General features: G+C 39.0%; 1 protein-coding gene across 1 annotated transcript; it reads right to left on the reverse strand.

Moving 5' to 3' along the window:
* Positions 1–42,976: 42,976 nt before the first annotated feature.
* On the reverse strand, positions 42,977–56,204 carry LOC100765386 (taste receptor type 2 member 9). Its single transcript, XM_027389704.2, has 2 exons — positions 55,297–56,204; positions 42,977–43,337 (listed from the first exon to the last, which is right to left on the reverse strand). Exons 1-2 carry the CDS (start codon positions 56,202–56,204, stop codon positions 42,977–42,979), a joined length of 1,269 nt encoding a protein of 422 aa, XP_027245505.2.
* Between the last annotated feature and the right edge of the window lie 12,994 nt (positions 56,205–69,198).

The following is a 69,198-nucleotide window of genomic DNA, read 5'->3' on the forward strand; positions in this document are numbered from 1 at the left end:
TGAAATTATTGATCAGGCCATGATGCCAACCCAGAAACGGCTATCAGGATATATATACAGGATGCCTGTAGTACTCATTATCCTGTCTTCTGATTGGCTGAGTCTAGGGTGCTCACTCAAATTTCTGCTGCCACAGCACATTCTTGGGGCTGTGTTCAGTCCCCTGTAGCTAGATGCTTTAAGATGGGGATCCTTTTTTAAAATTGGAGTCTATGAGGCAAAGTGGGTTTTTCTTGGTCCTTACAGTACAGAGAGTGAGTGAAACTCTGCTCAGACACCTGAAGGTATGCTGACTCAGAAGGTCTGGCTTTGGTCGTTATGATATGTGGCTTGAAGGGACTCTGATAGGCATCTAATTTGAAAAGCATTAGTAACTAATAGCTTCTTTACTATTGTCTAGCAACTATGTAATTTTCAAAATGTAACAATTATTTCCCATTACACTCTTTATTCAGGTAACCTTCAGAATTATTCAGACACCTCCCAATTTTAATACCCTCTGATGAGCGAGATCATTCTTAACTTCGGCATAAAGTGTTGAATAAGGCTTTTCCCTTTACTCTTTGCTGCACACTCTTATCAGTTCAACACACATGGAGAGGTTATAATGTGGTAGGCACTGGGCAAAGTCTTTGGAGTTCAATAGCAAAAGAATTAAGAAGTAGCCCTTGTTCTCACAGTATTTGCTGCCAGTTACATTAAAACAGTAAATGCAATACGCTATGGTAAGTAATAGGATAGGAAAATACAAGGAGGCAAGTGCTCTAGACAATGAGAACAGATTATAGAGGTCCCAATGTTAAGAAAGCAGTCTTGGATGGTGGTAAGGTGGTAGCTGTATGTGTGTATGTATCAATCACTCATGAACGCAGTGATTGTTGGGGAGAATGTGAAAGATGAGATCCATAAGAGAGGAAAGAAGAGGCTAAATTATGCCTCCCTCCAGGTAATCTCACTTAGTAAACTTGGCCAGAGCTATTATCCAAAGAGATCTGTTTATACCAAGACAAACATAAGGGCCAATACTGCTTTAAGATGTTTTAAAGACAATAAAGCTTTTAACAGCTTAACACTCCCTGACACAACAGCTTTTGTGTCAAAAGCTATGCAACTCTTTTCCCTTTATGAAACAACCATTCTATATGACTCTTTTTCAGGAGAGGCCATTAAAGTCAGTAGTGGCCCATAAAGATAGTTGCTGTGTACTTTGGTGTGACACCAGGGTTGACAGGCTGTCAACTCACAGTATCATAGACTTCAGAAGTCATGAGAAAATCACATCCTCAGACCTACTAGGTAGGTCTTTGTAGTTTTAAAGATTCATTTTGGACCCAGCATCTGATAAAATCCCCTTCTATTATTCTCTGCTTGCCCCAGTTTCAGCAAGTTCACAGAGATCAAGGTAGAGCTTTTCTGGATTACATTAAATAATTGAACTGTAGGTCTAGAAATAAACAAATTGAAATAGGAAAAAGATTAGAATATCATCTAATGTATGCAACAGAAAGAAAATGATGTATAAGGTACCAAGAAGCAGTGATTGGTCGGTTAGAATAGTTGGTGGTATTTTGGGATAGGAGTGATGCCAATGTCTGGTCTAATATAAGTTATATCTCATGTGCACTGAGGCTGGCAATTGAGTGCAGGCTCAGTCTGAGACCTAGTTGTACCTTCAATATGCAGTGTAATGTGTCAGGGCCAACAGAAACTCCTTTTCCCCAAGTTCCAAAAGAAAGAAGGGACAAATGGTTGTCTGTGGTGTCCATTAGCATATCAAAGTGCATGCTAGCTTTTAGGATACCTCAGTATCACACATACCTGTTACAAATTTTGAAGTCTATATTAGCATTCTAGCACTTCTCACCTCCTCTCTTCCCCTAAACTTCTCCAATTTACAGGATGCCCTACAAATGGCTGCTCATTTTCCTTATAACCCCGCTACTTGAGCTATGCTTAATGTTTGTCTTTCTGTCTCCATCCTTCTCCCCATCTCTACTCTCCACATGCCACCCCCTCTCGTCTCTCTGCTTTGTTCCTGATTCACTCCTGGCCAGGTCCAGTCTGAATGTCACGCTCAGTCTACTAGTTCTCCTGGACTCTTCCAGATGCCTCTGGATGCTTTCTCTCTTATATCTACAATAAAAAGTCTTCCCCTGAACTGTACCACGGAATAGTCATATTGTCAGTTATACATGATGGCTTCTTTGTCAATGATAAACACTATACAGGACAGGGGTCGCAAAATATTTTATCCCCTATTGATGCCTTAGCCACATTGATTTGTGTAAATATATGATGCTTGCATTTCAAAGAAATTGCTCAGTGATTAATTTCTCAGGATATTTGAAATGACAGATAACTAGCCTTAATTTCCTCCCTGAGAGCAACTTCATGCTATACCATTTTCTTTCCTGCTCTGTACCCAGACACCATTTGCACAGATTGCATCAAGGGCTGTGTTATCTGATTCCCAGGGAGGCTCAACACTGGAAGAAACAGGTAAAAGGGAGATGATAGCGAGGGTAGAACTTTGATTTATCTCTTTGGCTCTACTTCTGCTAAAGGCCCAACTCCTTGTCTGTCTCTCTATCGCTATCTGTCTATCTCTGTTTTTCTCTGTCTCTCTATCTATCTTTGTCTCTGTCTCTATCTCCTCCTACAGCTACAGACATAGGAGGGTAATGACACTCTACTGTTCCTGGCTATATAGTGTTTCAACTTTGTTCACTGGTTCTCCTTCCCTCCTCTGCGTACATCTTTTTAATCTTCCCTTCATGAACTCTCCTCAATTTCTTGATGTTAGCAACCCACTTCTTTCTTTGTTCCCTAGGTCCTGACTGATACATTTCACAGCAGACTACTTTCTTCTTATATTAGCAATGAAAAGAGCTTGAACTGCAACTGTATGTCAAATAATAGTTACTGCTATTAAGTTATTTGGAAACTACAGTTCCCTAAATATGCTCACAGTATATTATGTCATTTCTTAACAATTATGCACAGCTATAGAAACTCAGTTCTCACCTGACCTACTGAAACCATAGTTACATAAAAGGAATGGAACTGTATTTTTGATTACAGAATCCACATCCAGGTCACATTCTAGAAAATCAAAATGTCAAATTTGGTATGGTTTAAAGTTTAAAGGTGTTATTTCAGTTAGTATTTTTATTGATGTGAAGTGACACCATGACCATGGCAACTCCTATAAAGGAAATTGAGGTGGAGGCTTACAATTTTAGAAGTTTAATTCATTATCATCATGGTGGCATGCAGGCAGGCAGGGTGCTAGCTACATCTTGATATGCAGGCAACTTGAAGTGAACTGTGTATCACACTGAGAGAGGCTTGAGGATAAGAGACCTCAAAACCCATCCCCACAGTGACACGCTTCCTTCAACAAGGTGATATCTACTTCAACAAGGCCACACCTCCTAATAGTACCACTCCCTTTCGGTGTCATTTTTTTCAAACCACCACAGATGTGTAGTGCCTTGTTATGTAAGCCAACTCTATTTCTGTCATCTGGGATTATTTCTCAAGTTATGTTGTATACATTTTTGAAGCTATCATTACTATTGGTAAATTATCATGAAAGACAGAAATAGAAGTCAAGAATTAATTATGAGCAGCTATCTCTCTAAAAGTAATTGAATCAAGTAATAATAGAAACCTGCTGTACTGCTTTTGTACATAGCATCACACAGATAAACCAATCATCAGATAGATTACTTACCCCATTTCCTACCATTTTGTCTTAGTGTAGACACAGTCTGAATTTTTTTATTCTGTTGACAAACAATATATATAGAATAACAAATACAAATTTGTATAATTCTTAACAGAAAAGAGTGAAGGGAATTTATTTCTATAATTAATTTGACAACCAGTTTCAGGTTATACTGAGTTTCCTTATGAATGTTGTTGCAGAGAGGAAAATTGAAAATGTAACCAACTCCTGAGCACACAATCTCTGTATTTACAGGGAAGGATTTTGTCACTCATGGCCAGTAAGAAAGATTTCTGTGGTAAAATCAAGGGATCAGGTATTCATCTCACAGACATAAAGGAAGGTAGCTGTTCAAGAAAGCTAGCATTCAAACTTAGAGGATGAAACTAGTTGCCCAAAGACCTGCCTTGCAGGCATGAGAACCTGGGCTCAATGCCTAGAAGCTATGTAAGAAAAAAGCCAAGCATATAAGTATTCATTTGTAATCTCATTCTGGAGATGTGGAGGCATACGGATTCCTAGGGATTGTCGGCCAGCCAGTTTAGGTGGGCCATACCTTAGAAGAGATAGGTTAGCTTATCCTTTGGTCTCCATACACATGGGTGCATGTACATACATGTACATCTGCACACACTTGAATAAACATGCATACATATACAAAAGAAAAAGAAGCATAGAAGACTGTTTTATATATATATATATATATATATAATACATATATACATATATATGTACATTTATAATATATATATACATATATATATTTAAGAGTGGGGTTAAGGAGACATTTGATTTATTTACAAGGAAGTATGGGTGATTGGTGATATTAAAAGGTTCAGGCTGAGAAGGAGAGGGGCTTTGCACCAAGCTAATAATAAGTGGGGAGAGGAGAAATGAAGGTAGCAAATTCAATCCATAAAGAAAATATAAAAAGGTATTGCAAATAAGGAAGGTAGTTGCTATGTTGATTAATCTATCTATGGAATGTTGTAAACAACTGGTCTGGAAGATTTCTAGTCTTAATTGATTAATTTATCATTATAAAATGTGATCTCAGATACCCACCTGCCCGTGGCTCATCCTAATAATTCAGAAAGCTTTCTAGTGAAAGAGTCCCTTTTGTGATACTGTGCATGCCTAGGAATGATGTGTCAGTTAATGGACTTTCAGACCCTAACTATCCAATCAATCACTAATTCAACCAATGAGAGATCAAGATCGGGGCAGCTATTTTTCATGTCTAAAAAGAGCTGTGCGTGTTTGAAGGCAAAGAGGGTGAAATCAATAGAAATAAGAAATTGGTCATGTTAAAAGACGGATAAGGGGGTGGAGGTCCAAAGAGAGAAAGCCCCATGAAGCATTGATCAAAGATTATACTCCATCCTTCCAAAGCCCTGGCTCTAAAGATGCTTTCCATGACTCCTTCTCCATCTCATGGATACACCTGTCCTTCAACACAGCGCTCCTTCCTTTCATCTACACTTCACATATATCGCCCCTCCTTGGCAATATCATTAATGAAACATAAATATCAGTAAGATTAACTTTTGTCAGGTGTGCTGTTTCAAAACTGGTTATAAGCTAAAAGGAGATGAGTGTTTCATGTGTACCTTATTCTTTTTACAGTTTCATAAGCAAAGTTTTTTGTTTTTTACTCCAGAGAAAAGCAGAATGAACTCACTTATTGGTAAAACCTGAAAATAACTGATCTCAAAGACAGGGAGAGCAGAGTGTTAGTTACCAGAGACAAGGGAGCCTTGTCCAGAGGGTCAGAGAAAGGTGAATCGATTAGCACAGCTAAATGAAAATAGGAAAGTATAAAGTGCTCCCATAGTATGCATAACGAAAACGTTCAGAATCTATAAGAGTTTGAGGTGGTAAATATGTTTACCCTTACTTGAACAACATACAACATATATATATATATATATATATATATATATATATATATATATATTAAAACATTACAAGGTACCCTAATAGTATGCATGTTTCTGTCGCTTAAAGATTAATAAATAAAACCAAAAATCCCAATTTTAAAGACTTCATCAATATACTCTCAGAAAAAATTTTTATATAATTCTAAAGGTGAGTAGTTTATATAAAGATGCATCCTGATATAATCATAGTTAAAACATGGCCCCAGAATCACAAAGACAGGGAAAACCATTGTTTATTGGCTAAGGTCAACTTCCTTGTCTAGCTTTAGCCTAGCAGCCAGCACACAAAAGCAGTCCGTCAATGAAATACTGGTGTAGCTGCATCCCAAACTACTCAAACAGAGAGATTAAGCCAAGAAAACATTATTTAAGATATTTACAGTTCCATGGCCTCAGTCTGTATCAGCAAACTTAACATTGACATTACTATCATTGTCCTCATCTAGAATGTTTAAAGATACTTTTACTATTTTTAATTGTATGCATGGGTCTGTGTTTTGCTATGTGTACATGAGTACAGGTGTCCAAAGAGATAAGAGGTATCATATCCCTTGGGGCTAAAGTTACAGAGGGTTGTTGGCTACCTGATTGGGGTTCTAGAAACAAAAAAATTAAGTCGTGTGCAGGAATAGCTTGTGTTCTTAACCATGGATCCATCCCTATAGTCACTAGAATATTGTAAAAAAGAACAAAGATATGGAGTCAAGCTCAGCCTCCTGCCAATACGTAGTTAACTTTTGTTATCATCCTATTGTCCCTAAGATGGAACAGTGTTGAAAAGGGAAAGGGTGCAAGTATTGACTTGACAGTTCAGGAGATAAACAAGAGTATCCATTTTAATTTAATTTCCCAAGCACCCACACTGTCACTCAAGATCGGTGTTTTGGCAATGATTTGGCATTAAGTATTGTTATAACTCCTGTCATCAAATCCAAAGTGGAGCATTGTTTTAGAGTGACAGCTCTGTGGAAAATTCCCAGTACTTTTCCCTTACAGTCTGGGCTGGTGAGGTTTAATTAAAACAGCTAAATTGCAAGCTGCCTCAGAAGAATTTATAATGAAATTGTTGGCTGGCCTTTAGTGATAATAATGCTACAGACCATTGCCTATTGTCACATGATCTTACTTGATATAAAATGATTGGTCGTTGATTCAATAAAAGAAGCCAAGACTTTTTATTGCTGTCATTTCTGCTGCTTTTACTGGCAATGAAAGTACAAGATTTAAAATTTCAGTTGTCCTCATAAATATACCTAATCATGGAAAAGAAAGGGGAAGGATGACATGTTAAAGGTCATCCATTTGAAAATCTACTGGAAGCTAAATGTAAAATCTCAAGGATTTCAAATTCTATTCAATTATGAGCAGAAAAATATAGTTTGGTCTAGCCCCAGATAAATCATTTTAGAGCCCTTATTCCAAGCTGCTTTCAGAACAGGAGCAAGCCAGCCAGGGATCAGTTCTGTTGTCAAGGATCTACTAAGTCACCAGGCTTCTTGCTTTCCTAGTCATTTCTTCTCCAGGGAGCATTTTAAAATTCTATGGCTGGGAAACCTATCAGAGATAGGCTATTCTTCTCACATTAGAGACATTAGCTCTGAACCTTGGTAAGGTAATATATGCTCTTCAGCAACTCTATCCTTTCCAATATGCCCCATATTTAGATCATTTGAAACTTCAATCTATTGTTTTGCAGTAGCCTCAATCCTGCCCTCTCCCACTTTTCAGACAAGCTATCTAAATGGCAACCAAATAATTCAACTTGGCCTTGCTTTATTTCTCTAGTCATAACTCATTTCTAACTGTGACTTTGAAACTGAGTTCATGTATTATATGGGTGTGCATGCTTAGATTTAGATGGAATGTGAACATAAGTAACTAATCAGCTTTCTTCAATTTACAGTAGGCAGATTTAATAAAATCCTACTGGAAACACATACACATATGTATATATTATTTAGAAACAATCTTATTTTACATATCAATCTCCCGTTCCCTCTCCCTCCCATCCGCCCATGCCCCACACCGATCCCCCCAACCCACCCCCCATCCACTACCCAAGGATAGTGAGGCCTTCCATGGGGAAATCATCAAAGTCTGTCATATCATTTGGGGGCGGGCCTAGGCCCTCCTCCATGAGTCTGGGCTGCAATAGTATCCCTCCATAGGGACTGGGATTAATACTGGTTCCACTGTTAAGAGGTACCATAGACTGCTCAGGCCTCCTAACTGGCACCCACATTCAGAGGGCTTGGTTCTGGTTTGGTCCAATGCTGTTTCCCCAGCTTTATGACAGGGCTCTCTGTGCTCTCACTTGGTCAGGACAGCTGTTTCTGTAGGGTTCTCCAGCACAGTCTTGACTCATTTATTCATTCCTCCTCCCTCTCTGCAACTGGATTCCAGGAGTATGGCTCAGTGTTTAGCTGTGGGCATCTGCTTCTTCTTTCATCAGCTACTGGTTGAAGGCTCTAGGATGGAAATTAAGGTAGTCTTCAATCTCATTACAGGGGAAGCACATCAAAGGTAGCCTCTCCACAACTGCCTATATACTTAGTTGGGGTCATTTTTGTGGATCCTGAACATTTCCCTAGTGCCAGATTTGTATTTAAACCAATACTGGCTCCCTCTATTAGGGTATTTCTTTTCTTGCTCTCCTCTATTCCTCCCCTGACTCAGTTTTCCTGATCCCACTTGTTCTCTTCTCCCCTCCTCTTCTCCCCTTTTCTTTTCCTGCCTCCTTCTCCTCTCCCCCCATGCTTCCAAATTCTGTGACTGGGTTACCTCACTTAGGATGTTTTCTTCCAGTTCCATCCATTTGCTTGTGAATTTCAAGATTTCACTTTTTCCCACTGAGTAATACTCTATTGTGCAAATGTATCACATTTTCTCCATCCATTCTTCAGTTGAGGGGCATCTAGGTTGCTTCCCAGATCGGGGTATTACAAACAATGCTGCTATGAACACAGTTGAACTTATGTCCATGTTGTATGAATGTGCATCATTTGGGTATGTGCCCAAGAGTGGAATTGCTAGATCTTGAGGTAGACTGATTCCCATTTTCCTGAGAAACCACCATACTGATTTCCAAAGTGGCTGCACTAATTGGCACTGCCACCAGCAATGAAGGAGTGTTCCCCTTTGTCCACATCCTCTCCAGCATAGACTGTCATTGGTGTTTTTGATTTTAGCCATTCTGGCCTGTATAAGATAGTATCTCAGAGTTGTTTTGATTTGCATTTCCCTGATGGCTAAGGATGTTGAGCACTTTCTTAAAAGTCTTTCAGCCATTTTAGATTCTCTATTGAGAAATCTCTATTTAGTTCTGTACCCCACTTTTTAATTGGATCGTTTGATGTTTTGGTGACTAGGTTCTTGATTTCTTTGTGTATTTTGGAAATCAGCCCTCTGTCAGATGTGGGGTTGGTGAATATGTTTTGCCATTCTGTGGGCAGCCCTTTTGTCTTGTTGACTATGTACTTTGTCTTATAGAATCTTCTCAGTTTCAGGAGGTCCCATTTATTAATTGTCTCAGTGTCTGTGCTACTGGAGCTATGTTCATGAAGTGATCTCCTACACCAACTCATTCAAGGGTACCTCCCACTTTCTCTTCTAAGAGGTTCAGTGTGGCTGGATTTATGTTGAGGTCTTTGATCCATTTGGACTTAAGTTTGTGCATGGTGATAGATAGGATCTAGCTGCATTCTCTTACATGTATGCCAGCAGACAGTTATGCCAGGACCATATTTGAAGATGTTTCCTTTTTTCCATTGCATAGTTTTAGCTTTTTTGTCAAAAATTATGTGTTCATAGGTGTGTGGGTTAATATCAATGTCTTCAATTCGATTCCATTAGTCTGCCTGTCTGTTTTTGGGCCAATACTAAGCTGTTTTCTTTACTATAGCTGTATAGTAGAGCTTGAAGTCAGGGATGATGATGCCTCCTGAAGTTCTTATAGTGTACAGGGATGTTTTGGCTATTCTGGGTTTTTTGTTTTTCTATATAAAGTATTGTCCTTTCAAGGTCTGTGAAGAATTGTGCTGGGATTTTGATGGGGATTGCATTGAATCTGTAGATTGCTTTTGGCAAGGTTGCCAGTTTTACTATGTTGATCCTATGTGTCCAAGAGCATGGGACATCTTTCCATTTTCTTGCATCTTCTTTTAAATTCTTTCTTTAACAACTCAAAGTTCTTGTCATACAGGCCTTTCACCTGTTTGGTTAGAATTACCCAAGATATTTTATGTTGTTTGTGGCTATTGTAAAGGGTGATCTTTCTCTGATTTCTTTCTCAGGCCCTTTATTGTCTATATATAGTAGAGCTACTGGTTTTTTTGTTGTTGTTGTTGTTAATCTTATATCCTGACATTTTGCTGAAGGTGTTTATCAGCTATAGGAGTTCCCTGGTAGAGTTTTTCGGGTCACTCGTGTAAACTACAATATCATCTGCTAGGATGTAGAAATTGGCTTTTCTTTCTCTTTTTTTCTTTGTATAAAATACACAAAAATAAATAAGAAAAAGAAAAATTCTGCAAGTTGTTTAAAACACAATCACTTACATGAGCATGTTTACTTATATTATTCAAAAACTATAAATATTATTTTCCAAATGCTTAACAATAAGTCATTAGGGTAAAGGACTATATGGAAGTAAGCTACATACATTCCTTAATTATATGATTAATATTCAAGGCAACCATTGTTAAGGGCAAAGATAAATCCATCTGGTAGATCAAAATTATCCCTAATTCCGAAGAAGTGAGTTAATGAGGTGTTTTGTCTGTTCTGCACAGCACTATCCAAATTATTAATGTACACTCCATGTAGTTCATGGGGATGTTTTATGATGCAATCAAGAGTATTCACATGGACTGTATTCCCCTGTCTGTTTGCTGTGGCTCTGTTTATTTATTCATTGATTTATGAAGTACAATGTGTTGAAAGGCTTTTTTGGTAATTATAGACAATAACTAAGGTTCTCTGCATAGTATTTCTAATTACGCTGTAACAAGAGTTTCTAGAGAATTCAATTATATAAACTAAAGATTAAGGATCATGTCCAATTATGAAAAAAAGCCCATTAAGCAATCTAAATTTCAATTAATTCAGAAAAAGAATCCAACATTTGACTGATTATATAAACTAGTGATTAGTAATCTTTTAATGAAAATTATTGATCCTTCCCCCCAGAAAGACTGGGCCATAGAAGAAATTCTCAGTGGAGAAAATAAAAACTAAAATAAGGGATTTTTCATTTTCATTTACCATTTTCATTGTTGCATGTTAGCATGCAACAATGGGCTGTCCCCAACAGTTGCTACCTTCTGTTTCTGAGCTATGAATTCTTCTACCTATGCCCAAGTTCAGATTGAAGTTGGGTAAGGCTTAGGTTCAGAAGCTATGTTGCTGCTCTTTTTATTGGTATGCTCCACAATTCTGACATCTGAAAAATAAGGCTCCTAAAACTAGTCCCAGTGTCTCATAGCCTTCTTAAACCTACCATGTTCCCCTTAGAAGACTCAAGTCCTTCTAGGACCTCAAATTTCCCATGCTCTCTGCTCAATGCAACCTTGAATATGGGGCAGTCTCTGCACCACTTTCCTTCCCAAATGTTGCCCATAGATTCTCCACAATTCTGTGAATCCCAGTGTGTATTTAACATTCCTGAACATTTCCTTTTAGTTTTTGCTATAAATGAAACCAAGCTATTTCTCAAAGACATTGCTTCCCTGAAATCTTTTTTAAAAAAGACTACGTTTTCACACCTCATTTACAGAAAAATCCTTCATGTTTTACGTTATGGCCCCAAATCATCCCCCCTTCCTTTACGCAGCTCTGGACCTCAGGCTCTCATCTAAGCTGTTGGTCCTACCAAAATGCTTTCCTATCCTCTGAATTCAGTTATTTTTCTTTCAGAGCTTAGATTCAGACTCACCATCTTTCTAATCATGCCCACTTCTGTTTTCATTTCTAGTGGGGCTAACACTGACACAGACACTCTGAAGCTCAGCATCTTAATGTCTGCACCACCATGACATCAGAGATTACTCCTATACAATCTTGGCTGTTAGGGTTAGCACTTGTGAGCCCTATAATAATAGCTTTACAATCTTGGAGATCCCATTTTTTGAGTTCAACCTTATATGCCCCTGAGTTCACATATTTGATGAGTAACTTCATCCATTGCTACAAATCTCCATCTTGATTTCCACCCATTGCTCATGCAGCCACCTTCTATCTTCACCCCCCTGTTTTTCAACCTTAGACACTATTGTCAGTTACCACTATCACATTCTTTTGTTTTGTTTTGTTTTTTGTTTTTTGAGACAGGGTTTCTCTGTGGCTTTGGAGGCTGTCCTGGAACTAGCTCTTGTAGACCAGGCTGGTCTCGAATTCACAGAGATCCACCTACCTCTGCCTCCCGAGTGCTGGGATTAAAGGCGTGCGACACCAACGCCTGGCCTACTATCACATTCTTAATGCTTTTCATTCTATATACTATCCCTTAAAATCTCTGGTTAAATTTGAATAGCTCTTATATTTAGATGAAGGTAGGGAAATTATTTTAAACCCATGAATATGTCTCAGTTGGGCATATAATAATTTCTTGAATATCTGCTATCTTTCTCTTATAAGTTTGCTTTCCAAAACTATCAAATAACTATTCCATAGCTCATCCACTCTCCCAAGCCTCCCTTTACTTCCTTAGCATTTTTCTTTTAATTGGTACACTCGAGTCATTCTTTTCTGAAAAGAGAGGCATCAATAGGTACAAACTCCAGCACTTGTCACTTCCATAAATTAGTTTCTCCATGTCATTACTTAGCGCTCCATCTCTCTTCAGGTTACAGTAAATGTGTCTGTTTATCCTCAAAATGTATTCTCCCCTTAGGCTGGGACCCCAACCCATCACTTGTGAGTTATACAGAAACCTCCTAATGTACATGTAAGAACACTAGTGGGTTCATGGTTTTTAAGTGCCCAAGGAGGCATTGTTTTGTTTAAACTTGAATGTATACTTCCCTAAAGTATCAAATATGAATACTATTATTATTTACATATGGGCCTAATGCATGTGCACCAAGCATGTGGTAAGCCTGAAATCCGGGTAGTAATTTACTAATTTTCTTTCCAGAGGCTAGATGTTCATTTTGCATAGTAATCAAGAAGAAAATCCAGTGTCTCTTAGGACCTGAGAGCCAATATATCAAAATTCTCTTCTGCTCCACACAGAGGATCAGAGACAATAACATCCATGCTTTTGGTTTCTAGTAATTGAATTCATTAAGCACATAGCAAGCAAAAGTAAAGGAACAACTAAAAAGTAGAAGATATATAGAAGCAGCAGATTGATAGCAAAACATCATCTAGTAAGGCTCTTCCAAGGTCCATCAGGAGTGACCTGAATAGCCTAACTAGGAGATGAAGCAAAAGTAATAGCACCAATTTAGTCACTGACAACACTCAGCAGGAAGCTCTTCTGCTGGAGTTCCTATTTGAGGTTATTTCCAGGCAGTGCAGCACTCTCTCTGTGGGTAACCTTCTGGCTTCTCACTCTCCCAGCTTGGGCTTTTGTAACTCGATAAATAAAAGAACCACAGACAGATATTGGTGTTCAAGCTTCAAGCTGAAGATCAGAAAAGCAAAGTAGCCAGCCACTAGTACTTACCTCTGCCTCAGCTCAGACCAAATGGGTGACCATCCAACTGCTCCCGACTTCACTGCTCCTCAGATTCACTCAGACTGCTATGCTCTACTCAACACTGCTAGAGACTCCTGAGACTGATCGATGAAGACCCTGATCCTATATTTTATACCTCTCTAGTGCTGGGATTAAAGATGTAAACTCTATCACATGGATGGATTAGATGGATTCAATCTGGCATAGCTCAGTGTGGCCTTGAACTCGGGGAGATCCATCTGCCTTTGTCTCCTGAGTCATGGAATTAAAGGTGTGTACCACCACTGCCTGATCTCAATAGCTCAAGGCTTGCATTCTGAATACCCACACAAGCTTTAATAAATTATAAGTAATATATCTCAATGGCTTTTATTCCAGGTGACATACAGTACTAACCTCTGTTGAATATAGTTTAACTTCTAGCTGCTCTCTGGTCAATAATTCAACAATTTAAACCCCTTCTTGTTTTCTGTTCCCTCTTTTCTCTGTCACGGAGGTAGGGATCGGTGTTCCTCTGGGAAGAAGTCCAGAGGACACTTGAAGTAAACATGCTTGAGTCTGAGGTAAGGGATTTCTTGTTTTCAGAGCTGGCAAATAGCACATGACAATTTACTAATATAATTTCTTTGAAGGAACATAGATTGACCTCAACAATTATCTGTTTCATCGATATGATCTGGATATCTGCATTCCCTCAAAAGTCATATTTTTATACGTCTTCATCAAGGTGATAGTATTAAGAGGAAGTATTTCAATTTTAAGGATGAGATCTTACAAGGAGTCTTTATGAGATCATGAATGAGGACTTACTAGCCTCAAGAGCTATGATAACCAAACCTCTATTGTTTACAAGCCAATTAGTTTATGATATGTTGTTATACTTGTCTGGATAGATTAAGAAATAGATACAATATGTTACTGTACCTTCTAATTTTTTCAATACTTACTAGAATCAGAAATTTAAGGATCAATGAAGATATTAGGGATTATTTGTTCAACACCATTTTACAGGCTCAGAAAGCAGAAAGACTAGGTCAAGGTTACAGGTTAAATACTTGTGATCACCATGGTGGCTTCATGATCTCTAAGACAGATGTTTCTATCTGTGATTATGAGCTTCTTACTAAACAGAACAGAATGACATCTGCCCCTCTTCTGCTATTCCGCAGGGGTGTCTCCATGTTTCCTATCATTCAAGAGTGTCTCTAGTTTGAAAAGGCAATCCTTTGTTATCTGGTAGATGCACTACATAGACGCCATGTTATGCATCACATAATTTTATGTAATCCTTTAAAATTTAGGAATACACATTTAAATTGATGGCATGTCAGACTTCACAACATCATCAAATGATTAACAAATTTTAAATCTCTAATGAATATGATTTTAATTTTCTAAAGCAAGAAAGCTGTTGAAATATGTTTCAAAATGAGAACTCCAAAACAATGCTAAATACAAGATTATGAAAACTCAGCAGTGTTTGCCTCTACCCATGACATCAGGGAGAGAGGTGGCCTCTGTAAGATCTTTGTTTTTTATTTAATGATGCAATTTAAGTCCACTGAATTAGACTACTCACTAATGAACGGATAATCACATCAAAGAATAATAGGGTTTTGTCAAGTTCATGTTTCTGATATTTTCATTGATAACCTCTGGTGATTTGCATATTATAAAATTTAGTAGTTCTAAGTGTATAATTCTATGACATTTTTTGGGGGGGGAGGCTGTTGTTGTTGTTTGTTTTGGAGACAGAATCTCTGTGTTCTGGCTGGCATCAATCTCACAGCAAACCTCCTATCTCAGCTTCCCGTGTGGTAAGATTATAAGCATGTACTCTCATGATAAAGTGAAAGGGGAACCTTGGCAGATTCCATGTCAGGGGAGTTTCACCGAGGCAGAGGGACAAACATGCCGGACAGACAGAGTTCAAATGAGAAGTTTTATTAGAAAGGGAGGGATGGGGAAGGACAGAGAATAGAGGGAAAGAGACACAGAGACAGAAGAAAAGAGAAAGACAGGAAAAGTCCCATCTGCCCCAGGGGAACAGCAAGAAAGAGGGGGGGGGGAGACCCGGGAAGAGAAGACAGCATAAGTGTGGGAGGGGGAGTCCATCTTTTTTTCCCCCTTTTTAAAATTTGAAACAAGATTGTTTTACATGTCAACCCCAGTTCCCTCTCCCTCCCCTCCTCCCCTACCACCCCCACCCTAACTAAAACAGTACCTATCATGTACCATTTCTGCGCCCCCTGGAGAGTGAGGCCTTCCATAGGGGGTCATCAGAGTCTATCGTATCCTTTGGGATAGGGCCTAGCCCCTGCGCACCCCCCTCCCATGGCTCAGGGAGTATCCCTCTATGTGGAATGGGCTCCCAAAGTCCACACCTATGCTAGGGATAAGTACTGATCTACTACAGGAGGTCCCATAGATTTCCGACGTCTCCTCACTGACACCCACCTTCCTGGGGTCTGGATCAGTCCTGTGCTGGTTTCCCAGCTATCAGTCTGGGGACCAAGAATTCCCCGATGTTCAGGTCAGCTGTTTCTGGGGGTTTCACCAGCCTGGTCTGGACCCCTTTGCTCATCACTTGTCCTTCTCTGCAACGGATTCCAGTTCAATTCAGTGATTAGTTGTGGGTGTCTGCTTTACTTCCCTGAGCTGCTGGATGAAGGCTATAGGATGGCATATAAGTCAGTCATCAATCTCATTATCCGGAGAGGACATTTAAGGTAGACACTCCTCTGTTGTTTAGATTGTTAGTTGGAGTCCATCTTTTAAAGGGGTCCTTTGCATCTTGGAACCCTGGGCTGACCAGAGTACTGCCTGAGTGCATTCTGCCAGGTGACAGGGGCAGGCCAGCACAATGCCTGAATCCTTACATGTACCACTACCCTCACTTCTGATGAGTTTTGATGATGCATCCAAACATGCACTTAGAGATACTATAGGGACATTCAACAATGCTGTCCATAGTATTTTTTTATTATTTATTTATTTATTTATTTATTTATTTATTTATTTATTTATTTATTTGGTGATGGTGGGAAGACCTTGTCTAATTTGGTAGCCACTAATCACATTGGCTACTGAGTACTTGAAATGAAACTTCCAGAATAAAAAAAAAGCTAAATAGGTAACTTCATGTAATTTTAAAATTACAACCTTAAGCATTTAAAGCTTAATTTGAACATATTATGAGAAGTGACTTCTGTACATTTTCTTCACCCCAACAAGCGACTTACCAACACCTTGCAGTGCTACTCTGGCACCCTCTGCTGGTGCCAACTTGCTTTCTGTCCTCAGCTATGAGAAATAGTCACTGGATGCAAGCAGACCCATTCCAGCTGAGGGGGTGTGCAAGCGCTCCTGCAACTGTACATTTAACTTTGGCGAATTTTAATTTTTTTCATGCTCTCTATCCTTCTTTGCAAGGTTTTACCTATTGGAAAAGAATAAAAGTTGTAGTTTTAGCTCCTGAGTTTAGCCCTATTAGAATAGAATTTTTGTACATGAACATCAGATACCTTTAGCAGTTATTTTTAAAAGACAATCTTTTCCTTTACTGAAATAAATTTTCATACTTGTCCCAAATCTCTTCACTTGATACACAGCAGTTTGACAATGGCCTCATGCCACCTAACTTGTCTTGCTTTGAAAACAATTGCTATAAGACATCTAAGTTGCTCTTTAATTTTTTTATCAGATACAGATAACTTTCAGTTGTATTTTAGAATTACCTTGTCAATTTTTGTTAAAGAAAAAATCCCACTGAGATATTTAATTGACTTGTAAAAACTCTCTCAATCAATTTGAACCTAGTGGATATTTTATTAATACTGAATCAACCAATCCATGAATATTGCTACTAGTTTGGATTATGTAAAAAAAATTCTCAGTAGTGTTTTGCCATTTTTCTCAGGTTTATGCTATTATGGATAATGGGCAAATTAAAAATATTTACCCCTCTTATAGGTTAGATGCTAAATTCTCTTCGTTTTTTCATTTGTTTTATAGTATTTTACTTATTTTTTTTTCCAGTGTCTGAGGTGGAACCCAGTAGATTTTATATGCTAAGCAATCATTCTACCACTGAACAATGACCATTGCAAATCCATTACCTAAAACTTAATTAAAACAGTATTTAAGTTTAATATTTAAAAATTATTTCATAGCATATTACAAGTATATGCTTGAAAATTGTAAGAATATCATCTCCTCATTATTCCTAAAAGCAAACTCCATGGAAATGAATTTTAATCATGGGTGTAAAACAAAAATTAGAAATCTACTTTTGTCAACATTGAAGCAGCATTTTCAGAGTTTTATTATCTAACCACTTCATAACACTTACTGTGGTGATGTCTTACTTTTCATCTGCTGCATTCTGAAATGTTAGGAACAAAATAAATAACTAACCATAGTTTCTAAAACGGGTCTTGTATTTGTTAATCACACAGGTAAGAATCCAAAGCTACAGTCATTCTGTTAAAATACTGTGATGCTGTGTGCCAAAATTTACTGAGACAAAATGAGACTCATGAAGTCAAGGCATCTGCAGGATACAAGAGCCAACTTACAAAATCTTCCCTGTCTTCACTGAGCAAAAAAATGTTCAACATTGATTATATTTTACATGTAAAACTTTTAAAGTACTAGGGGAAAATGTGAGATGTATTAAATATGTCATTACACTGGAATGAACAACCATATATACAAAATATGTATTTTATACATATTTTGTATTTTGTATAAAAACAACCATATTTTGTATACTCAAAAGCACAGGATACAAAGCAAGGCTAAATGAGATTTCACCAATTTAGGAAGCTTCTCCACAACAAAGAAAGCAATCAAGAGTGTGAGGTGATACCATGCAAAAATGAGAGAGATTGTTTGCCAATGACACCTCTGATAAGGGGCTAATAAGCCCAAGATATAAGGAACTCAACAGCAAGTAAAGTCTAATTCTAACATAAGAAAAAAATATGAAAATATTTTCAAAGGAAGACACCCAAATGACTAATATTTGTGATAAAATATTCAAATCACCAATTATCAGAAAAATGTAATTAAACCCACAATAAGATAGCATATACCTGGAATTAGAAAAAACAAAATGGAACATAAAAGTATTGAAGGAAAGTTGTCCTTACATACTGTTGTGGGCAATGTAAATTAGAACCCACATATGGAAAACAGGATGGGGATTCCACAAATATTGAAAATATGGCCTAATAACCAACTGGTGGGTTCTATATACAAAAACATGTGAAATCATTTCAGTGAAGAGACACTTTTACACTCAAGGCCAGCCTGTACAACTCAAAATGGCCCAAAATGAAGACAACCCAAGTGTGCATCAATGGTTAAGAAGCAAAAAATGATGTGAATATCAAATCCTTGTATTGCATATTCAAGGTTGAATAATGTCATTTAATACAACATTTATGGACCCAATAGCATATAGTGAGTTGACGCCATTATTTTAAGTAAAATGTAAAATAAAGACAATAATTACATGATCTTACATGTATGAGGGATGTAAACATGTCAATTGCATAACAATTGAGAGCAGATATTGTTGGGGCAGTGATTTCCAGGATGAACTGCTTGTTGTGGAAGCATGAGGACTTAAATTTGGATCTGAGGACTGGTTTTTTGTTTGTTTGTTTGTTTGACTGTCTTGTGAGACAGGGTTTCTCTGTGCCTTCGGAACTCACTCTGTAGACCAGGCTGGCCCTGAACTCACAGAGATCCACCGGCCTTTACCTCCCAAGTGCTGGAATTAAGGGCATGCACCACCACCATGTGTAGCCCAGGCTGGCCTCAAACTTGTGATTCTCCTGCCTCTGCCTCCTTCAGAAAATTCCTACCAGAGTGTGCTACCACAACTGGATTTAGGACTTTTGTAAAGCTGGTTATAGTACCACATCTGTAATCACAGCTCTTGTATCTGGAGATGGGACATGAAGTCAGGGGAATCCATAGAAGCCCCCCAAATCAGCTATCCTGGCATACACAGCAAAGAGATGGGAAGATCATGTCTCAAACAGGATGGAAGGTCAGGACCAACAGCCAAAGCTGACCTATAATCACCACATATGTACTGTAGAAATTACGAACCTTCAGTCACTTCCATGAACACATGTGCACATGCATTCACACACACAACACACCCACATAAAGATAAACAACAGAATGTGAGAGTACACTGGAAGTTGCCAGAAGCTAAGGGGTATAAAGGCAGAGTGGCAAAAGTCAGGTAAGTACCTGACTGACGAGTACTAAATCAAAGCAGGAGACAATTAGTTCTAGTGTCCTTTTGCACAGTATTTAATAACAGCAATACCCTGCATACTTCAAAAAAACTACATTTTTAATGATTTCACCACAGAATTATGTGTTTGAGGAGTTATATTTAAGAATCATACAATGTATACATGTATTAAAATGTCACATGATACCCACTGATAGACACAATTTGATATTTCAATTAAAATTTTTAAATGTTTTCCCTTTTTTTTGGTAATGAACAATCCCCAATTAAATGAAACCAGTACATGTAAATGAACATAAAAAATAATGAAATACTGGAGAATAAAATTAATGACAGAACTGTAAAGTTTATCATCCAAAAGCAATTAAACATCATTGAAGGAAATTCAAGAAGACCTAGCAAGTAGGGGAAATGTCCCATTTTCATAAGCTGGAAGTCATAACATCGTTCTAATGGCATTGTTGGAATCGATTTTAAGTCACTGAGAAATCTCAGTACTTAGTCTAAAGATCAACTTTCACAAGGTGATTTTAAAATTTACATGGAATTACAAGGGGGTTAGAAGAGCCAAAATCATGAAAAAGAACATTCTTGCTGACTTTAAAACTACACAATAACAGCAGTTAAGTTAGGATAGTACTAACACCAGTATAGCTAGCTACCTAGATTCATTACAGGAAAAAAAAAACATAAATTTTCTTCAATTGAGAAGATGTGGTACTGAGAGAGCTGGATGGAAAGAAGTTGAACTACCAAGCCACACATAATTGTGAGCTCAAACTGGACCCGAACTCTTAAGTGCAAGAGGTAAAGTCATAAAACTATTAGAAGAAAATGGGATAAATTTTCATGACCATGGAATATGTTGTAGTTCTTAGAGAGAACACACACACACACACACACACACACACACACACACACACACACACACACACACACACAAATGAGAAAAACACAAAAAGTAGACAAACTGGGCTTCACTGTAGTATAACAGATTCTTGAAAGCCCAGCATCAAGAAAGAGAAAGGACTGTCTTCAGAATGCAAGGAAATATTTGTAAACCACATCTCTGAGACATTGTATCCACAATAAAAACAGAAATCTTATCATTTAAAAACAAAAGGCTATCAACACAATATAAAGTGAACAAAAGATCTGTAAAAACATTTCCCTAAGAAAGACATAGACAGTTACACAAGTCAATAGGAAATGGCAAATCAACACCAGGAAATACAGTTAACTGCTCAGACACATAATTACAGCTTCTTGATAACTATGTTGCTGTTGGAAATGAGAATCACTTAATAAACAGCATGGCAGTTACTCAGGTGATGTTATTATGTGCCAAGAGATGAAAATAATCCATGTCTACAAAAAATTAAAACCCTTTTTTGTGAATGTAATACAGCCTAAAGCTGAAAAACAAACAACTCAGTATTTGAGGGACAAAAAGAGAAATACAATTTGGTATATCTGTCCAATGAGATATTGATGGGTTGTACAAAGGATTGGGTTCTACAATGGGTCTGAACCCTAAAATCACTAAGCTAATATGTCTGATTGATAGAAGCCAGTTACACATGATTATATGCTTTATCTGTTCCTGTAAAATGTCTGGAATAATGAAATCTAAAAGACATACAGGGGATTTGTGGTTCAGTGGTTGCTTAGGTATAGGATGGAGTAGAATGGGAAGGAATGTAGACAGATAGTTTTACCTTATACCTCAGTGTAGACAGGAGGTTTCTGTCCACCAGGTCCTGAAGTCCTTTAGTCCCAAATAAATACACATAGGCTTCTATTAACTAACTGTAAACTGTTTGGTCAATGGCTCAGGCTTCTATTGGTTAGCTCTCTCTTAATTATTAACCCATTTCTTTTAATCTATATATCTCCATATAGTCTTGGCTTACTGGAGAATGCCCAGGTACCCTACCTTCCCAGCAGCTACATTGTGTCTCCCTTGTGGCTCCTCATGTATCCTCTCCCCAGAATTCTCCTCATCTGGTAGTCCTGCCTATACTTCTTGCCTGGCTATTGGCCAATCAGTGTTTTATTTATCAACCAACAAGAGAAACATATATTAACAGCATACAAAAGAACATCCCCATAAGCTCAGGTTTTCATTTGTAGATAACAAACACATTCATGTTTGGCCTGGAGAAATAACTCAATGCAAGGGTGCTCTTCTAGCATGTGAAAAACTCAAGGTTCCATGTATCACCAAAGAGCAAACAAATAAAAAACTTTTTGAAGTAGTCATGCTTTTAAAATCGACTCATATAATAGTTTTGCTTATCTGTGAATATTACAAAGCTACCACATTGCTTACTTGCACTGTGTAAATTGTATGGCATGTGAACTGTATGCCATTAAAACTAATAATAAAAAGCTTCCATTTAATTAAATAACTTGTTGGTTATTTAATGCTATAATCCCATTTATTTAAAGTCTGAAATACATAAAATTAAATTATAGTGTTTTGGGAAACAGATATATCTGTAAACATATTATGATCAGGAAAACATAGTTCAAGAAAATGGGTGAGCTTTAAGAAAGACAAAAATACGTGGCTAAGATTGGGAAGGGGTCTTCAAATGCATCTATAATATTATATTATTTTATAAAAGAAAAACCAGAATACCATGATATATTTTTCAAGGAATTTATTAAATTATTCTTGCTGGCTTTAGTAGGACAATTGACATGAGGCAATTATCCTAATTTCTCAACCAGTATTTTCAATCTTTACTTTATGTGCTTTGAAAAGAAATATGGACCCGGGTCTCTGGTTAAATATGAGTTGTTGTGCTTTACTGCTGAGTGTTTCTTGAGCTCTGCTGTTATTCTCTGTTCAGCCCATATCTTACCATACTATTTGATTTTTTAATATCAAAATTAGATGTACATTATTAAATGAGGTTATAATTATAAATACATATATAATCACACACACACACACACACACACACACACACACACACACACACACACACTTAATAGTATTTAATAGACACCACAGCAGATTCTGACATGGTTAACTCTGAAGATAACCTGAGCAGTGGGTTCAGATATTGAGTGATTCACATACATACAATCATGACCTATCAACTTTATGACCAAATATTTGAATATTTGGTTAGCTAGATTTCTTGGTCACTTGATGTTGGAATTATAGTTTTCCTGGTGTCTTTAAATACCTGTTCCCAAACAAGAGTTAAAAGTCTACCTGTATCACTTACCCTCTTAGTCCACAAACTTCACTGCAAGGATCTCCATGGCCTCTTCTGCCTTTCTCCTGGATGTTTGCATTTTCATGTGTGTCTCTCTCCTATCTGTTTGCCATGGTTCTAAGACTCATATTATTGTGCTACAGCACAATTGATCAATATTTATATTTCTTACTATATTTTCTATATTGCTTTAAGTATCTTTACAATGTATTTTCCCAATTTGAGTCAAAAGAAGGAAACAACATTTTGTTAATTTTTGTTGTCTTTACGTCCTAGTCTAAGTGCTAAAGGCAAATTTTTCACTAGACCTGGCTCATTTGATCAGCAGAGGATCACAGTTCATTTTTTCATTTCCTGTTTCAAAAGGAGCAGCTCTAAGGATCCAGTAAGAGATAATATAAATAATCATCCAGTAAGAGGTGATGAATGATGGTGTGAAACAGACCATCAAGTGAAGAGCGTGTGAATACTTACAACTTTGTGAAATGGTTTGCAGACGTTTGAACTATGGAGGAGAGGCCATGCTTGAGAGAGAAGGCTGTAAGACTATACTGTGCAGCATGCTCACTCAACAAGACTGAAGAATAAGGCTGAAGATGTAGAGATCTAAGGATCTGTGAGGCCCCCTGGTAGCAAACAAAGTGAATTTAATGAGCGAAAGTGTGGAGAGTGATTTTAAATAAAGCTATTAAATATCACCCTTCTTGGGAGTGAACGAAGGCTCGGGAGCCAGCTGTCTCTCATTAAGAACTTAAGCACTGCTCCTGCATTAAGATCATGTTGTCTGATTATAGCTACAACTTAAGAGAAGATGGGCGCTGAAGTAGCAGGATGAAATGGTATGGTAGTGGGAAGGAAAGAACAATCTGCAACGTTCTTCTAGGTACAGAAAGATAATCCTGATAGGCACACGTGTGGTCTTCATCTGCCTTAAGATCTTGTCTAGCTTTCTCTAGGTGAAAAATCGCTGTGAAGACCTTTCTCTGCTCTAGTTACCAGTGAAGTAGGTACATTTAGGTGACCCCACAAAGGAAAGCCTTGGACTAAAGGTGACTGTGACCTTCCTCTACCCTGAATAAACAACATTTAGATTTTAAGGTCCCTACTGAATTATTTCTTGGCTTTGAAAATTAAAATTAATTTGTTTATATGTTAATTATTTTAAATAAATTTTTCTATTGAAAAGCAAATGTCTTTATCCCATTCTCATGTTTGCCAGTTTATTTCACAAAGCCTGCATGTTTAAGCCATTTCAGGCTCCAGAATTTTTATATAATCCCCCAATACCCTTAAAAGTCCTAGAGTTCGCAATATTGCATTGTGTTCTTGAAAATGTTAAGAGGGAAGATTTCTAAAACATTTTGCTGCAGCAAAAGATTAAATTAAAGATATAATGTGTTCATACTTCTCTTCAAAATCATCACCAAGCTCAGCCACAGACAAGAACCCAGCACATGTCATAACCACCATCCCTCCTCTTTCCTCTCCACTTTATAAAACTAAACAATTAAGTTAGTATAATTAATTGAACTTCATCTTTTGATTCCAGAATCTTTAAGATGAGGGATCAATATCACCAAGCTACACTTACTTCACCCCTTCCATATCTCATCCACTAACGGCCACCTCTATGATTTTCCCTTTCCAAAATCGGTTTGGAAAATCCCTTTTTAAAATTTTCAAAAAATTTATATTTTTCCTGTCTTTGTAATTGCCTGTTGCAAAATTATTAAATATAGATTTCTTAATCAAGTGGTTTGTAAAGCAGCATGTTAGATAGGGTACAACTCTTACTTTAATTTGGAAAGATATTTAATTTACTTTTTATCTTTGCCATTTTCATACTTGTGTGCAATATACTGTGACCACAGTCACCCTCCACTGCCCTTTTCCATCCCTGTGCATTCCTGCCCACCTTCTTCCCAACTATTCCCTGCTCCTACCATCATGTCCCTCTATCCCTTCCTCTTTCCCCCTTCTTTCTTCCATTGTTCCCACCTTTCTTCCCTCCTTCCCTCCCTCCCTTCATCCCCCCCCTCTCTCTTTCTCTTATGCTCATAGGTGCTGCAGGTTCATGATTGTAACAGCCATGTCATATCCAGGTGATAGTACCTCACAGCACTCTTTCCTACTCTTTGACTTGCACAATCCTTCCACTACAAGGTGGTGACATAGTACATCAGGAGGAGATGACATAGATGTCTTGTTTAGGGTCAAGGACTCAAAAGCCACTTACTCTTAACACTTGAATCAGTTTTGAGTCCATGCTTTGGCCATTGCCCCATACCAAACAAGGCTTTTCTCACTAAGGCTGACAGACAGTTTATAGGTATAAAATAAATGTTTACATCTTAGTTGGGGTTTCTATTGCTGTGATAAAAACACCATGATAAAAAGCAAGTTTATTGCGAAGAAATAAAGTTATTTCATCTTTTGGCTTGTGGTTCATCATCCAGGTGAAGTCAATGTAGTAACTGAAGGCAGAAACCTAGAGGCAAGAACTTATACAGAGGCCATGGAGCAGAGTACTGGTAACTCGTTTGTTATCCATGCCTTGATCAGCATGCTTTGTTATATTATCTGGGATTATAGACCAATATGGTGGGTGCATTCTCTATTGACATTCTCTATTTCCAAATGACAACATCCTGCATTAAGTTGAAATAAGAACTAGCTACCATTGTTTTGAAGGCAGTTTACCTGAATGTTCTTTTGGAAAAGTTTCAAGTGTATCTCTTGTAGAGCCTTTGATCTTCCTAGTCATAGGCTTTAAGTCATGTCAAGAGTGTCAGACATATATTCAGGGGCACATTGATGGGATCATTTTGATGCAGTTTTGCCAAATGTAAAAATTATTTATATTTGAAGCAACAACAAAGTAAGCCAGAAATGTATCCAGTAGACTTCCCTAGGCCTCATCAAATCCCTGAGCATGAAGAAAGGTGAAACTGTATAAGATTATTTATGACAAGTATTGCTTGATCTTAAAACAAATGCTCAGTGATATACACATCAGGGCACTTCAAACTGTCATGTACCTTCTATCATCCCTACATTTATTTTGTTAAGTTGTATCTCCAGAGGAAAATATTAGAAACTCCATCTTCCGAATTTGGGGCAGACTAGACAGCCAATCTAAATGAGAATAATAGCAAAGGCTTACAGTAGAATATGTCTAGCAATGTTAATAGCCCTGTGGGGAGATGTTGTAAAATTACAAAGAAAAATGCTTTATAAAAATGAAATCTCATCTGAAAATGCCAGTGCTAAATCTCTTGAATAAAATACAAACTTAAAATAGAGTATCATAATCTTTAGTTCACCTCTGGTCTTTAAAGCAGACTAAAAAATGTTTTTATTCTCTTTTTATACATGTTCTCCAAACAACAATTAGGATGACATCTCTGAAGCCATAGTAGTTTGCTAAAGGGTTTCCACTATACTCTAGTCCCATAAAGACTGAAGGGTGCTGTAAATCAACCACCTGCTTAGACCCAGCACCACAGACTTTAAATATAAAACATCATTATATTTTAATGAATACAAAATTGGATGTTATGAAGAAGCTTCATGTAGTTTAGCAATCAATTCAATTGTCCTGCTACATATTGTCTTGTGTTAGGTATGAATTTTTAATTTCAGGAATGAGGAAAAGAGGCATTTCCTTGTGAGGACATCCTTTGCATATGGTGTTACCAGGGCATTTTAAAAAGGGGAACATGGAGAAGAAATGAAATAAAATTATAAGTTACTGTAAGGTATTCCATTTCAATGGATATTGATTTTGAAGTAGCATTTGAGGCTATCAGTCTGCTTAAGACCTCTCAAACAAAGTAACACTTGCCGCTTCAACCTCAAAACCAAAATAACTCTGCCCAAACCTTGGGGGAGTGAGGTGTGTTCTTGGTCAACAGTGTATACATGACAGCACAATAAGAAAAGTGTTAGAGGTTGTTCCAGGTAAGAGCTGATCAATCGACAGCCTCTAGGAATCCAGGCTCTGACATTTAGTACAGAATGCAAACTCAAACATGAGAAGAGGGTGATAAGAAAGTTGAAAAGGAGCTTTCTGAAGGAGACCACGACAAGAAGAAAAATTCCTCACACAGGATGCTGATTATTTTTTCTGGGTTACTATATAGCAGAAGTTGAGCAATACCAGTGAATGGTCAACAACAGACACATAGACTAAGGAAGAACAGTGTGTTTGCATGGTGCAGAGCTTTCTAGAGAACATCTGTGTCTGGATCTCAGTGATGGGTCACATCTGGGTTAAAGTATCCAAAAAGGTAAGACCTGCATTTGCAATTAACACAAGTGATCATGAAGGAATTCTCACACATGCAGAAATGCAGGACACACACACACACACACACACACACACACACACACACACACACACACACACACACACACACACACACCTTTTCTGTGTGACTGTGGCCAAACCCTGTCTATGTCAAAAGGATGCGGAAATGTCCCATCCTACCCAGATGTCACACATCTTTCCTTCTCAAAGTCTGATGATGTGAGGATCCACTTCTTTCCATCCAGGAGAGATGAAATGCTGACTATAATTATTCTCTGGCATGCAAAGTCTTGCTCCTATCCTTTGTGCTCAATGAATTAATGAAGCCATTATATGCAACACCAACTTGACATGGAAAGAATGGAAATGGTAGGTTGTGAAGGAAGGAAAAGTTTATAGGGATTGTTTTTATTCTAATACAAAGGATGTCAACTATACACCTTGCTACCAACCAAGTCAGAGCCCCCAATTCTGATCTCTTACTTTTCAGATGGTATGTATAGGAATAGTAATTGTTTCTGTGTGTTGTAAAATCTATTCCTTTTGTAAAATATTGAGCATTTGTAGGCTTATCTGTTTTGAATTTCAGAAGTTCTGTTTGTGGCTTTGTAACAACTGGAATTTGAAAGATTTGTGTAGTATGGTAACCCTGAAGATAGATTTTTTATTCATTTAGAAAAATATTTATTGCATACATATAATATTTCAGGATTTGTTCAAGGAGCTGAGACTATAATAACATAATGATAGCACCTCTGCATTCATGGATTTTAATATTCTCATGGTGTAGACAGAGGTAAAAACAGGTAAATAACAAATATATAACTCAAAGTAGTGGTGCTATGGAGAAAGCAAAGGTTAATAAACTTGACGAGAAGAGGAGGAGCAGGTATTTTGCGTTAGATGCAAGAAAATCAGTTGAAGCCTCTCCCTTTGATAGTAAGTGGGGAAAGTTGTGTGGCGAGAAAGAGCAAGCAGAATGCCTATGCTCATTAGAAGTGTGATGGGAAGCTGGTGTGGGGCTTTCCACAGGGGAGGGAAATGACTCGTGATACATCTGCAAAATCATTTGAGCTGCTATCAAGAGTGGAGTTTAGGGGGTCAAGTGAGGACTCAGGGAGTTCGATTAGGAAGAAACAAGCAAGAGATCATGACCACTAGGTAAAGCTGATGCATACCTTGACAATAAAGTATGCAGCTGATGTAGGCAGCTGGCAGATTAGGTGGGCAGGAAACAGAGGATGTCTTTGACTACTCAGCTTAAGCAACTTTATTAAAGAAATAGCCCTGTGCCGCAACAGGGAAGGCTAGGGGAGGGCGAGTGTAGGGGTGTGCAGTCAGCAGTTTTGTTTAGCATATTTTCAGTTGATGTGCTTATTAGCTAGATGGAGATATCCAAAGACAGTTGATTGCCCAATGTGTAGCTAAAATGAGGGGGAGGTAGAACTGATTTGATGTAGGAGTGGAGGAAACCAGTCACAGGTAAGATATTGCATGCTAATATAAAATTCTCTCCCTTCTGCTTGACAAATACAGCCCTTGTTTATCTCTCCATGCTTTTCTGCTGGGGAGGAAGGTGTCAGTAGATGTCTTTTGATGGAGAGTAAAGCTGGCTAGTAATTGAAGACTAGCAAAAGTTGTCTTCTGGGAAACACCCAGAGTTTGATCCATCTGACCTCACTAGTGAGAAGAAGCAGTGTTGTATCCTGAAGCCAAATTGTCTCTTACAACTATAGTTGGCTGGCAAAGTTACACAGGAAGGGGAGAAATCTCTAGGAAGAGGGCTCTGGTTCTCAGAAGTGGGACTCAGGCCAGGCCTCTGAATGGAATGGCCTGGCTACTCACTGTGATGGGTTCTGTACATCTTGGCCACTGCCATGTGCTCCTGCCATCTTAGAGAGAGATACTTCACCTTGCTTTCTCTATTGTAAAGGACTACAGTACCCGGATGCTATGAGCCAAATTAAGTCTTCCCTTCCATAAGTTGTTTGTTCAGCTACTTTGTCCCAGTGATGCAAAATTACTAAAACAACAGAAACCCGCTCAAGCTTCTTATTTGCAAGTCCTGGTGGGAAATGCTTGGTGTAACATATATAGATATTGGCACACATTTGTGTGTGAATCATATTATAGATAGTAAATGCTTATTGGCTTTACTTGTCAGTTAAAAAGTCATTAACAAAAGGCATTTGTGGAAAGTGAGCCCCACAGCCCTGATTACAGTTACCACAGCTCCTACCCACTCACATATCTACAGTTCATAGGAGCTCATTTTGAAAAATTGAGATTATAATTTGATTATGTATCTCCCTTTTCTGTCTCCAAACTCTCCCTTATATTCCTTCCTGTTCTCCCTCAAATTCATGGCCTCTTTTTTTCAGTAAATGTATTGCATGGATATAAATGTATGCAAATATACTTACACACAGAATATATATGTGTGTATTACTGAATGTAGCCTGTTCTGTTATAATTCTTTTTGTACATGTTTTCAGTGCTGACCATTTGACATTGAACAACCAGCTATAGTGCTCTTCCCTGGGGAAGGGTACCCCTCTCATTCTAAGCTTTCTTCAGTTGTTTGTAGTTCTTTGTGTAGGATTGAGGCCTCATGGGATTTTCGCTGTCTAGTTTGGCATGTTCATTGGTTTCCTCATTGTTTATCTCACACTTTGGCAGCTGTGTTGGTGAGACTTTATAGACATAGCTTCTGCTATTACTAGGAGCCACAAACTCCCTGATGCCCTCTGGCTCTTTCAATCTTTTCATCCCTTCTTTTGCAATGTCCACTGAATCTTAGATATGGGAGTGTTTTGTCGTTGTAGCCACTGGGACTGTGTAACATCTTCTGCATTTTGATTATAAGAGTAGTTGATGGTGCTTGTGGTTCCTTGCGGAAAAAGCAAAATAGTTCTTCTTGCCATTTCACACTTCATATTCATTCATATGCTGGCCTATTTAAAATATTCAGAGAGCTTGCACAGAAGAATTGAAATGCAGTCATGTCTCACTGTCACCTGGGATGAGAAAAGGGAGTATCATAAAACCTCTGTATATCCAATTCTGCTTCTAAATACCTATACAAACTTCCCTCTCAAATAAGAAATATTCGATTTTCTCATCCACATATGTACTTACAGGTTCAGATGTGAAATAATCTATATCACTGGCCTTGATTCTTTTGGATATCTACATGTGTTTCCAGCCTATATCTATAACAGGTGCCATATGACTGCAGCTTTCATCAAAAGGCAAGGTATACTTATCTACACTTATTTAAAATATATATTTGATTTTGTTTATGTGTATGCATGGGTTTACATGCACCACATGTTGCAGGTGCCTGCAAAGGTTAGAAGTGGGCTTCTCGTTCTCTGGAAAAGTTACAGGTGACTTGGGGCATTGGGAAGCTAACAACCTGGGTTGCCTCTGCAAAAGAACCAAGTACCATTAACCACTGAGCCAACTCTCCAGGCCCATGAACCTACGGGTTGGCCATTGACTTCTCTGGTTAACAGAATGAGCAGAAGTGAAAATTAGCCAACCCCAAGCCAAAAGTCTATAAAGCTTCTTGCATTCCAACTTAAAGTCTTTTCCTGCTGCCTTGAGAACATGCCATGCCTGAGCTCCTGTGTCTAAGATGGAGGCCAAAAGCACGTGCAACCAGCACTGGATAGGTCAATGAAGTCCTGTCAAGCTAAGATGCACAAGCATAGATACATTCTGATTGTTGCTTGGCCCAGAAATTTGAGTTGTTTTGCAGAAATATTGTTTGCAGATACATGTGACAGTTATAATCTTGAGACCTAAATTGTGTTGGAATCCCAACTTCACTTTCTGCATTATCTAATGTGAACTCATATGTAGAAGACGCAGGTAATGTTGTAACCATAAGCATGGCTGCTGGGCCATCTCAGTGGGTCAGGAGACAGATCCCAGCTGAAAGGGGAATAAAGTAAATATTGTGAACTAAATAAGACATCCTCTGTTTCTTCTACTTCATGTACAAAGTACAATAGAGCAAGGAGTATATTAAGGCAAAAATGTGTGTGTGTGTGTGTGTGTGTGTGTGTGTGTGTGTGTGTGTGTGTGTGTGTGTGTGTGAGAGAGAGAGAGAGAGAGAGAGAGAGAGAGAGAGAGAGAGAGAGAGAGAGAAATTGCCTCTTGCAAGAAAGCTCTGAAATCTGTAGGTAACTAACCTTTGAAGGAAATGAAAAAAAAATAAATATGGCTTGGTTCTTTAAAAAAAAATAGAAGGCAGTGGAGATGCTTAAATGCTTAAATCAGAAGCTTTGTGTGTAATGTGATCAATAGCTTGCCAGGAAATCAAGTATGAAATAGAAGGTGTAGTAATTAATTTCTACCCCTCAGCCTTCAGCACACATTTTGTAAGTCTGTGAATATAGGCTGCCAGTTACTCCAGGCATTGGCCATCAGATGTGGCTCTGATCCCAGCAAAGGACAGAAAGGGGTTTCTTACTGGAGAAAAAGGATCAGGGTAGGAAACGGAAGTTGAGATACAACCACAGCCATATTAAATTTAACCAGTACACAGGCAATATTAGTCCTGGACTTGAGGAATGAATTTAAAATGAGAGAATTATTACACAGCAGAAAATGGATTATTCAAATCTGGTTCATGGTAGCAAAAAAAAAAATTGGTAAAATCCCTATCTGGTTTTGCCTTAAACATAGGCAACTCTGTCTCCTCTAATCATTCTTTAAGACACACGATGAAAATTTGTAGATTTCAAACCCAGAAATATTTATAATAATATATATAGTTTTATTTGCATCTAATATCTAAGGAACTATGATTCCCAAGCCATTTCTGAAAATACTAAAGTAGTATAAAGATTGCATTTTTAAAATTTTATGTGACAGTTATGGAAAAAATGATGAATTATTGTTTTATCCACATATAGATAACTATGTCTGGAATATTTGAAACACTATGCTCATTATATAGATCTAGTGCTAAAATCTATATGAAATAAATAGCAAAATACTATAAGCCAAAGCCAAAGACACTTTGACGCCTTCTCTTAAAAACTGCTGTAATTCTGACAATACACAGTTCTTACCAAACATCAGGGTGACTGAAAGTCGAAGCAATTAATAATTATTGTACTTGCTGGCAATCATGAGGACATTAGAGAAGCCAAAAGGGGACTACTGAGAGTTTGCTAAAAGAGCAATAAATTTGAACAACAAATTTTAACTAGGCTATGCATGACAATTGAAGACAAGATGGAAAGTTGTTACAGATCCCTCCAAAGAAGTAATACTGGGGCTTGAGGTGCATGGGAGCAGTGCTTATCTGGTGAGTTTAATGAAAAAACGCAAGAGTCTTCATCTTGTGTTTGCTTCCAGGCAATCTCCCTAGGCAAGTCAATTCACTAAAGGAAAATTAAGTTCTCTGTTCTGCCCTAGCCCTACTGAACCTGATGTCCCCAGATGCACCAAAAATCTATATTTTTACTGGTCTCCTGGATGATTCTGTTGTGAAGCTCAGGTTGAAAAATCTTTGCTTTGGAGAGAAGAAAACCTAGGGCTGACACGTATGAACGTGCATGGGGACACTCCATAGTCATTGGGTTTCTAGGAAACCAGTGCTAGTTTTGGCCTTTAGGCTCTGCGCTTGCAAACCTCTCATGTTTGCTCCCAGAGGTTATGAATATGTCTTCCTTTAATCATGCTTGAAGGAGAAGGCATTGCTATCTAGCTACTATACAGAATTTTAAAACTGTTTAAGATGCCTTAGGTGAAAACCAGATCAGCCAATGAAGTGAGCAATCTCTCATTAAACTGACAGAGAATCTGATCAAATGAAAGTCTAAATTATTTGTATTATTTATTTAGCCTATGAAGCAAAAGAGAATTATTGCAGACAGGGGTCCTCATTAAATTTGTGCTTTTGCATTCTGTTCATGTCATTTCACATTTGGAAAAGTATACACTATGCTTAATGCTCAACTCTGTCCCTCTGTGTTTACTGATCTTTAGAACTGGATAGCAGTAACTGCACCACTGGTTATGCTACACAACAAACTGATATTAAGGTAAAAAAAAATCTAAAAATTGCCTCCATCTGTCCACACAGCTTTTTGATGAGTAATCAAGGCAGACGTCATGGGAAGCTGTGCTGCAAGTTCCAGGACTCCTGGCAGCCTGTGCTGGCCTATGTTCCCCGTGGTGAGAAGGCTGGTGCTGATGGAAACAACATCACTGGGCCATGAACAGGAAAATACAGTGGAAAGTCTTTCCTTCAAAGATGCTGTGCTCTGACGCTTGCATGGGTTGAGATAAAAAGTCAGCAATTTCTAAAGAAGGAATATCTAGGGACCCAGGGATCTTTGGCTTCCTCTCGCCAGGAGAACAAATCTACATCTTTGATCTTTGAGTAATGTTTATGGAGGACATCTCAGGATATGCCAGAAAGCAGGTAGCAAAAGAGGAGCTTTTAAAGCAATTACAGCTATTTTATGATGCAATACAAGTAAACACACACTTCACATACTCAACACATATACAACACATACATAGCACACACATGGCACAAACACATACATACCACATAACACAACCTAAAGATATAAACACTTATGTCAGTACGAAAGGATGGATACAAAGAGGGGCCAGCAGGGGCAGATATAATACAGTTCTATTTGCACAGGAACTAAAAGCCATTTTGAAAAAGTCTTCCCAGAAGAATCAAGCTACATAAAATGTCTCTGTGAGCACTGTATCAGCAGAAGGAAAAGAAGAATTTATAACAGTTAATCTACAGAGAGAGAGTCTGGAGGTCAGGAAGTGAGCATTGAAATGTGATAAAAAGTTATCACCAAATTCACCAAATTCCTACAGGACACATAGAGCCTAAAACAACTGTTCCAGCCTACTTAGTAGATCTTGGAGGAAGGGCCAATTATGCCCTGTGTTTCCAGGCCGTGTCCTACAGTGGAGGGAGACTGCAACCTGGGCATGGAGGATGACCAGCCTCTTTCAGGAATAGCTGTGACTGTGCTGTAACCTCCACATGAGCACTGTGGCATGTGTACCCCTTACTCCCCCAAACTTTAAAGTTCTCTTGTTGCATAGGAAGCCTCCTCTTCTCTAACGCATAATCACCTTGTTCAACGCTGACCAGCACTGCCACAGGCCTCAAATCCTCGCAGGGCTCTAGTCTGCCCATTCAACATCTCTAGAAGATCTTCCTGCAATAGGCTACTCCCACTTCATTCACCCATGCCTTCTCAAAATATGCTTTCCCTCACCACCTTCCTTTCAGCCTATATATAAGACTGAGCACACATGTACCTGCCACACCCTAAATCATGTACACTAGTGGGAGATTGGACTTTGGAGAACTGCAGCCTAATTAGAAGGCAACAGCCAATGCTTGCAAGAGAGATGTTCTCCCAGAGACAGCACTGGCACTGTTATGCGGGTAACACCCCATGCCCCATATCAGCAGTAAAGACCCCAGCACTGACTTTGGATGGAAAAAGAACTTCTTGGACTGTGAGTTACTAGTCAACAAATCCTATTTTAGCTCCAGTTAGCAACCGTGGGTTCAGTTGCTTATAAATAATATTCATAGTAGAAATTCCTACCCACGTTGGATTCACTCTGTAGCATTTGCCCACACAAATCAAAATCTGAGTCTTGTGTTAGACTCTGAAGGGGACTAGAGATACAGACCCATGTGTCCCTTGTTCTCAAGAGGCTTAAAATTCAAGGAAAAGGATAATAATATGATGGGAGAGCTTGTATGTTCAAGATACCTTTATTCAGATAAATACCAGCCAAATGCAAGCCAGAGTGTGCCGGGGCAGCCAAGCAGCTAGGCCAGGGAGAAGGGGAAGGAGAAGGGGCTTCCATGCACTCTGCGGCCCCTTAAGAGCCCATCCTGTGTCATCCTGACCTCACCTTGACCACGCCTTGACAGGCGTGGTCAGGCACACCTGTAGCCAGCCTCTAACAGGCGTGGCTTACTGTCCCCTACAATAGTAAACCAGTAAGAATACTATACAAGCCATAGAAGCTTTGGCATCATGAAGGCCCAGTGGATGAGGGAGGAAAGTGCATTGTAAATGGTTCCAAGGAGAAGATGATGTCTGAACTAAGCTGAGAAAAACAATGGAATATTTGTTAAATGGACCATAATAAAAGCAGAGAAAATGCATGTGTAAGGTGAGCATGGGGCAGTTTTCAGTGCTTGGGAGAGACAAGCAGAGCATGGTGGGTGAGGAGAGGAGATGGAGCATCAGGCAGCTAAACTGAAGGAACTAAACAGTGATCAGCATTATTTGAATGCTTACTGCATTCTAAGAGTAGGTCTAAAAGTCCTATTCAATCATTCTTTCCTCACTGCAGCTACAGATTGGTAGTTCTATCCTTCTAAGTTTCACATATGGAGAAGTGATTTGTCCTGGTCTTGCCTCTATACAGGATCAGAATTTGTACCATTTAATCTAGCTTCACGTTCAACATACTAAAAAACTGTTGACATGTGTAATTGAATATCTTCACAGGCCATAAGGTAACACTTCAACAATGTGTATACATATGGATGCCACAATCTTGATGACCTCACCCACTGAGGTAGGTAACATTGCTGGCTAGAAGACATATCCAGAGGGCTATGGCTGGTCCTCTGGCAGCAATGATAATAGGCATGTTTTAGGATGAACACAAAATATTAATAGAGTAGATAAAGGGTGAAATGGCAGCTTGAAGAGCTGACTCCACCCCCACAACACACACACACACACACACACACACACACACACACACACATGCTTGCACACCATGGGGCCTGTCACACAAGCCAGGACATGATAACAAAAAGGGAAGCTTTCAGAGGAATGCTTCAAAGGCAAGGAAAAGATAGTAAATCTAAGGTCAATCTTGGTCAGATCCACAGCTCTCAATTTAGCACCTTTGTGACCCTGAACAAATTGCTATAACCTTTAATTTCAGTTCCACACAAACAAAGAAACAGAAGCAAAATTGTTATTCTACACTCTTGGGAGGAATCATATGTGTTTTCAAAAATAAGACTTTTATACTATATAATAGAATAACAGTAGCATATTCCATATGTTATATTCACAGAAAGTGTAAGAGAGCCCCAGACCTTAGCACAACTGATACCATGATGGAAGTATTATTCAGGCCTGGAACCCACCAGCCATAACATGAACAAAGACCTAATCCATCAAAGTCCATAATTTCAGGAAAGTCCCTAAATATAATAACCTTGATATTTAGCTTTAGTAGTTCTAGTTCTGGCGAACTGTCTTGCTAGCTAGGATGTGTCAACCCAATATATGATTTTTTTGTACTTAAATGATTAATACTACACTTGGGTCCCAAAAACCCAGTGTAGTCACTGGTTAGCTAATAAAGACTTTCTATTGGAATGGACCCATGTCCTAGTGCTCTTCTCTAGTGGATATGTCACAACAAAATTAAGGTCTAAGACAGTTCTTTATAATCATCTATTGGGTTCTATAGTAAAACATAGGGATACTTGTATTAAGGATAAATTCAAACTATACCTGGATATGGTGCCACATGCTATCAATCCCATACTTGCGATTTTGAGGCCGGAGATTACGAGTTCAAGGCCAGCATCAACTACATTTCAAATTGAGGCCAACGTAGGTAAGCTACTCAAGACTCTGTATTGAAACAAATTTTAAAAAGTATATATAATCTCTTATAAATTTTCATGATAACACTCTATGGTGATTTGAAAGAAAATGGCCCCATGGGCAGTGGCACTATTAGGATGGGTGGCTTTGTTGGATTAGGTGTGGCCTTGTTGGAGGAAGTGTGTCACTGTGAAGATGGGCTTTCAGATGTCCTATGCTCAAACTATGCTCAGTGACACACTTCACTTCCTGTTGTCTGTGACTCAAGATGTAGAACTCTCAGTTCCATCACCATGTCTGCCCATGTGCCACCATGATGATAATGGACGAAACCTCCGAAACCGTAAGCTAGCCTCAATTAAATGGTTTCCTCTGTAAGAGTTTCCATGGCCATAGTTTCTCTTCACAGCAATAGAAACCCTAACAAAGACACCATCCTTATATTTTTCTTTAGAAAAATTCTGCTAGAGTTCAGGTTGGTCAACTGGCACAAATCTATAATCCAAGCTTTTCAGGCAGCCAAAGTGAGTTTAAGGCTATAGGATGAGCTACAATTCAGCCTGGAAAACTTAGGAAGTCTGTATCTCAAAGCCAGCATTTTAAAAAGGCTGAGAATGCAGGTAATGACACACTAGTTTTAACATGCCTGAGATACATGAGCCTAAACAAACAAACCAACAAACAAAAATAAAGAAAGGAAAACAAAAACAAAATAGAAAAAGTCATATTTCAAAACTTTGGGAGGAAGATTTCATCCTTCTTATAATATGCTTGTTTTGGAATTGTGAGCATTAAATGGGAAAATGTACACAGAGCACTAAAATCTTTTAAATCTCAGAAAGACCCCATTAAGAAGCCCAAGACTCCCAAAGGTGCTGCCTCAAAAAGAGGTTGCATAGTTGGGTCCATCTTCCTTCCCCCTTTCACACGAGTTCTCAGCTTTGCTCTATGTAACCCCTTCATAATGCTTCCTGCAGTATTTTCTTGGCAATCCTAGCAACTTGTCATGCAAACAAGACCAAACATAAAGTCCCATTTTCCTAAGGTAGGTGGTGTATATGACATCCACTCCACCCTGTCCAACTTGCCATGGAGGCTTGCCTCTGCAGACCATTTCAGGAAGGAGTGGAATTGGGGTCCACCATACTTTAGGAGAATGTTCCTTGCAGTCACAGTATTTTAAGAGGGTTGGTGTGTGCATGTGTGTGTGTGTGTGTGTATGTGTATGCATGCAAGTGTGCTCACTCCTTTGGGCATATGTTGACATCGGGATGTCTTTCCTCAATGACTTACCCACCTTACTTTTACAAAGAAAGATTCTCTCACTGAATGTAAGTCTTGCTGGATGGCGAGGCTGGCTTGCCATCAAATTCCAGGGATCCACAGCCATCCTTTACTCTTCCCCCAGCCCTGGACTTACAGGCATATAGCATTGTACTTAGCTTTTAGGTGGTTCTGGAGATCTTAACTCAGGTCAAACTCAGGTCCTCATGCTTGTGAGAAAAGCACTGGATCCACAGAGACATCACCTCACGCCCACAATATTTTTTAAGACAAAATATTGTTAGAAAAATTGGTGATATAAGGAAAACATGGGAGAAACAATCCAGAGGAAACATGCATATGTGCATACACATGCACAGAGAGACATAGAGAGAGAGAGAGAGAGAGAGAGAGAGAGAGAGAGAGAGACAGACAGACAGACAGACAGACACACACACACAGAAAGAGAGAGGAGAGGGAGAGGGAGAAGGAGAGGGAGAGAGAGAGAGAGAGAGAGAGAGAGAGAGAGAGAGAGAGAGAGAAAGACCTTGCCAAGCAATGGTCAGTGAGGAAATAGAATGTGTTAAGCATATACAGTGATCCTTATGTAGCAGCCATAGACCTACACCTATTCACTCTTAAACCCATGGTCTCCATCCTTCTTCTCAAGCCCTCACTCTGCCTGTTGGCCTCTATTTGCCCTGTTCAAGTCATTGTTACCATCACCATCCTCCCATGAAAACACTGCCATAAGATTTATTTAGACGTTTTATTTAGCACAGCATCTTGCTTCTGTCTCAAAGTCCCATTCAGTCATTATCACTAAGCTGGTCTCGCAGGTGAAGCAGTGATTCTCTGGGCAGTGGCAACTGGACCCTGGGTTTTTAACCTTCTATCCACCTGTACATTGCTTTGAAAGTCAGCCAGATTTCTATAGCAATTTCTGCAAAATTCTGGTGGTTCTTCTCAAGGGAGACCCTAGAAACAAAGCCACTGGGCAAGGCTCAGTAATTTCTATCACATTCCCTAACTAAACACCAATGTGCATTAGTTGGTTGCCTCCTGAGCTGGCATTAGATCCATATGCAGAGTGACAACATGTTCCCTGTCAGCCATGAAACACAAATAGCCTTCTTTATTACAGAGACCAAAATGGTTTTCATCTTGATTAACTTACCTGGGAGATTCTTAAAAAAAACAAAAAAAGAATTCTGGACTCCATCCCCAGAGATGCTACCACTCTCTGCTTGAATATGCAGTTTGGATGATGCTGGTACAAAGGTGTTCACGTGGACCACTTACCCGGAAAACCAGAAAACACAAATGATGGACCAGTCACTTTAATTTCTGGACATTTAAAAATCTGTGTGGCCACACTGGGGTTAGAGGGGAAATGACCTCAGAATGACAATCTAAACAGCTATAATAACTAGTCGCTAGTCACCTTTGTGTGGATGACATTGGAAACTTGCAGGCGAAGTGTAAAATTATAAATTCAAAGCCTAAAGCCAGGTAGAATGGTGAATGAACATTAAGTGCTAAAAGATGCTTCTGGACGCTCTGTACACAGGCTTGTTTCTGTGCTCCTCCCTCTTCTCCCCTCAAGTGAAGGCAGCTTCCAGTTGCAGGATGACACTTCAAAAATCAAACAGAAACCAGAAAATCACTTCTCTGGTTAGCATCTGTGTAGCAATATGTTTACCACTTCTATGCAGCTCAGAGCCTCTGCAGGAAAAAAAGGGGGGTGGTAAGGGCTCTATTCATCTAATTACTTCTGCAGAAGAAAAATGTGTTAATTAACTGACCTTAATAATTCATATGTATCTGCACTGAAGGATCATTAGATTTGCATGCCAGACCTGGAATCTGAGTCAAGGGTCATGAGAACACCCTCGCAGCCTCATTCTGGAGAGATGATCTATTTTTGTTTTCTCAGAGACAAATCTAACACCCTCAACATGATTGAAGAATCTTTCTGCAAATTATGGGTTGGCTATAATACCTTGATTCCTTCAATTTTCCTCAGCACCTCCAGGGGACGGGGAATATTTTTAGAATCATAACAGCCTAACGCATTAATTGGATTTCATTATGCTGGCTGCTGATTGGAACATTATACAGTAACGGCAAATGTGACTGTGTGTCTTCTGCAGACTTCCAAAACAGAAAGAGGAGGGACACCAAAGAGGCTTGCTTTTAGGGGGAGTTAATAGAGCCACTCAAATCACAGATCCATACCAAATAAGCCACTGCATAGAAACCTGCCGAACAAGTAGGTTGGCAGGCCTTAGCTTGACCAGATACTCTAAAGGAGAGAAGGGATGTGGATAATCTTATTCTCAAAATAATTGGGATCCCTAGGTGCATACACAGTTTATATTTGGCAGTTTTGCTCGACATACAGGAAGGGGGAGTGGATCATGACATATTTACCATGAAAACAAAGTCATTTTTCAAAATTATTTATGAAGCACACCAGCACCATATATGAAGACACACATAGATGGAAGGTGCGGGTTTGTTTCAAAGTGGCTGACAGCAACTTTTCCAGTCTGTCAGTGGCGACAACAGCGATGCAGCTGGCCATGTTGGCAGGGAGAGAGCACCTGCCCCCTGGCAGCTACTCTGGACCATCCAGCCAAGGCTATCACTGCAGTGTGTAGCCACAGCTGAGCCCCAGAGACAGCAGCAAAGCCAGAGGACACCCACCAAACAAGAGACTGTGCCAGAGCCCAAGAGCATTGCCAACACAGAATCCCATCCAGGGCTCCTGGGTGTTAGGCATTGCAATGCTGCCTCTCCTTGCGCATATGTTCCCCGTGTCTCAGAATAGGACCTTATTTGGAAATAAGGTCACTGCAAATATAATTCTCTAAGGAGAAGTCATGCTGAAGCTAAAGGGGATCCTCACTCAGTACGTCTCTATAAAAAGAATTTCACTAAAAGAAAAAGACATACTGGGAAAATGGGATGTGCTAGTGTGGCTTTCTGCTACTTGCTGAGAAGCCAGCTTCAGCTAGGAATGAGGCCGAGAGAAGATCTTCCCCTAGCACCATCTGAGGCAGTGTGGCTTGGATGACGTTTTGGTCTCAGACTCTAGCCTCTTGAAACATGAGATAACAAATGTAGGATTTCTGAGCACCTAGGTGCTGGTGCTTTGCCTGCTACCCCTAGCAAACTGATACACTAGGCCAAAGAAAAAGCCTGAGTGGCTAGCCAAGGTTTAACTCCAGGCACTAGAATCCAGCTGCCATGGTTCAAAGCCCAGCTGTCAGGCCTGAGACAGCTTGCCAACTCTTCAGGCCTATTTAGCCATCCGTATATTTAGTAGAATGCTTGCATAGCACCTCTTGCTAAGTAGGTTTGCCCTGAGGCAAATGAGATTATGCTAAGGATGTGGTTAGCCTCGTGCCTGGCAAATGGTAAGCATTCAGAATAAATGAATTCTCTACTAAGAGGATGCAGGATAAAATTAGCAAAGGAAGAGAAGCAGAGGACATCTATCTGCAATCCTTTCCCTCCTGTGCTTTACCTCCCATACTCAGTGACCTGCAATAGACATTTCCATCGTGGTGGCTCAAGTTATTCATATGCATGACTGATTGACTCACCACCATTATATCTCCTGTTCCCCCCCCCCTCTTCATATCATTGCTTCTCTAAATCACAGCTGGCTTTCAAATTCCAGCAGCTCCTCTCTCTGTACCTTGCTTACTGGGCACCTTTATCCATTTGCACCCACCTCCTGGCTCCTAGGAAAATGTCTTTTCCTATGGCTTAATTTCCCACTGTTATACATGTTCTTGCTCTCTAGCTGCTCTGCCTGGAGTAACCTCCCATCGCAGTCTCCCTTCCCTGTTTTAAAGCCCTCTCTCACCCTACCTTCTCAAAACAGCCATCCACAGATAAAGACAGTGAATGGAACCTGGAGGCAGGTTTTCCCACTCATACCTAAATATCATCAATTCCTTTCTAACGCTAACCCACCCACAGCTGACAAAAATAAGTCTTTCAAACAGAGAATGAGGCATGCTAATCCAACCACTCCTGCCATCACGAGAAGTTACGTTCCCATGCCTTCCTGAACTCATATGTGCAAAACAGGAAGGAGAGCTTTTGGAGCAGCGGTTGTGGCCTCCTTACTGTCTCTGCCCTGCAAAAGAATCCCTTGCACACCTGCTGGACAGAGGTGGTGGAGGACCCGAATCAGTCAGCTGCACACTTCACCCCGCAGCTCCTCCTTCCCTCCATGGAATCACCATGAGTCAACCTTTTGGAATTTTCCAGAACTTGTTTCAGAAGCAGCCTTCAGGACAAGGCTGAATAAACAGTATTACACAACTCTGTGGAGAATGAAGTTCTCAGTATTCATCAGCATGTAGACTGTTGGTGGTTTTGTTGCCTGCTAGAGCTTCTGTCTTTTGCGTGTGTGAGGGGGAGTGGGGACTAGTCCTTATCACTTCCATATGAATCAAATGATGTAATCTAATAAAGCCACACAGGTGGGGGAAGAAGAGAGGAGAGAGAGAGAGAGAGAGAGAGAGAGAGAGAGAGAGAGAGAGAGAGAGAGAGAGATCACTAATACTACACTTCCTGATCCCATTCCCTTGTCAACTGTGATTGGTCTAGGAATAGGCAATGACATAAAGTGGACCAATCCCTAATTCTAACCCCGACCCCAACTCTAACCCTAGCCTTTTAACATTTAGACACAAGTTCAGAGACAGGCGTTTGCTCCTTCGGATAGCTAAACTGGAAGGCTGTTTGTTTCCACTAATATCTTCCTTGTCACACCAAGAGATTTCCCTGCAGGAAGTGAGGAACAACAGACGTCCGGGTTCAGAGACATACACAAAGCCCCGGCAGCACCACTCGAGGCAAGCTTCAGGCCACATCCACACCACTGCATGCTCTCAGCTCCTCTGTTTCAGAAAACTTCTCGCTTCCAGTGTACGTAGGAGTTCTATCTAGCACTTGCAGCCACGAGCTCATTTGCACCTGGGTGGCTGTATTGATGGTTAATGGTCCACATCTGTTCTCTGTTACTGTTTGTTTAATATTCTGTTCAGCCCCAGTGCTCAGCAGAGGAGTCCTGACCCAGCAGAGTGGGCGGCTGGCGGTGCTGTACAGGCTGTGGGTGGCAGCCTCTGTTCTCTGTGTACTCCGTGGCCTCATCAGCATTGCTGCTGCTGTAACTTCTGCCTCAACACAGACATTAGAAAGGCCTGAAAGTTCATTGCCTCCTCTGAAATGTGAAAGAAGAACAGCAGGGGCTGAAGTAAGCTCTTTGCTTATTATCTTCTCGTAGTCCCCAGATAGAGGCTCTCTTCACCAATGAAAATACCCAAGACCCTGTGGACACAAGTCACAAGAAAAGGCTACACGACTCTGAAATGCCAAGTCAAGACATATATATTTGAAATACGCACACACACACACACACAGAGAGAGAGAGAGAGAGAGAGAGAGAGAGAGAGAGAGAGAGAGAGAGAGAGAGACACGCAATACTTCAAAAGAGAAAAATCCACAGGTTAGGACTCATCAGTCTCCCGGGAAGCTGGCCCTGACAATATAAGAACAAATGGACTTTTACCTTTCTAGGGCGACTGGGTCTGAGTTTGGGGTTTCTGAGTAGCCCAAATGTGATAAATTCAATGTGTCTCTAAAACTCATATAATGAAAGTCTAAAGTGGTGAATAACTGATGTGTAGTCCGTAAGGTTAGGATAACTTTTAATAGATAAATGCCAACCAACAGCAAGCCAGAGCGTGCCAAAGCAGCAAGGCAAGAGAGCTCCCATGTGCCTTGTCTGTCCCTTAAAAACCTCTCCCACGTCACCCTGACCATGCCTTAGGAGGCATGGTTACGGTGTCTCCCTGCAAATGTCTTCCCCTTTTGTGACACTATTTGAATTATCTGCCTTTGGTGGGAAATTGGGTTAGGGAAGGCTATGAGTCCAGGCCTCCGTAATGAGACTAATGCCATTTTAATGCCATTTTAAGAAGAGCCAGGGGAGATTCTGCTAGTCCCACAGGCCCACTTCCATGCAAATACATACTGAGAAGGTTGCCATCTATAAGCCAGAGAAAGGATTGTCACTCTGATTCATGCTGGCACCTTAATCTTGACACTATTGGATCTGTAAAAAATAATTTTCTTGCTGTTTAAGATAAGCAGCCTATTGTAGTTTGCTTTGCCTGCTAGGGCTGACTAGAACTCATGAAACCAGGAATCTGATTCTGAAGCAATAGTGTAAATTGAAAATGTTGAGAAGTCTATGGTTGACTCTATCAGTCTCAGCTTTCTAGACTTTCAGCTAAGAGCAATAACCCCACAAAGAACTGTGCCAGGTGGCCACACATTGTACCCAGCTTCTATCTATAAAAAAATGCTCTGTGGATATTTAAGTCCAAGGAAACCTAGTATGCCATGGTCCTTCCTGTTAAGACAGATACTTTAGGGTCACAAGAATCCTGATACTCAAGCAAGGTAGTGGTGGTACACACCTTTAATCCCAGCATTGGAGAGGCAGAGGCAGGTGGGTGGATCTCTGTGAGTTCGAGGCCAGCCTGGTGGTCTACAGAGAGAGCTCCAGGACAGGCTACAAAGCTACACAGAGAAACCCTGTCCTGAAAAACAGAAAGAAAGAAAGAAAGAAAGAAAGAAAGAAAGAAAGAAAGAAAGAAAGAAAGAAAGAGAAAGGAAGAAAGAAAGAAAGAAAGAAAGAAAGAAAGAAAGAAAGAAAGGAAGGAAGGAAGGAAGAAAGAAAGAACTCTGATACTGTTAGTCTACTCTTTTCTGGCCCTGTACACCCTTTCCACCATCAGCTGACATCATTCCTAGAGGTTCCCAATTTGCTCAGAAGCTACTTACATGAAAGATAAACTGTCTGCAAGTTGTACTAACACAATAGTGGCACAAATGTTATAGGGATAACTACCTACTTTTTAAACACTTATTGGATTTAGAGCCCTCTTCATGAGATAAAACCTTAGCCGACAATGCTGAAGCGACCAAGAACCTGAGACTAAGTAGCTCACAGGCATTGTGGGGAAACCTGCTACTGTTATTCTGCTGAAGGAACATACAATAAAGTGACTCCTCAAGAAATATCACTCTGCCTGTAGAGCTGGGCACCACTCAACCCTCCTCAGGGCATCTTCTTCTTGCAGTGGATGTTAATTAGCTAAGAGAATGAGAATTTTTGGCATACTCAGCCCCAAATGAAATGCCTTTATCAGTCCCCTCTCTTTCCCTCCATGGCTCAAGGATTGACCGAGAAGAGGAGGTGGAAAGACTGTACAAGCTAGAGGGGAGATGATGAATGATTCCCAGTAAACAGTGTCCTCTGGACACAACAGGATGGACACACATATGAACTTAAAGAGAGTGTGAAACCATGCACAAGACCTGTACAGGTTTAAACCAGAAAAAAATCTGAGGGCTGAGGAGGGAAAATGCACATAAAGTTCTATGCCTACCCAAGAAGCCATAAGGAAAGGGAAAACCAGTTTTCTTCAATGGAGTGTCACTAGGTATATCAACCATACTCCAGGGCATGTCTGATGCTCTAGAGCAAATGCCCAACACAAATGAATTCTATTCTTTGTTTTGTTTGCTTTTTGTTTGTTTGTTTGGCTTTTTGTGGAGTTCTTAAGAAAGTTAAATAGAAAGAACATGAGGTTAAGTGAGGACATAATTGGGAAGGATCTGGGAGGAGCTAGGGGAGGAGAAATAATATAGTCAAAGTATAATGTGTGAAAAAATAAAAATAACTAAATTTAAAAGGGATAGATAGAGACAAAGAGTAGTAATCTCTCTCTGGGTTATTCTCAGTCATGGAAACTCAGGAGCCCTAAAGTATCCCAGGCCTTCATTTGGTAAAAATTCACTGTTTTGGAAGAGCCTAACAAAAGTCCAGCTCCTTAGATTTTATATACTAAGAAGTAGGTTGATACCTTAAGTCAGACAATAAGTCCTCCTGCTGCTTTGGGCAGAGTAAATGCAGTTTGATTTATATGATATGTGATATATGAGGATGTTGGCCACTGACTCAGATTACAGATCTGGCCCCTTGTGGCCCTACTCACTAAGGGTATAGCTATTCTCAAGTCAATTAATTAATTAATAAAAACAAAAAATAGAATGCCTCCAATAGATGGCATGTTATTAGAGATGCCATGAGGAGTGTCTGGTAGTGGGAGGAGGCCTCTTCAAGGTAATTCCCCAATCCTCGAGAAGGACAGGCAAGGGGGAAAAAGCTGTTGCTAGAAACTCCATCCCTTCTTTCTTTCCAGCTTCCACACAGCAGCTACTTTTTCTTCCTCTGCCACTGGTTCACTTCTTCCTACTGGCATGGGTGGACGACTTTGGCCACCACGACTATGTTGGGATGAGTTAACATTTAGGATGTAGACCTTTCATGTCAAGCTTTAAACCCGAGTTAACACTCATTTCTTCCCCCATCAATCACCTTGCAAGTCCATGTGCTTCATTTCTTACCAACAACACCTCTGCCCTCAATCAACCAGATTCAGTCATCACTAAACTGATATTTTACTCTTTGTTCGGTAACCCTGCCCTTCCTGCACTGAGTAGAACTGCCCTCGATCCAGAGAGATGGAGACTTTGCTTTGTGCTTGTGGGAGCCAAATTCTATTTCCTTGGAATGACAGTCTACCCTGATAAGTGTCTGTACCCTGGGGATCTAGGCCACAGACGATAATCTATAATGTGATGTATGGCAGAGTTATTGGTCTTGGGTGTCAGTTCAGTCTCCAAAGAGGAGAATCACTAAGACAGCTATGGAAATAATAACTGCGTCTATAAGACAAGGCCCCAGTGAAAACCATGGACAACAGGGTTCCATGAGCGTTCCTGTTTGCAGCATCTATGGGCATTATCACATGCCATAGCCACTTTCAAATGTCCATGCTCACATTGTAAAAGCACAGCTGGAAGGCATTTCTTGAAGCTCACTTAGAAACTGATTCCTAACTTTCTTCTCTTGGCCTGTTTTCATCTATAACAGTGATTCCCAACCTTCCGAAGACCATTTAGTACAGTTCTTCATGTTGCGGAAACCCCAACCATAAAATTCTTTCATTGCTACTTTATAACTGTAATTTTGCAACCGATGTGAATTGTAATGAAAATATCTGATATGCAACACCTATGAAAGGATCATTCAATCCCCAAAGGGGTCACAACCCCACAGGTTGGGATTCACTGATCTGTATCTTTTCATTGCAATAAACCTTAAGATTTAATTGAATGAAATAGCTGTTAGTGATTTCTTTAAGTCCTTCTTGCTAATTATCAGAGCTCAGGGTGACACATCCCTACCTTTGGAACTTGAAACATAAGAAGTCTCTAAACAGGCCTTCAGTCTTCTGCTTGCTGGTCTTCTGTCTCCTCTTGGCACTCTCCTGCCCGTATTCATAGTCCATCCAAAGTGATTATTTTTAGTGCAGCATGGTCTTAGCTTGTATATCTTCCTTAAAGACTTGTGTTTATTCCCCCTGCCCTAAAAAAGCTGCTGCCTAGGCACTGTTACAACCTTCCTGTCTAGGCAGCAGGAACTCACCAATTCCTCTTCATGCTCTTAGCCTCAGAGATTCTGAGCTCCAGCTAGTTATTCACTGCAAATGATCCATTGACTCCAGGCATGGACCGGTCTATTCCTCCTGCCTGGAACACTTCTGTTTCATACAGTTAAATTAAATCTATTCTGTAACTCCACATATTCCATAACTTACTAACATTTTGCACAGCTAACCTCCACACATCCATTAGGTCCAAAAAATTCAGCAAACATTCTGCAGCATATTGAGTTTTCCCAAGATGACTGCAGGATCTCTCACTGTACATGTTTTTTGGAATCCTCTGCTGCCTGTGGATGGGGTTTTCATGTTGTCAAGAAGTTCGGGTCACATGGAGAGGCCAGGTGTAGGTGCTGCAGCTGAGAGTCTCTGCCCAGGTGCCAGACAGGTGAGTTGGGACACCTCCCACAATTCCATTTTCTAGCCAGTTGAGTATGTCTGGCAGAGATCCCAGACATTGCATCAGTGAACTGACCTCAGTGTGCCCTTTCCAAATCCCTGACCCACAAGGTATTTGAGCATAACTAAGGGGGTGAAATCACTGCAAAGGCATGTTATTACACAGTGCCAGGAATTTATGCACCTTCCTTGATTACCCAGGTGTTGATTTGCCTACCATTCTCTGGATTCCCGTGGTGTCTTGAACATCTCCCATCTGAACTCCCATATGAACTGTCATCACAGCTCACTCTCTCTACCCCACACTAGCTGTCATCTCCATGAACATACAGATCCTACTCATCCCATATAGCATCATAGTCTCAGTATTGGCATGGTAACAGGCATTAAGAAAATAACTGCCCACCATATCTTCAGTAAGGAAGTGCTTTACTGACTTGCCAAAAGCATCAGCTTGGGATAAATCCTCTCCTCTAACCCGCTCTTCACACAGGAAAGGACTGCAGGGTGATACAAGGGTTAACACGTGCCCAGGCTCTGTCCTATTACAAAACATACTTTCAGTCTGTGAATTTTTTATAAAGGAAGACAAGGTCTGCGTATGAAGAAATACTCAGATAGCAAGGAGGTTAAGGGGGTTAGGATATGCTCTAGGAAGCAAATGATACTGGGGAGTTTAGACCACAAAAGGACTCAGAAAGAGAAACAATATCTGACTGACCTTTATCTAAAGCATGGGATTAATTATTAACCAGAGAGCCTGACCCAAATCTGCTGAGGCTAGAGTTGAATTCTGATTTCAACAGGGGTTTTTATGACACTCAAAAGAACTAAGGAAAAGGACAAGAGTGTCATCCAGAGGAATGGTGACAAGATGAATGTGTAAGGAGCCATGGAGGATGTTTAGGGAGAAGTCAACACTTTCTTCAGAGACAAAAATGGAAGTGCTATTATAATTCCCTGGTCAGATGAAAGCTTAAACATCTTATTTAATTTTATTTCCTGATTAGAAATTGGCTTTAATTGGATCAAAAATAAGGATCTCTCAACACAACGTTTAAATCAACCAGACAAGGGGGACTAAAAGATTCAAACCAAGATTCCCTTAAACAGAAAGTAGACTCAACAGCAACTATGTTATCGTAAAAGAATACTTTTGAGATATTTCATTGCTCAAGACTGAGTTTTCTTCTTTGAAATATAAAGACAACTGTTAACCAAATACCAAATCTGACAAGTGAAGGATGAGCATACTTGCTAGAAAGTCACTTCATGGTGAGAGAACAGGGGTCTTACAGATGTTTGCAATGGGTCTTTAAAGAGTAAAAAGTGAAATTTTAGTGAATTATTCTGTGCCATGCTAAATACTTTGATAATGTAAAATTCAGTAAGGTTGAAATATACAAAAAACATGAACTATACAGAATATAAACATAGTCATAATATAGAATAATACTAATTTAAAGAGTTTTTTTTTTAATGCCTGGCAACTATTTTTCTGAAATTTGAGTACCCTTGAACTGTTTTGTTTGGAACCTACTTCAACTAGTCCATCAAATGTAATTTCATATTTTCACACCCAAACCCAAACTCTATTGAACTGATATGTGGTGGTATAGAGTCATTTTCTAAAGTAAATTTAATTATTTCTAATTAAATTTCTTTGTCTATTTCCCAACATGGTTGAGACTCAAGACAATGGCAAAATCCTGCCATCTAGTGGGAAAAATTGTCATTCTTTATTCTACATCCATATCGAATACACATTAGCTGTTAGACCTTAGATCACTGCAAAATTACCTTTAACAGAACAAGCCCTTAAAGCACTCCCATTAAAAACCCTGACAACACTGGGCCCAAGGCTTCAGAAATGTTAGGAGAAATGGTAGCTACTGTGCACTGTGAAGGTCTACTTTCATCATTATAACTTTGCTCCACTTCCATGAGTATTAATAAACACCAAAATATAGTCATAATTTGGTGGTATGGGGTATGTTTAATCTCCTGAATCTAGTAGCATGATAATTTATTAGCCATATTTATCTGTGGGAGTCATTGAAAGGAGAAAATCAAGTTTTTTCTTCTTGTCTCAAGTCTTTGAAACAGGCCTTTTTGAATTATTTTTATTGTTATTAGGCAACTGTTCTGTGTTTACTCGTGTGTGTGCATGTGTGCATGTGTGTGCGCGCATGTGTGTGTGTGTGTGTGTGTGTGTGTGTGTGTGTGTGTGTGTATGCATGCATGTATGTGAGCATGAGCTCTGTATGTGTGTACCTGTGGAGAAATAGTAGTATAGGGTGTCTTCCTCTACCACTCTCTGCCTTACTATCTTGATACAGGGTCTCTCACTGAATCTAGATCTAATGTTTTGGCTAGGCTATCTGACCAGCAACCAAGGTGATCTGCTTATCTCTGCCTCCCCTCGTCTCCTTGTTGGCTCCACAAACACAAGTTACAGATGCTTGAAATAACACCTGGATTCATTTTATAGGTGCTCTGAAACTTCTAAAGAACAACATAGAGGAAGTCTTCAAGATAGTAGCTCAGGCAATAACAAAGCAAAACCCTACATACAAAGGAAACAATAAAAAGAGTGCAAAGGGGCCAGCTGACTTGCCCTGTTGTTACTGCGGTTGCTGATTCCTGCCTTGACAGCAGAACTCCTGTTTGTAAGCATTCATCCTGGAATAGGGACCTTCCCTGTGACTCTTCTGGAAATTTCTTGGCTTCCAGCATGGCAAGACTTGGGCTACTGAAGCACCTTGCCCAGTGGACTAAGTACCATAAACTCTTATAGCCATACAGTGAGAGACAGCTATTCTGACACTACTCCATGTACCCTGTTCTCATCATCTGAAGTATGATTTGGCATCATTATTAGTTTAAAATTCAATATCTGTCTGTCTGTCTGCCTATCTATCTATCTATCTATCTATCTATCTATCTATTTGTATATATTTAGAGAACTTAACTAAAACTCATGTCCTGTTGAGATTAAAATTTTTCAAAAATACACAGATGTAAAATTATATAATTGATCTCCAGCAAGCCACCCTATGACTTTAAATAGTACGAACTTATGGGCAATCTGGTCTCACAACAGAGTTTCACACCCATCTTCTAGTTCACTTTTACCATTCCACTTTTTATTTAATGCACCGTATAATTTCATAAGTAATTATTTCATAATATTCCCCCAAATTGTTTTCAAATCAAACACAGGCATAAATCTAATATGTCTTTAATGAAGGATCAGAAGGTTTTTGATAATATGATCTAGTGTATAATTGAAGATACTTGTATTTTGTAAACGCTATCATTTTTTTCAATAATTAAATTTGTATTGTATTTGAAGGAGATAAATGAATTACTAATATTTATTCCAAATTTTTCTTTGACGTTAGCATTCATTCCTCCTTTTCATACTTTTGTTGGAATACAAAATTACTTTGACAAAGATCTGTTGTGACTGGAGTCTTCACATTTTTACTTGTAATTCCTGGAATGTGATTACTCACTGCTAGGTGGCAGTACACACTTTCTATTTTGTCCTACTTGATCCACTGAAGAACAAGAGTCAAATTTCCTGCACTATTTCCTGGAACTCAATTTAATGAGATGTTTTTCTCTTGAAAATGTCAATAAAAATGTACCAACTAAACTTTTTTACAACTTTTGGTAGTAGAATTAACATACTATCTGATTTTATCTCTGTTTCCATTTTATAGAGAGGCCTAAGTGTCTTGATCTCTAGCATATATTCAAGTACCTATTTGCGATTAGTTGACTGTTTTCATATATTTGGGACTAGAACTACATTGTACTGTGGCTCTATATTTCAGCAATATTAGAAATACTCGTCTAGTGAAGAACAAACTGTAAGCACATGCTGTAAGACAATGTACACAATGACATGGGGTGATGTTTTTATGTCCTGCACAAGAAATGAACAAAGAAAAAAATATTTAGAGTTTGCCAATTTCTTTGAACTTTTCTTAGAACAAGGAGGGGCATAACTGATGTTGATGGTGGATTGAAGCATCAATGAAGGTCATCAATATGAAGAAGCAGCAGAAGCAACCTCTCAGAATTCTTTCTAGCCTGCTTAAGAATGCACTCTCTGAGATGGAAGTATTATTAAATTATCAAATACTTTCTCCTTGGAGGTAAATAATTCCCCAGGTAAATGGACATTTTCTCCATAAAAAATATATGGGATGTACAAGCTAGTTTCACTTCCCAACAAAGTTGGGAGGGGAGCATTTGAAAAGTGAACTCAGGCACTGAGTTTTCCATCTCTGGGTTTTAAGCAATGTGGTTCCCCTTGAGTACTAAAACAACACACTTATACCAGCAAGTAAGTTGGAGAATCATTGTAGTAGTAAATTTTATCAAACGAAAGGTAACTGATTGAACCCCTCTATAACTTAGAGGGGCATTAATAGGATAAATTTTTTTCTTTTAGGAGAAAAAATAAGAATGAGTTTCTTTATTATTTATTTTATAATAAAAACTGCTATGCTCTTTGGCTGTATAATGAGACTCCAATTTTTCTCTGCATCAAGTGAACAACAGTATTCATGTTGGAGATAACAGGTGTGACAGAAAAGAAACAAAGCTTAACACGGTTGAGGAAAAACATGGCACAACAGAACTAGGTAAATAGATTCAGGCTAGAAAATGATACGAATTATCTGTCAGGACAGTAAGAGAACCAGTAGTGAGAAAAGAGTTGGTAACTTGTGCAAAGTTGTTAGGAGGACAAGAATATGATACTGAAAGTCAGGCATGTGTAAGTTTATCCCTCGGACAGGTATGAAAAATAATCTCTGGGCCCTCCTGCGTCGTCATAGAGCAGACAAGGCTACAACCACAGAAGGGGCGAGGAAAAGCCCACTGCCCTTTGAAGAGCCCAGAAGTTCCTTCTGATTGCTCTTCAAAGGGCAGTGGGCCTCCTCTGCTGGACACATGCGTAGTGAGGATTCTTTTTCCTGTCCTTTATCAAACTACAGGCTTGAAAGAAGGGACCAGTGAGCAGAACAAACAAAATATGTGGGTAAAAAGAATACAGTCACTATGTGGGAGCTGTTCTCAAGAGTCATTTAGGGAAGTTGTTTTGACAGTGTGTAGTGACTTTAGGGACTTGGGAACAGTTATGTTTCTCTTCTCAAGGGAAGAAGCAGAAGATCCAGCTGGAGCTGAGTGGAAGCAGCTTCTATCACAATGACGGGACAAGAGAGCCCAGTTCTAACTGTGTCTGTCTGGGCGGGACAAGGGAAGTTTGGATTCATTTTAGGAAGTCATGCTTGCTGCACACAGAACAGAACTAAAGTAAATTTTTTTTCAAACACTGATGGCTGTGAAGAAGAGGAACCTTTAAATCACTCCCAGAAATGTTGATCAATTCATGGTAAATATGTCTACAAAACAAATCTATGGTTGAGGTCGTAACCTCTGGTGGTATGCGATGCTATCAAGCTATACATGCCCTGAACTTGGCTGTGCTCCACAGAGCCTGAGGCTGGCTATCCACGTTGCTGATGCTAAAACTCAGTGACGAGGGACCCCTTAAGTGCACCAATCCTCCTGTTGAGGATGCTCAAGGCATATTTATTACACTATGGTGCCCTGATTAACTTTACTCAAAGAAAATCTTACCTTATCGTTAACTTATCAGATCAAGCAACCGTAATGCACGACAGTGTGCTACAGCTGATAGCAACATGGGTATCACCATCTGTGACCTTTTCTAAAGATGAAGACAAAATGCCAAGGACTGTCTTCTCACCCACCTTCTTCCTTCTCTCCCACCTGCGAACACCCTGTCCTTTTGGCACCTTCTGGTTTGCATAACTTCATTCCTTCTTCCATCTTTTCTAATGCATCTAGGTGCTTACCAAGTTAGTGTAACTAATTAGAAACTGGTGAGGTGGATAAACCCATCCAACTTGGCCTCAGAAATTAGCTTCTTAACCACTGGGACTGTAAAACACTGCTTCTCAAGTGTCCCCAAGCCAAGAGTAGCAATATTTTATGGAAACTTGTGAGCACCACCAATCTCAGGTGTTTCCTGACCTAGTGGACCAGAGCCTCATGATAGGGCTGGCAACCTGACTTTACACATGTGTTCCAAGACACAGAGTCCAACATCTGCTCAAATATTAGAACCTTTTCTTCAGAAAACAGTGGCAACATTATTAGGATATATACAACATTTTTATCTGTCAGTAAACCATTGTAAATATACATACCTATCTAAGTTTTTCTTAATCCTAGCAACTTTCAATCAATTCTAATTACAATTTGTTAAAATTAAAGTGATAAATATTGTCTTGGTTTAGGAGTGAAAGAGGATTATTTTTAGCTTTGGATTGGTAGTCCCAAGCTATGGAAGCTGTTCCAAAAATTATTTTTCCTCCTCAAAGCAAATACCAAAAGTTTCACTTTAGGTCTCCAATTCACTTCCTGTTACTGTACCTACACCAGAGTCCCAGTCGGGGATCAGGTCAGGTCCTGTGGGGAGTGTCTCCTTTTGAGACTTTTATTTACAGTTTCAGCCATATTTTCTCTATGGAGGTGAGTGTGATACTTTGGAAGCTTGAAAACCATATCTCCATTTTGCTAAAGACAAAACAGAAACAGAGATTCCGATTGTTCTTGTTTGCTTATGCAGGCTGGCTCACATGGCACCTGGCCCTCACTATCATATATCCACTTGAGGTCAAAAGAGATGAGACTTTACAAACCTGCTATCCAGGAGAGCTAGAGCATAACCCTTAGAGTGCAATATTATTATGCCATTTTCATTTTGTTAATGAATCTCTTCAAGAAAAAAAAAACTTAAGTGCATCAAACAACCATTTCTTTTTGATATGTCATGTCTTGAACTGAATTCAGATGTTTTCCCCTGTCTCAAGCAGAAGATCCTCAATTACCTGGAAAGACAAACCAAACGAAGCTTTAAGCCTTGCTCTAATTTCTAAAATAAAACTGGTACTTCAGGGAAATTAATAGTTATTAACAGAAATCACAAGATTTTTAAGTACACAGTTCATGGAAGAGTAAAATCTGATCTACCCACGCTGAACTGTTTTTCTAGAATGTCCTGGGTTAGACCTGAGAGGAAATGGGCAGGAGAGAGGGCAGAGAAAAATGAAAGTCCAGTGGATTCATAGCAGGGAGCCGAGACGGTCCACTCCTCACTCTCTCTTCTTCAGGCAGATCACTCTCCCGAATAAGTCTTTGAACTTAGAATTACTCAAGATGATTATGACTGAATGGCCAGCTGGGTATGCTGCCATGACTTCCTTCACCACAAAGAACTGATGGCTTCTGTACGGGACCCTAAATGTCATATTTGCCATGAAGGCAGCAAAGTAAGAAACAAAAAAACAAAAGAAAGTCGTCACTGTTTTTAATGCGTTTATGTGGGCTTCTGCTCTGGCATTTGACAGCTTGTGAGATCCGCCTTGCATCCGGTAGGTGTGCTTGTAAAGAGAGATGAATAACATGGAGGTGCACTTCACAAACACGGTGAGGGGAAGCAGTAAGGCCAGGTTAATGAGGAGCAAGTCATTATTTTTCATTAACTTGACATCACTAATGTTTAGATTTGTGTTTCTCAGGACATACCCATCCTCAATTAAAGGGAATCCTACCTCGATACTCACAGTTGCAGTCCCCAAAGAGGCCAGCAAGCTGCTCAGAAGGAGCCAAAACATGAGCTTTGAAATCCTGAATTTCAGCCAAAGAAACCATGGCTGAGTAAAGCCTGAAATCTTGAGGCAGTAAAAGACAGAAAGACAGGTGGCAAACCAGAGGCCAGTCGAGCTGAAGAACATCCAAATGAACATCATATTTGAACCATAAATATTTTCCTCATATGCAAATGGGAAGAACACAGAGAAGAAACTCTGTGTCATCAGCATCATCTGAAGCCCCAGTCTGGACAGTCCTGTGCATATCAAGAGGATAGGCAGTATCAGGAGCTTTCTGCTCTTGATCAAGTCATAGCAGTTCACCACGATGAGGAATCCATTCACTGTGGTCCCTATGAGGAACTCTGCTGTCATGACGACCATGTGAAGAATAGCTGGGAAAGGGAAGGTCATGATGAATCTCAGCTTTTCTCTGGAAGACCTCAGACCCTTCCTCCTGAGGGTCTTGAATGCAGGAACTGAGCAATATGGCGGGCTGCTGGCCCCTGGACTGTAGTAGAGCCTTACACATGCTTTACTATAAGGAAGAAAATTAGATGACTGTTTGAATCGGGTGCTCATCATATGAAACTAAGAATGCAAATCCAAACATTTGAATGACTGTTGATTCTTCAAGTTATATCCTTAGAAAATAACTGCCATGTCTGAACTAGTCTAATTTCTAATTTTTCTTGTAAAAACATCTGATTGTGAAGATGTTTCATTTCAACTACTGCTATTCTGGTTTTGTCTTTCGTTTTTTCCTACTGTCAAAGACAATAGCCCTAGGATGTGTGCTTATTTCTTTCTTGTAGCAATTGTCCAGTCTCAGATATCACTTGTCCCAGGATATATGGCTCTTTATCCAGCACACTTTTGCCTTACAATATTTCTGGAAAACTTTAATAAGATTTCTCCTCTTTATTAAAGGGTAGGACATAGGAAGGAGTGTGGGAAGAATAAACAACACTGAAGATATTTGAAAAAGCACTAGAAATAATTGAAATCCCTTTTGAATAAGCTTTCAAATATACGTAAGTACATATGTATGTACGTATGTACACACATGTATGTGTACATGTAGCTGCATTTAAATGGAATTAACCCTACCCAGGGATATTGTTCCTCCCAGAAGCCATAGGTTTCAGGTGTGGACAGCTTCCTTGAATTGTTTGTCAGACAGGCCACAGAAATCCACCAAACAATACAGGTTAGTGCTGGTGTTTTTCATTGCTCACAGAACTTATTGGTAAGATCCTATTGCTGAAGATACCACACATGTTGGTCACAGGATTTGGAGAAATCAACCTGGTAGTGATCTGGAAGCTTTCCCTATGCTGGCTTGCTTTTATAGCTGCTGTGCAGGCTGCTGGGGAAGGAAAGTAATTGTTGGTCTATCCCAGTCGTGATCCCTGTGACTTACAAAGATTGGCCTGGCAATGTGATGACTTGAATGTCATAAGAATAATCAGTCTCTTTCTGTTGGGATTTAAGGTACACTCCACAGGAGGGAACTTATGACAGATAGTGTAAATCTGACCAAGAACCTGTGACTGGGGAGCTCATAGGCTGTAGGGGAGAAAGAACCTGCTCTTATTATTTTGCTAAATGGACATAGCATCAAACTGACTTTTAAATATTTACTTTACTTCTATACCTACAGATTTGTGCAGATTTTAGTCTTCATCAGAGAAACTTTTTTTTTGCATGCTGGACAGTAGTTAAAACACAGATACACAGCTGGTGAAAGTTTTGAGAACAAGTGTCTATGGAGTGCTCATCCATAAATTGGACATCCTAGTTTGATATATTACATTCCCTTCCCAATTCCAAGGCTTACATAATAGAAGGTATAGAATGATTATAAGGGTCAAAGTCTGGGAGTGTCCATGTCCTCTGCATGTGACAAGACTATTGAACCCATAAACTCATGACAGCTTGTCTTTGTGGAAACAATGCCACTTCCGGATACCAATACAAGAGCTGCACAAGATTAAGCCAGTCTACATCCCAACATGGAAATAGAGGAGCACATGCAACCCTCCATTGACTGAAGAGCTCTTCAGATTTAATGGCCACTAGGGGACAAAGAATCAGTTTTCTTTGGATCTGTGGTTCCTGGTAAGTTGACCAGATGCCAGTGGATGGCCTCACACTTATGCTTGTATGGGTAGCACTATGTGGATTCAGCAGATTATAAAAACAAAAAGGAAGGCACGCAACTGAAGGAGATTCTCAGAAGAGTTGAGGGGAGGGGAAGGTGATATAAATAAATTTTATGCATGTTTGAAAGCCTCAAAGAATAAACTTAAAATATTGTATTAAAACAAAATGAAACAAAAATTTCCCTTCCTTAACAGCCCCACTTTCACTCAAGAGATTTGTCTCTTAGACTTCAATAGCAGTTTCTGGAATACAGGGCTTTAAAAATGAAAGCCACATCTTTTCTTAAAGTGAACCATGTATTCATTGACTTTGTGTTGGTAGAATGTTGCCTCTAGGATTAACAAACTGGATGTATAAACATAGTTACAGGTGATCTTGCCATATAAAATAGAAGACTCAATGTTTAACAACCAGCATGGGTCATAATCACTGTATCATAATCAGCTCCCTCTCTGGGATAAGAAGAGGCATGCATATAATCCTGTTGAACTCACACCAGATTCAAAATGTATAAACTATTCTACATAAGAATGAATCCTGGATAAGTTACAACATTCACTTCACAAATGTTAGTTGCTACAAACATTAAACATCTGTCTTTGGAATGTACTTTATCACATATGTACACATATATGTTGTATAAAGGATTTATATCTTTGAAAATACAACATATAATATGTTAATATATAATATAAGATGAAATTACATATTAATATGGAATATATTGCTATGTGTTATATACTGATATAGTGTTATATTTTATTATATAATGTAATATATTAATGTAATGTATAAACACATCCCATGAAGAAATAATTTCCACAGGAAATTAAAAAGATAAGTATATAAGAACATTAAAAAAAGACAAACAACTGCACTTTCCATCACTGTCCATGCTGATTATGGTTTCAGCAAACCAGAGTCTTCTACAAATTGTCACCTACTACCTCTTGAAAGCTAATGTCATTACTCTGTGCAGTGTTTCTCTGCAAGTGTCAGAACTCTATCAATCCTCTACACTTCACAGCTCACCAAGATGGCGAAGACTGAGTCCATCTCTATCTTTGTGAAATCCTGCTTTTGTGAACCAAACTATGAGCCAGGCTTTCATTCTGCCTGGCTTTTGCTCTTAGTGATTTTTTAAAAAAACCACAGCAGGATATTTGCATCTTGGAAACATTGCCCCTTATATTTTGTAATATAATGTAATATATTATATACATATGATACATATAATACTTCAGCTGAATTACAAAGTCCTGGTGAGTGTCCTAACCTAAAATGAAGGGAGGAGAGCTTGATAGTTTACAGCTTAGCCTCAGTTAAGACTAAGCTGTAAACATTAAGTTTGGATGCCATAGACCTTCTTACTTAAAATAAAAATTCAATCTTAGTCATCAGTTTTTCAAATGTCTGCTTGGTTTTGTACCAACTTTGCTTCAACAAACAGTCTTGCTGAGCTAAATGTCTTGAGCTAATGAGAAGTCATTGAGCCAATTTAAAGACTATGTAAGTAGTCATCCAGATGATAGGCACATGACAAGGCATTGATTATGTAATTCTACACTAAAATCTTGGAATACATACTAACTTTGGGGTATTTTATATTAAATTATAGCATATTTGATGTGATGTAACTATACTGTTTGAACATACAGTTATAATAAAAATTACATAATAATGTGCCTCTAATTTATATTTTATTGCAGTAATGAAGATCCTTTTATATGTCAAATATCTTTTCCATAAACCAGTGTTTGAGTATCCAGCAATCTATACATTTTCTTCCTTGTTCTCTAGTTGTCTGGTTCCAGAGTCTTCTCTAGATTATTCCTGAAATATTATGATTCAGAAAGGATGGAGTAGTACACAGACATTCTTGTGTACAAAAACATTAGCATTGAAATAAATATAGATATAATTTTTTCTGATGATCATTGTGAACTTGCATTTTTACACCTACCGCAGAATGAATATGAATTTTTGAAGCTTCTTTAAATGCCACTTCTTGGATAAATACATAATATATCAGATAGAATTTATCTCCATTAAGCATTGAAGTGCTTTAAAATACCTTGGCTGAGTTAGTTTCAACCCACCTTGCCTTTGTCACATTGACATTGGTGTGGCTGCTTTCACGGACTGGGACTGATGGATGACTCTGCCCTGATATTTGAATTTCCAGAACTTATTTCATTGTGAAATCCTGGATTCTTGCTCTCATTTGCCTCTTTAAGTACACCATTTAATTGAATGAAGTGGTTGACTTTGCAAACATTGGTCTAAAAGTATAATTGACATTAAGCTACAATTAGTTTGTATTTGCATTTGTGATTTTCCTGTCATATGTCTACTGATTTGCATTTACCCAGTCCAACCCCATCTTGGAAATGGAGTTTTGGTGAGCAGCTTCCTCAAGCAGAGACAAGGTTCATTGTGACTGATTACCATGGACAACTCATTGGCAATGATGAAATGAAGAGGGGTGCCATTCAAATTAAGAAATGTATAACCTGTTTAATGCGATAGATTTCTTTTATGAGACACAGTATTTATAGCTAAGTTTAATTATCTAGTCTCAATAAATATAAATTCTCATAAATTCAATGTTCTTGAGAATTGGTAGGCCACTAGTGAAATTGTTTGAGCAGAGTCTTTTGATTCCAAGATGAGGGCCATAAATTAGTTGGGAGATTGGAATGGGGTGCTGGCAACATGGCTCAGTGATAAAATATACATGCCATAAAGTCTGATGACCTGAGTTCAATTCCCAGAAGCCACGTTGGGGAAAGAGAGCACTGAATTGGAAAAGTTGCTCACTGATTTCCACCCAAACAAAGCACACAGGCACTTACACATGATAGATAGATAGATAGATAGATAGATAGATAGATAGATAGATAGATATTAGGCAAATAGATAGATAGGCAAATATATACATATGTGTAAGAAACAACAACCACAACAAAAATTAAAATTTAAGATGTACTTTAAATATTGATGTACTTTCCAGGCACTTCTCAGGTACAGGATATGCTGGTGTGGTTCTTATAATTCCACATGTTTGTATTTTTTAAACAAAGCACATTGATTAGGCTAGGTGCTTTACATACCACAGAAGAAGAGTGAAGTAATGCCCAGTCTTAAAATTTAAAATATTTTTGTTGACAATTTATCTCCTACCCTGAGTTTACCATCAAAGTTTCCAAAGAGAATTTTTTTTTGAGAAAACTCAGTCTATTAGAGTAGTTTAATTCTTTTTAAAAAATCCAACTTTTGTGTTGTTGCTGCTGTTTTATGATGTAAGGCCTGATGCAAAATTTCACCTGAATTTTGTGTGTTATCATGTAGTTCTGGGAAGTGAAAGGAGGTGTAATTAGACTTAAAGAAGAAGATACCCTGTCCACATATTGGCAGCATTTCACTTCCTGTCTCCTTACTGAAACTGTGTGGAAAAACTGTTCTGAATTCTTTTGATATATATGCCCATCTCTTTTGTGTCCAGTGCAGGTTTTTATGATTTTATTGAAAACTTTTAATAGGTTGTCTGTCTAGATTTTGAGCTGGGAGGTGACATGAGTTTCCTCCCTGAGTTGGTGGAATAGCAGAAAGTGCTGGATGTCTGATAGAGAATCCAAGCAAGGTGATTTCACAAAATTCCAACTAAATCTTTATTCATGTATGTGCTGAACTGCACATACCAATTGTTCCATGGAAAAGTAGAAAGAAAATGGGTTATATGATGTATATTTGGATTTGCTAATAGCTCATCACTTAATTTACACAATAGTCAAGTGGTTATTGTTTTCCACAAATAAATTCCACTTTTTTTTACACAAGCACTATCACTTTACTGTTTCTAAAAAACTGTGCAGCTGACCCATACTATACAATCAGTGGAAAGGCAGGGGCATACAGTGGGATAAGGAAGGACTTTATTGAATATATATGTATATATTCATGTATTCAATATATATTCAATATTCATATATATGAATATATATGGTAGCTTGTAGATGATAACCCTTTCCTTCTAAGAAAATATCTCTGGGAGAACAAGGAAAATGGTTATGAGTCTGTTTTCCCGAACAGAGTGTGATGCTATTGACTAAATGACACAGTACATACTTTGATGAAATACTTTCTTAGGAAAAACCCCACTTAAAATCAATTGAGAATCACAGTACATTTACTGTGATCCATTCCCCTCTTTATGCAGAAATAGGAAGAAATTAACACTACATTTCCTAGGAGGATACATCTATAAAGTGTTCAAAGTAAGATTTTGGCCTCGAGTTGTTAGCATTTGCAGCTGCTCATCAGAGCTGTGGGACTAACTTAATGAACAGAAGTAAAGCCCAGGCATAATTTAACAAATATTATTCATTTAATTCATCTGTAAAGAATAAGGCAGGAGTAAATTCATATGAAATTGTAAGCGCTATATACGAGCACTATGGAGTGCTTCTAAGAGAAAGGATTCAGTCAGTCACTGTTTAGAGAATAACTCTGTAAAGAACTCCAAAGGGCACACGAGTTATTCCAAATTATATAGGTAAATGCTAGCAGAACTTTAAAAGTTGCCTTTTCTGGGGTTCCATTCCCTCCCAAGTAAAACAAATGTGTATGAACAAAACAAGAAAATCCACACTTCAGATTTTGTCACAAGAGAGACTGGTACTTGGCCAAAGCCTTGAAGTAGCTGGTCTACCTTGTGGGAGCTATGTTTCATCTAGGAGGAATAAAGAGTAGATTTTATGACTCAGTGTTTGCTCTTCAGAATTCTATACTAATGAAGACACAGTGTGCACCCCATTACACCACCCACCTGAAATAGAATGTAGCCCTTCTCCAGAGTGAAAACTTCCTATAGCATCATGCATAGACTCAGGAAAACAAGTTGCAAGGAGAAAATACAGTAACTTTCTATTGCTGTGATAACACATGGACCAAAAGCAACTTGGGAAGGACAGGGTTTATTTTATTTTACTCTCCCAGGTACTATTCCATCCCTGAGGGAAGTTAGGGCAGAGCTCAGGTCAGGAACCTGGAGGGAGGAATGGAAGCAGAGGCCATGGAGGAATGCTGCTCACTTACTTGCTTCCATGGCTTCCTCAGCTTGTTCTTTTTTACAACCCAGGACCACTTGATCCTGGGTAATACTTCTTACAGTGGTCTGGATCTCTCATATAAGTTGATCAAAAATGCCTACAGATCTGCCTATGGGCCAATCTAATAGAGGGACTTTTTCAATTGATGTCCCCTCTTCCCAGATGACCCTAGTATACAGTTGACAAAACAGCTAGCAAGGAAACATAATAGCCTAAATGTATATCCCTACACAGAAGCCTACAGTAATAGAGTAGGTAAGAAACAAACTTTTGATGTCAGATAGTTTAGGTTCAGAACATTAATCTATGCTCTGTCTTCAGAAAGCTTTGTGGCAAGCAACCTATCATTTCCTCTGTTACAGCTTAGGTGGAATTCTAACATTTTGCTGATTTAATACATAGTAGATCTATTTTATGACACCTATATTTTCTCTTTCAAATGATATAACTAATTTTCTTACTCTAATGTTCACATTGCATATGATTTTGCATGTATAATTTTATATTACTTAAAATATTGTATAAATTTTTTGTTTATGTGTGACTGTGTGACATGCATGTGAGTGCTCCCAGCAGCCAGAGAGTCAAATGTCATGTAACTGGAGTCATAGGAGGTTGTGAGCCACCTGTCATGGATACTATGAATGAAACTTGAGTCTGCTGTCAGAGCAGTCAGTGCTGCAAACCCTGCTGAGCTATCTCTCCAGCCATTATACTAGTTTTTGTAAGGCAGACCCAGATAATATAACCATTGATTCAGTTTGACTGTCACATTATTTTCCATTAAATGAAATTCAGAATGCTTATTGTGTATTTAGTCACACATATTCTCGATTTCATTATTTTTAAGGTCTGAAATTTTATGTGAAGCTTTGTAATACAGTTTGAATGTTAGTAGGCGAATACACATACTTTTTAAACATTTAAGGCATCTTTACAATTGCAGTCCATCAATAAGATATATATTTCAATTATTTTCTTGCTCTTTAATAATCATTACAAGGATATTGCTTTAACTGTTTTTTTTTACTAGTAACTGGGTCATAATATCTAAATCAGTGGGGCAATAAAAATTTATCTTGAAATAAATTAAATATTTTTACAGAGTTGAAGTAGTGTACTGTGGTTTTCAGGTTAATGAACTTAATCTTTATTTTGTTGTAGAGTAGCTTGTGTATGTACAAGGACACATATTTACATGGGGGTGGGTTGTAGTTCCTGCCATGCCTACTTACATATTGACTCATAGTCTGTAGGTAAATGTAGGTTTTGCTCTATGTAAATAAATGAGACGACAGGTCTCTTTACTAATCCACATTTACATGTATTTTCTGGATTTTTCTTGGTAACAGCAAACCTAGAGAATAGCCATAGTACTTTGTGGAAATGTACATTGAAACTTCAAACATACCATATGAGCAGGAAGAAATATTTACACAAGTGAGTTAGTCATCACTGTTCTTTGGCTTTATGATAGGACTGTAACATAAAATGATAGTCTGACAGAATACTGAAGTAGTCTCTGGCATAGAGAAAAAATAAGTCCCTCAAGTTGTGTGAAAACATCAAGTAACAGGAACTTAGCCAAGTCCAGGAAGAGTTGGTGGCTTCAGAGAGGGAAGTGTAGGATTTAGCAAAACAAAACAAAATTCTAAGGCAAAGATAGATCTACCAAACACTGAGTATGTTCAGTGTTGGATGTCTTTTGATAGGACTAAGGATATTCTCCACAGTCCCTGCAAGGAGCCCTGGACATGTGGGGTATGCCTTTGCAACCTGTGGCAGGGTAACACTTTTTGGTTTGTTTGTTTTTAATGTAACAGTTTTTGTGTGAAACAAATTAAGACATGTTTCTTCATTTTCCCCGTCTTGTATTTTTCTGTGAGAACATTAGTGTGGGTTCTAGAGATACCAAAGGCATTTTCTAGGATGTTGATCTAGGTAGAAAGAAGTTAGGAGAATTTGAGATTCTGTCAGGTCCTATGTACACATGTGCTTCAGTGTCCTTTATGGGTTCTTCTGTTATCCTCAAGTCTTTGTGAAGGAATAGTTTTCTGCCACCCATCATTTCCAGTAGGTGGGTTTCATAAGAATGTTAGCACCTGAGCCTGGGGTTTATCGACCCTAGAAAGGTGTCCAGCAGCAGCAGACTGTGGAGTGGGTGTCTAATGGGAAAAAAATTGATCATGCAATAGGCATACTGAAATGCTGGTCTCTGGGGACCTGTCTGCCACTCTCTAGAGGTCTTCATCAGGCTTATTTTCTCTGCAAGTTAAAGAACTGAAACACAAGAAAAAAGATTTTATTCAACAGGTAGCATCAGGAAAATTTCAACAAATTCCAAATAGGAGAAGACAAACTCATCCAGTAAAGAAAGGCTTTTAAGAGTGAGTGATTATGCGGGAGTGCACAGATGCACGTGCACACACACACACACACACACACACACACAGAGAGAGAGAGAGAGAGAGAGAGAGAGAGAGAGAGAGAGAGAGAGACAGAGACAGAGAGAAAGAGAGAGAGAAAGAGACAGAGATGGACAGAGAGACAGACAGAGAGAGAGAAAGAGAGACAGACAGAGATAGAGAGAGAGAGAGAGAGAGAGAGAGAGAGAGCAGAGAGCAGAGAGATCCCCAGAAGGTCCTTGTGGGAATCTTCCTCCTCCTTTTAAAAAAGGTCAGTTTGAATAGAGACAGGAAGGTTGCCAAGTCCAAAAGTTTGGAATAAAGACGTCTTGGTCTGGCCTTGCACTTGTCCAACTGGTCCATAGGCAGGGAGGCCTTTCCCCTCCCCAACACCACAGAATGAGAAAAAGCTTACAAAGTCTTTGTTTTAGGCTGCCAGTCTTTCAGTCTTTTGTATCATTTCAGGAGGGTGAGGAAGAAGCCAACCAACAATCTTGGAAGTCCACCATCTTTTTATTTTTAATCTAGTATGGTCCTCCCTGTCTGTCTGCCTACCAAGGAATCTGTCCATCTCCTCATCCCTCATGCCAACGTCATACTGCTTACAACTGAAGGGAGTAACAGCCCTAACGGTGACAGGATAGAACTATTGACACAAAACAGCTCTCACATTAAAGGGAATAAGGGACTTTATTCTGAGGCTGTTTGAGTCACTATGGCCTGGGACTACAGATATAAGTTGCTCCAAATTTCACGTTCTAATGTAGAAGCAGTTTCATGAAGTTTTATAGGTCACAGAACAAAGAAAGTCACAGACCAAGGCAAGTTTAACATACACTGGTGTGTATGTCAGAGAGGTGGTACAGGGATGTGGGGAGGCTTCTCTAAAGGCCTTAGATGCTCTCTAGTGATGCTCATATCCCCTGGGTTGATTGAAGCTAGTGGTCTGCTAAGTTCATAGACTTTCTTTTTTTTATTCATTTATTTAGCTCATAAATAAAGTCATGCATAATTATGATACACAATACAGTATGTTCACAATGGCATGGCTAAATTAAACCAATTAACATGTTATATCACACATAGACTTTCAAAAGCTTTTTTTTAGGCCAAGAGAATGTAATTGATTCTGGATCTGTAATATTTCAGTCCCTCTGCTGTACTGAGGTTCTAACCAATCAGTTTCTGAATATGCTTCTTCTTTCAGTTGTCATTTTTCACAGAACTAATGATGATCTGTGAGGCCAAAGGGATGTTCCTAAATTATTGCTAATAGTAATCATTTCTATCAATTATTCTGAACTCTTGAATTATGTTACTATTCAATTTATACAAAATGTCACAGCAATAGTACTGTTTGGCCGGGCATTGGTGGTGCACGACTTTAATCCCAGCACGCGGGAGGCAGAGGTAGGTGGATCTCTGTGAGTTCCAGGGCAGCCTGGTCTCCAGAGTGAGTGCAGGATAGGCTCCAAAGCTACACAGAGAAACCCTGTCTTGAAAAACCAAAAAAAAAAAAAAAAAAAAAAGTACTGTTTGTTGCCAGAGGAGATCCTCAAAAAGCACACAATCAAAAAGTATAGGAGAAATAGTCTAAAAGTGATTGAAAGAGTTATTTAAAATGTAATTTTTATACATTATAGGACAGGTGGTATTTGTTAACTTTCCTAAGTGTGTATTGTATTGTGATTTTTCTCATTGTAATGTTTACTTTTGTATCTTTTAAAGCATATGCCATCTTATATTCTTTTGAATAAAATGTCCTGGGTGTTTATGCTTTAAGTTCTCATATGACCTGACTCTGCCCCTTTAAGAATGTTACACAGAACAAGACACGCACACTGCTGTATTCTTAGGAAGGAACATTTTCCAATGACCCATCTCTTCAGAATTTCTCTCCTGATGTCTGATGTCATCGCTTATGTTGGCCTTCAGAATATATATCTATTCCTGCAAGGTAAGCCACCGAATTACCTAAGTAATTATTGTTTATTTTAATATACATAATAAAAAGGAGGAAGCCAAGATAGTGAGACACATCCTTATTTCTTATAAACTGCCCAGCACATCTTACTCTGAGTGTTCTGTGACTGTCACTTGATGGCTCTCATTTGGAATCTCTCCCTCCCCTCTTCTTTCCTGAATTTCATGGGTTTATGGAAATCAGTGAGAGAAGACTGGTATTACAGTCCAGAGACCACATAGCATCAGTCTGTGTCCAAAACAAGCCTCCACCCCACCCCCATTCCACATGAAAGAAGTTCCTTTACCTCCACTTTTCTGTCTTCATATGCACAGTGTTGTTTTCCTCAGTGGGAGGGAATTCTCCTTCACACTAGTGAAGTGGGAAGGACAGATGCTCTGACAACTAATGGTGAGAGTCTCTTGGACAGACAGCTTTCCCTGCCCTTTATAAAGGACTAGTTAGGAAGCTTGCCCCTGAGTTCAAGGTGGCTTCGATGGTCTACACCTCTGGAAAAATGGAGTTTGTGGTAGGAAGGATATTTGTTTTCCAAATGGAAATTCTGACAAGTGACAGAATGTGTAGGACTTTGGGGAAAGTGAGAGGAGCTTAGAGATGAAGAGAACCCAAATGTCCAATGGGAACCTCAACTCTGTTTACTCTGAAGGATGCAAACAAATAATTTCCTTAATATGAGAAAGTTAAGAAAAGCCATTGGCCTGAGCAACTGGTTACAACTGAGGAAACACCTACAATTTACTGTTTGTTTGTTATAACTTTTCTGCTTAGAATACATCATCAAATGTAATTAATATTTATTAGTATTTATTTGGTAAGTACTTCAAGGAAATTCATGCAGAATGAGTAACAAATATCTGAGCAACAGCCAGAGGGGAGACATCATCTACCAAAAGAAAAAGATGTCCCCCAAACAATATTCACCCAATTCAGTTTTTGGATTGATCAGCAAACAAAGATGTGGCAACCCCGCAGCCTACAGACATGAGCTGCAATGAGGGATGTGTGGTGGGGACCCTGAGGATTCAGAACCCTTAACACAGAAATGCTTCTAGGTGTTCCTGGTTTAATTGATTATGTTACTTTCTTTCTTAGATGTTTGGGGAGAAAAAATGACAATACTGATATTCAAAGAACATCACTACCCTTCCGTCTCATTTTAACCTCTTTGATCAATTTCATCTGTGTAAAGCAGTTCCCCTAAATTTAGTTCTTGCTGCCATCTACTGATACGAGCACAGTATTACCATTTGTGTCCAGATACCCCAAATCCAACAGGGAGCTATGGATGTGTGATGAAGGTTTGTATGGTTAAATTTTACTTGAGTTGAACTCAACTCAGACAAGTTTTTTATCAACATTAAATTAGAATAAGTAGGGTTTCATATTTTAATAGTTCTTGGATTCCCACAGAGTTTATAGGTCCCTTGGTAAATTTTAAAATTAGAAGAAAATAATTCCATGAAACCAAGATCATGTACATAGACAAAAATAGAACTCACACTTAGGTATACATAAAGTTAAAACAAGAAATGGGGGGGGGCGGTAGTGAGATGGTATAGCTCTTGAGACCACATACTGCTTTTGCAGAGGAACAGGATTCAATTGTCAGCAACCACAACAGGTAGCTCACAACTGTCCATTCTTCCAGCTCTGAGAGTATCAGATATCTCAGGGCTCTGTGGGCTTCTGCACTCATGCACAGACATCTACTCTCCTAGACAAACACATAATTAAAAGTAATA

This window comes from Cricetulus griseus (genome assembly GCF_003668045.3).
Source record: "Cricetulus griseus strain 17A/GY chromosome 1 unlocalized genomic scaffold, alternate assembly CriGri-PICRH-1.0 chr1_0, whole genome shotgun sequence".
Taxonomy (NCBI): Eukaryota; Metazoa; Chordata; class Mammalia; order Rodentia; family Cricetidae; genus Cricetulus; species Cricetulus griseus.

What these genes read in the sequence shown, in the direction of transcription:
- LOC100765386 (XM_027389704.2), bottom strand. Translation starts at nt 56,204, where the DNA reads ATGACCTTCCCTTTCCCAGCTATTCTTCACATGGTCGTCATGACAGCA. An exon ending in ATCTGCCTGAAGAAGAGAGA is followed by an intron (nt 43,338 to 55,296) that starts GTGAGGAGTGGA and finishes TTCACATTTCAG; the next exon opens with AGGAGGCAATGAACTTTCAG.